The sequence below is a fragment of the Mus caroli genome, unplaced genomic scaffold (genome assembly GCF_978045245.1).
Source record: "Mus caroli unplaced genomic scaffold, Mus_caroli_1 scaffold_8, whole genome shotgun sequence".
Taxonomy (NCBI): Eukaryota; Metazoa; Chordata; class Mammalia; order Rodentia; family Muridae; genus Mus; species Mus caroli.
The window spans coordinates 108,568,671-108,640,173 of NW_028227263.1; the positions used below are offsets into that span (position 1 = coordinate 108,568,671).

Below are 71,503 nucleotides of genomic sequence, written 5' to 3' on the forward strand. Positions count from 1 at the left end.
CAGTAAATAGGGAAACTTGCACAGGAATGGAGTCGGTACATGTGGACACCCAAGGAACTTCCTTTGGGCAGAGTGGAAGACTTTCCAGCAAGACCAAAGGAGTGAACACTGACCAGGCTGTGTAGCATCTTGTTAGGTCAAGTCCTATTGTGAAGGAGAAAACCCCTGAATGCACACACTCCATATCCCTCTCAGCTGCAGCCCTGACCTCTAGACTTGCTTATTTGTCTGCCTTCCTGCTCCCAAACTGTCTTGCAGCATCTGACCTTGGTTCATCATGAAAGAAATAATTAGACAGGTGCTAGGAGATCTTCAGTTGTGGGGACTGAACTTAAGGCCTCATGCATGCTAGCCAAGTACTCTCCTCCTGGAGAGAGTACTTACCTCCAGGACCCTCACTGGAGGTTTCTAGGCAAGGACTCTGCTGCTGAGCCACACCCCCAATCCCTCAACTGAGGGATTCTAGGCAGGGGCTCTACCACTGAGCCACACCCCATTCCCTCACTGGGGTTTCTAGGCAGGTGCTCTACCATTGAGCCACACCTCCAATCCCCTCACTAGTGGATTTTAAGCAAGCATTCTACCACTGACCCATGAACCCTAGCCCTCACTCTAGGCAAATGGTCTGCTGCTAAGCCATGCCTCAGCTCCTCATTGCTAGATTCTAGGCAAGGTCCGTCACCAAGTAGTCCCTTGATGATGGATTGAAGGCAAGCTGTACTGCTGAGCCACGCCCCCAAACCCTTCACTGCTAAACTCTAAGTAAGGTTTTCAAACTGACACCCTCAGTCACTCACTCACTGGTGGATTCTAGGCAGGCATCCTGTCAGAATCCACCCCACACACACGCACACACACACACATTTCTCCACTTGAGTCCCCCAGCCTCTCCAGGGAGCTCTTGCCCAGGAAAAAATGAATATCCCAGTGACTCTGAGACCTCGCTTCACCCTGCATCTTTAAGGTTAGGAAGCCGAGGCCTAGGGAGCAGACACCCAACCCCTACCTGACACTTGGATCAGAAGGATCAAAAGAGAATCAGCTGAGACCAGCACTGTCTTCTGTCTTACCAAGCCTTTCCTGTCTCCTGCTCTCTCCCACTTTAGTCTCCGAGGCCAACCTGAGCCAAGTGCTCCAAGTTCACAACAGAAAGGCAGCACTGGCTGGAGGTGGGGGATGGCAGGGGCCGACCACAAACAGAGCCAGACAGTTCTGTGCAAAAAAAAAAAAAAAAAAACAAGGGGAAATTTCAATCATTGGCACGTCATGGAGAGTCTGGAGAGTGTCTGGTTCCAAAGACCAAGCTTCCCAGAGTGTCCTTCCTGCACAGTGTGGCTCCCAAGCTGGCAGGGAGGTGAAGCTGGCATCCAAGGCAGTGACACACACACACACACACACACACACACACACACACACACACAGAGCGCCACAGAATTACCTGGCTGTGGAAACCCATGGAAACTTCAAGCAGCTTGCAAATCACCAAAATCTTGAGCACAGTCAAATGTCTGACTCTGGAATCCGAACAGCAGCAAAGCCTTCTGGGGGCCCCCACTCCCACTCCCAAGAAGCAAAGCCTTTGACCTTTTCCAACTCTGAGCCAGTCACCCTCTTGCTGGCCTGGGGGAGTTCCTGGGTCTCTCCTGAGCCAGTCCAGTGAAAGAGTGAGATTCAGAGCAGGAGGGAGGCTAGTTCTCCAGAGTTCTCAGGGAAGGCAGCTGTGTAAGAGCCCTGCCCTCCATTGCCCTTGGACTGCTGACAAGGCCCTTGCCAGGGGCTGAAGGGTACGGGTTACACATGAGGGACCAGTGTGAGGCTTCCTCTTGCCCACTTCACACTCTTACATGGAAATGTCCCCTGCTCGCAGTCCCTGCCCATCTCTGCTGGGACTGAGAGTGTAGAACAGGGCAGAGGCTCCCGTGAGCATCGGTCCTCTTTGGAAGATCACCCCTGAGAGCCCTCTTTCCTCCCCTGAGCCTTGAGGTTTATCATGGATGACCTCACCCTGGCTCTAGAAGCAGCCACCTGACTTAGGTTTTAACCAGAGAAATCTTCAGTCTGCAAGAGTCAACCTCACTTTCCTACAGAGCAGGGTTCCCAATGTCAGGGAACATAATCCTGAGGTCACATCAGCAGGTGTCACTGTGACTCTCAGAAGATTCAAGAAAAGCAAGTGAGCTGGGTTGTCTTGGGGTCCAGATACACCCCCTACCCCCTCGCTTTTCTGTGTATGTTACATGTATGTAACACTTGCTTACCTGATGCCCATGGAGGCCAGAAGAGGGCATCACGTCCCCTGGAACTGGAGTTACAACCAATTATGAGCTGCCATGTGGGTGCTGGGAGTTAAACCTGAGTCCTCTAGAAGTCCTCAGCGTTCTTAACCACTGAGCCATCTCTCCAGTCCTGTGCAGACTTCTGTTGAAAAAGAAATCCATCAGACAATGAATAGCTCAAGGCAGATGGACGGATAACAGGGTGTCCAAAACCACAAGGGGAACAGTGATTTCTTTATTCAACTCACAAAGCCATCGTCTCTGTGCCTCCTGAGCCAATTACCATGAGTCACAGCCCAGAAAGAAACAATTCGGATACAACTTGATTTGGGGATACAAAGGCCTCCCATCCCCCTCAACATAGAAAAATAACAGTGCAGGAAGACCTGTCTGGGGCAGACCCACTGTGTCTCAGCAGCCTGAGCCCTCCTGCACTTGTGCACATTGATTCCACAATGGAGCAGCAGGGGAAATCTGTGTCTCCAAACATGTGCTGGGGAGGGTTAGCAGGGGGGCTGATACAGGACAGAGCAGGGTTGGTCCATCCTATTAGTCCCCATTCCTCCCTCCCCCCACCTCCATCTTTTCTCTCCCCTCCTTGCAAAGTTTATTTTTTGGTGGTACTGGGCCCATGTTAAACCAACTCTCTACCATTGAGCTGTGCCCCCAGCCTCCTTCCTTTTGTGTGTGTGTGTGTGTGTGTGTGTGTGTGTGTGAGAGAGAGAGAGAGAGAGAGAGAGAGAGAGAGCAAGAAAGACCAAGAGAGACCCAGAGGGACCCAGAGAGACCAAGAGATGGAGGCTGGGTCACTCTCAGTTGTCCAGGCTAGCCTGGGACTGACTACACAGGCCCTGTCATCTTCCTGCCTCATTGTCCTGGGTGGCTGGAATGATGTGTTTATACCACCACACCTGGCTTGGAGTTGTTCTTTGTCGCTGTTCTTTTTGCAGTGCTGGAGATGGAACCTAGAGTCATACACGGTGAGGCAAGTGAACACGGTACCACTCCGCTACGCCCCAACCCTCTTGTCACTTTATCTTGAGACAGGAAATCGCTAAATTTCGTGGGGAAGCAACAGACTTTTCCTCTCAGCCTCCTAAAGAGCTGCGATTCCAAGTCTGAACCATTAGGTTTAGTTTCTCCCCTCCCCCTAGTGAAGCACATACATCTTTGTAATGATTTATTTGTTGTTGTTTTTAATTGTAAAGTGAGGGGTATATGGTTTGGAGGCCGGAAGAGGGCATCAGATCCTCTGAACCTTGGTTCTTAACCACCACCAGTTCTGAGCTGCCTGGCGTGGATACTATGAACTGAACTCACGTCCTCTGCAATTATGCACTTTTTTTTTTTAAACAGGGTCTCACTAGGTAGCCCTGGCTGGCCTAGAACTCACAATGTAGACTGGGCAGGCCTTGAATTTACAAAGATCTTCTTGCCTCTGTCTTCCAGGTGCTGAGATAAAATGCACGGGCCACCACACCCCACTAATGTGCACTCTTAGCCACAGAGTTATCTCTCTAACCCCAAAGCTAACTTTTTGAGACAGGGTCTCACCCTAGAACCTTGGCTGCTCTGGAACTCACTCTGGAGACCAGGCTGACTCAGATTCACAGAGAGCCACCTACTTCTTCCTCCTGAGGGCTGGAATTAAAGACATATAAATTCCCACTTATACGGGAAAGTGAGTGTCCATCGCGCTACGGAGGCACAGGAGCGAGCAGCAGGCGTGAAGCCAGGAACAGGAAGCTGAGAGGTCACATTTTAACCAAAAGCAGGAAGCAGAAGGAAGCGACAAACTCTCAAAACCCACCCCATTCCCCAGTGACACACGGGCCACCAAGCAAGGCCACACCTCCTCAACCTCTCCAAACAGAGCCACCAACTGGGGACTTGTTCAGATGCCTGAGCCTAGTGAGGACATTTATCACCGGAACCACGACACAGTATTACGCTCCTTTGCCCAGTGACCAGTCTGGTTACATTTGGAATCTGGCCTCAGATCCTGTTTTTTGATAATCTGCCTTCCCTCCCTCACTGGGAGGAAACTGTTTCTCCCTCATGAGTGTCTATCTGAGCCCAAGGTCATGCTGGGGCCAGGCCTGCCTCCTAAGGGACAGTAAATGTTTATGAGGCACTTAAGCAATGGGAAAAGGGATCAGATCACGTCCTGGCTTTCCCATCTTTTGTTTATTCATTCAACAAACATCTGCTGAGATAAAACTGGAGCTTTAGCTGTTAACTAAACAGGCAAAGCTCCCTCCTGGGCCTCACTGGTGTAGGGAGAGGGACAGGACACACAAGTTAGAAGTCTGTTATTGAAGGAATCCAGGGAATTTAACCCCAAACAACTATGGACCCTGGTGATCATTCTAAAGTAATGGCCTTTGGAGAGAGGTAGATACTGTGTGAAGTGTCCTAGCATGCTATCTCAGCTAGAGAAAGGCCTTTAAGCCATTCCCCAAGCTACACACACACACACACACGCACACGCACACGCACACGCACACGCACACACACACACACACACATACACACACGGACAGTTCATCTGGCTTGGTTCTTCTCCCGAGGTTCATTCAGTTTCTAGAGGAAGCTGATCACTAACTATCGCCTGATGTCATTCCCACAGACCCAGATTTTCACATTCCCAACTCCTGACCTCTGGGCCACCTGGCTTTGGTAAACTAAGCTTCTGTGACTGTCACCACTGTGTCAGTCTCTTTTCATTTCATTCTAGGGAGCCCTGTGGGAAAGCAGGAGAGTTCTGCCTGTGCCCCTCCACTATCCACTACACGCTACATCTCCAGGATCTTCCACAGTGCCAAGAAGATTTCCTGCAAAGAGGGACTGTGATGTTTGTAAGGCACATGACTGTCCCTATGAGTTTAGCCCGGCTGGTATGCTTTTATAGCTTATTAAATTGAAGAGATTATCTCAACATTTGTTCTCTGGATACAGATGTTTTCATTGGGTGGAGAGAGACAATGTGCCTGTTAGTGTTTCTCAGCTCAACGCAAGCTTGGGTCATCTGGAAAGAGGGAACTTTGAAGAGTTGCCTCATCAGACTAGCCTTTGGGCATGTCTGTGGGAGTAATTTCTTTTTCTTTTCTTCTTCTTCTTCTTTTGTTGTTGTTGTTTGTTTGTTTGCTTGCTTTTTTTTTTTTTTTTTTTTTTTTTTTTTGGTTTTTTTGGTTTTTTCGAGACAGGGTTTCTCTGTGTAGCCCTGGCTGTCCTGGAACTCTGTAGACCAGGCTGGCCTCTAACTCAGAAATCCACCTGCTTCTGCCTCCTGAGTGCTGGGATTAAAGGCGTGCGCCACCACGCCCAGCTTGTTTGTTTGCTTTTTGAGATGGGTTTCTCTGTGTAGCCTTGGCTGTCCTGGAACTTGCTCTGTAGACCAGGCTGGCCTCGAAATCAGTAAGATCTGCCTTCCTCTGCCTCCTGAGTGCTAGAATTAAAGGCATGAGCCACTGCTGGCTGGAAGAAATATTTTCTTAATTAACGATGGATATGAGAGGGCCCAACCCACCATGGGTGGCATCATCCCAGGCAGGTGTGTCTGCGTTGTATGAAAAAGCAAGCTGAGTGGGTGTGGAGAGCAAATCAGTAGGCAGAACTCCTTCATGGCCTCTGCTTCAGCTCCCGAAGGTTCCTACCGTAGATCCTCTTCATGGTGGACTATAAGTTCTACCCTGCAATGAACCCTTTCTTTCTCAAGTTGCTTTGGGTCATGGTGTTTATCACTGCAACAGGAAGCTAACCGGGTCAGGCAGGTACAGTACCATGTTTACAGAGGCTAAGTACTATGGAAAAAGAACAGGGCAGGGAGGGAGATGCTGAAGCTGTGGTTTCAGGTGGAGTAGTCAGAAATAAACAGGCAGGTTCCCGGTAAAGGAGCTGGCATGGCTTTACCCTTCAGCGTGTGCTGTAGGAGAGAGCCTCTGCACCAGAGAAAGCATCAGGAGAGATGTGGCCACATGCATGGAGGAGTGAGCCACTATGTACAGCAAGATGGAGAGGTTGAAGGGAAGAGCCCCTCAAGTCCCCTAAACAAAAGGAATTCTTACTCTTAAAGCCTTTCAGGGAAGGTGGGAACTTCTGCATCACGTGACTTATCCTGGCCCAGTCTATGTGCCAAAGGACACGGAGGCAAGTATAACCATAAGGCTATCTTGCAGTTGCAAGGGGAAGGAGCTGAGCTTGGTTTCCACAATCCTTTTGTGGAATTCCCCACCTTTCCTCTGACTTAATCTCTGAGCAACCACTCCCTCCACTGAAATCTGCTCAGAAAATGCTTCCAGGGCCCTTATCTTAGTTACTTTCTGTTGCTCTGATAAAGCACCATGACCAAGTCAACTTACAAAAGAAAGAGTTTGTCAGGTCTTTATAGTTCCAGAGTGCTAAGAGGCTGTCATGGTGGGCAAGTGGCAGCCATGGCAACTGGAATAGCTATGAGAACTCAAATTCTGAACCACAGGCAAGAAGCAGAGAGAGGGGCCAGGTGTGGTGGCATATGAACTCCAATCCCAGCACTAGGGAGGCAGAGATACGTCGACCTCTGTGAGTTCAAGGCCAGCCTGGTCTACATAGCAAGTTGCAGGGCATCCCAGGCCATTAGACCCCATCTTGGGGGGAAAGAAGCTGAGCAAGTGACCAGAAGCCAGGAAATTACAGCGGCATCAACGTGCATCTGGGCCAAGGAAGATGAAGTCGAGATCTAGCCCAGGTTTAGTAACATGGAGGCCAGAGATGGGGGTCTTCAGTAAGATGGCTACTGGGGGACAACATACACCCCATTTTAGGACCAGGCCTGACTTCAAAAGGAAAGTCATCCTCTCCAGGAACTGATCATAAAACCCCCAAAGTCATCAGTCCCAGGAACTCGGCCATAAGTCACCAGCTCCAGGAACAGACCATAAATTCCAGGAACAAAGCCACAAAATCCCCCATCCAAAGAACAGCCTACAGATAACCACAAGGATGCAGAAATATCTTATCTCAGGATGGGCTATCTGTGCTGGGACACCAGTGACACCAAGGGTATTGTATGTGGTCACCTGAAGGTGGTAACTCAGCCTTGGTTCAGGAAGGAACAGATGTACTGTGTGCAACTCTGGCTTGTCTTGGATGTGGATAGAAAGCATGGTTTCAAGGCTGGGTAGCCGTATATGGTTTGGGTAGCTCATCCTGTGGTTAAACAATCATGACAGAGGAATGCAGATCACTGACCACCTGGACACAAGCCAATCAGAAACTGACCCATGTGACATCCCTAGCACCCACCCATGAAGTTTTAGAATGCCTAACCCTAGCTAACTAAAATTCCTCTAATTCCCTCTAAAAAGGCCTGTGCGCCTTTGTCTGGGGTCATTGCCATTTTTGTAAGTGGCCGACTCCTGCAGGCAGACTTCTTGCTTTCGCAAAATAAAAACACCCTTGCCAATAGCACATGGAGTGGTGGTCTCCGTGTGGCACTTCTAGACTTAACAGTAGAACTATGGATTGGAAGAGACAGGCCAGGGACAGTGAGCCCTGGAAATGTCCCTGAGGAGTCCTCTCACAAAGGAAAAGAGATGGGCGGTGAGTGGCTGGAGGGCAGAGGGGCCAGGGTGGGCTTGTGCTGTGTTTTAACAGTCTTATTTTTTTTATTTAAAACATGTTTGTTTTTATTGTATGTCTCTGGGTGTTTGGCCTGCATCATATGTCTGCTCGCCACATATGTACCTGGTGCTCATGGAGTTCAGAAGAGGGTACTGGATCCCCAGGATCCAGTTACAGACAGATCTCCAGTTACAGACACTCATGAGCCACCATGTGAGTGCTGAGAACCCAGTCCTCACGAAGAGCAGCCTGAGCCACCTCTCGATCCCCTAACAGTCTTATTGAGATGTTAATCACACCTCCTTCCTCCACGCTGTGACAAAATCCCCACTGAAAAACAAGTTAGTGGAGGAAGAGTTTGCCTCTTGTTTCAGAGGATCAGTCAGCCATGATCACAGTGGGGAGAACTGAGAAACAAGAGTGGCTGCCTGCAGGGACCCTTCCTCTGCTTGTCACATTGGAGTCACTCACTGGAGTCAGAGGAGAGGGTAACCTTAGACCAGTCTCTAGGGATCTACTTGTGTCAGCTCTGCCCACCTCACCTCCTAAAGGTTCCACAACCTCCCACATGGCCCCACCAACTGGGGATCAAAGCATCGCAAACGCTTTAAAGAAGCCACTCTGCGGCTTCTAGAACCGCCCTAAGACAGTGCAGTCATCAGTACTATAAAATTCCAGGACACAGCTCAGCACACACACTGTTGACCCTCTACCAGCCATCCCTTGTCTGAGCAGCCACTAACCTCTTTTGTACCTCAGTGGATTTACCTATTCCAGATTCACAGAAAGGGAATCATGGGCTGGAGAGATGGCTCAGTGGTTAAGAGCACTGACTCCTCTTCTGGAGGTCCTGAGTTCAAATCCCAGCAATCACATGGTGGCTCACAACCACCCATAATGAGATCTGACACCCTCTTCTGGTACGTCTGAAGACAGCTACAGTGTACTTGTTTATAATAAATAAATAAATCTTTTAAAAAAAATAAATAAATGGAACCATACAACATAAGACATTTTCTGACTAGTTTTCTCACTCTGTATATTTCCGTAAAGGTTAGTCCATATTGTTGCATCTCCATTTAGTTCCTCTTGATGACGAGGTAGTAGCCCTTTGCGTGTTATATATTATATTTGGGGGCTGGACCGAGGGCTCAGTGGTGAAGAGTTCTTCCCAAGGACCAGTGTTCAATTCCCACATCACATATCAGCTCACAGCTGCCTATAATTCTAATTGTAGGGGATCCTAGGCCTTAGGATCACTCACCTGCACATATCCCGCCCCACCAAACACACACATACACACAATGAAATTTAACAATAGAAGATCTTTTTTAAAACATCATATTTTATTACTACCCATCTTTTGAATAAGGTTTTTTGCTTTTTTTCTCTCTCGCTGTCTTTTTCCCTGCACAAGTGAAGAGGCTAATGAATATTTGTGAGCAGGCTTCTGTGTGGACATGTGTTTTCAATAATCTTGGGTACAGACCTAAAAGTGGAAATGTTGAATCACTAGGCGAGTCTGCGTTTAATGTTTTGGAGGAACTGTTAAATCGCTTCTCAAAATGGCTGAACCATTTTACATCCCTTCCAGCACTGAAGGAAGGTTCTAATTTCTTCCCAGCCTCACTGACACGTCTTTCTATTTTTATTTACCCATTTTTTTTTGTAGTGCAGAAACTGAATTTCCTCATAGCTTTGAAGATTTTTTTTTTTTGTAATTATATGTATGCATGTGTGTGGGTGTGTAGGTGCACATGAGTGCAGTGCCTACAGAGGCCAGAAGAGGGCGACAGATCCCATGAAACTGGAGTTACAGGAGGTTGTGAGCTGTCGGAGGGTCCTCGGTGAGAGCAACAACTAGTCTTAACTGCCGAGCACTTCTCTAGCCCCTTCTGGTTTGGAGGATTGATGGGGCTCAACTCATCTCATGTGCACACATTTATGGTAAGTAAAAGTATTTTGTTTTATTGTCTTGTATTTATGAGTATTTTACCTGCATGTTTGTTTGTACACCATGTGCGTGCAGTGCCCTCAGAGGCTAGAAGAGGTCACTGGGTCCCCTGGAACTGGACTTACAGGTGGTTGTGAGTAGCCATGTGGGGGCTAGGAAGGAACCCAGGTCACCTGGAAGAGCAGTCAGTATTCTTAACCACTGGGCTGTTTCTACAGCCCCCAACTACTGTACATTTTTCATCTAAGGATTTTATATTTTTACTTCTTGGTTTGTTTGACTTAATTTTTCCATGTCATTAGGTATGGGACTCAGCTTCATTGCTTTGCGCACACCCCGCAGTGAAATTTGCCAAACAGACTCTCATTCCCCCACTGAAACGTCCTAAGGTCTTTATTAGAACTGTTGGTTTTTTGTTTTTTTTTTTAATATGGAAGAAATGATACACATGTCCATATGGGGGATAGAGCCAGCAGAAAGGAAGAAAGAATGACAAAGAATGATTTGAAGAATGAAGGAGATGGCTGACGGGGAGTCCTCAGGTGGGAGAAGGGACTGAGTCTAATTCCCAGGGAAGGGGACTCTGTTCTTAGTGAGCTAGGTCAGGTGATGAGGGTGCAGATTAAGTAGTGGGCAATCACGTCTGATCCCTTCCCTCTCCTTGCTGAAGCAAGAAGCAGAGCGAGAAGACAGAAGGCAAAACAGGAGCCAGAGTTGAGAGAGGGTGGTTTAAGAATGGATGTTAGCCAGGCATGGTGGTGCACACCTTTAATCCCAGCACTCTAGGCTGAGGCAGGGGATTTCTGAGTTTGAAGCCAGCTTGGTCTACAGAGCAAGTTCCAAGACAGCCAGGGCTACACGGAGAAACCCTGTCTCAAACCAAACAAACAAACAACACCACAACAAAAACCAAGCAAAGCTAAGAATGTATTGCTAGAACCCAGCCTCTGCTCAGACCACAGTGTCTGCAGCAGCCCTCCTTCCCCATGTCCACAGGCTGACGAATGTCTGTGGGTCCCTGGCTGACAGACTCCCCAGGGCCAGGATCTCTCACCTGAGAAGTGAATTTCTATCAAAGCAACACATCGTGCTCTCCACCCCTTCCTTCCCTACCCACTGTCAGAACTGCAGAGCTTGCTCTGTGTAGTCTCTTACTTCGGAACCCTGTCCTCTGAGAGCCATTTCTCCCTCCTCTGCCACTGGGGCTCTGATCTCTTCAGAGACACACACCATATTGTCTGTCTCTGGTGCTAAGGTCTGAACTCTCTTCAGAGTCTCTGTTTCTTATGTTTTAAAATTTATGTTTAGTGTGTGTGTGTGTGTGTGTGTGTGTGTGTAAGTCAGAGGATAACTTGTGCGAGTCCATTCTCTCCTTCCACCATGTAGGTCCTAAGGATCAATCAAGCTCAGGCTGTCAGGTGGCAGTGCCTTTCCGGACTTTATTACCTCACCAGCCCTAGTTATGGTTTTGGAGATAGAAAACCAGGGACTCAGGTTGGCCTGAAATTCATAATCCTTTTGCCTTAGCCTCCTGAGTATGCTAGGATCACAGATTTGCATGAACACACTCGGCTCTTCTTTAATTAATTAACTAATTGATTAATTTAGCTAATGTGTGTATGTGTGGTGCTGTGTGTTCATGCACTCATATACCACAGTGTGAGGAGAGGTCAGAGGACAATAGGCAGAAATAAGTTCTTTCTTTCTACCCTGTGGCTTCCAGAGATCAAACACAGGTCATAGCCGCAAGCGCCTTTGCCCACTGAGACTCAACACTAACTACTCCATTTCTTTTCTCTCTTTCTTTTTTTTTTTTTTTTTTTTTTGGTTTTTCGAGACAGGATTTCTCTGTGTAGCCCTGGCTGTCCTGGAACTCACTCTGTAGACCAGGCTGGCCTCGAACCCAGAAATCTGCCTGCTTCTGCCTCCCGAGTGCTGGGATTAAAGGTGTGCGCCACCACGCCCGGCTACTACTCTTTTTCAAAGAGTGCAATTATGCTGGGAATGGTATTCCACGCTGTTAGTCCCAGCATATCGGAGGCAGAGGAAGCGGTGCTGTTGAGAGTTCAAGGCCAGCTTGGATTACATAATGAGCTCCAAGCCAACCAGGGTTACCTAATGAGACCCTGTCTCAGTAAATCTGTCACAGGGCTGGAGAAATCACACTGAGATTAAAGAGCACTGACTGCAACTCCAGAAGACCCAGGTTCAATTCTTAGCACCCAAATGGCAGCTCAAACCATCTGTAACTCCAGCTCCATTTGACCCCCTCTCATCTGGCCTTCCTGAGGGCACCTGCACTTACGTGCACAGACATAAATAAATAAAAACTAAATAAAACTTTAAATATGTACATTGATGTTATATTGTATTATTACATTTGTTACAGGACCTTATCGTATATCCCTGGCTGGCCTGGAACTTGCTAATGTAGACCAGGCTGGCTTCAAATTCAGAGATCATTGCCACCACTCCCAAAAAACTAAATCTAATTTTTTTAAAGTAAAAATTAAGGCAGCTGGAGAGATGGCTCAGCAGTTGTTTTTTTTTTTTTTTTTTTTTTTACAAAGGATCTAGGTTCAATTTCTAGCACCCACATGGCGACTTATAACCGTGCATAACTCTAGTTCCAGAGTGCACAAGAATCAGACACACAATGTGAGCAAAATACTAATACATATTAAAAAAAAAAGTCTTAAAACCTTAATAAAAATTTAAAAAATCTAAAATAATAAAGTGAATGGCTATCACATCAACAACAGAAAAACACCCTTGGTGGAAAACCCTTCATCTGCCAAGACTGGGATAGCCAGAACTAACCCCAAGGCTGTGATTCAGCCAGGGCAGAACTCAGCCTTCTAAGCCACCATTATCTTAATGGCCTCTGAAGCCTTTCCCGGCTAATGAAGCCACTTATCTCCTCCCAACAAACTGTAGACACCAGACAGACCCAGAATGAGATGAATCCTGGTATTTCTTAATTACCATATGTTGATTGCTCAGAATGATGAAACATCCAGTTTTGTATGTTTAAAAAAAAAAAAAAAAAAAAAAAGGCTGCAGCAGGAGATCCAGTCTATGTTCTACTCATGGCGTATTAAAACTTCAGGAAGTGCTCAAGCCCTTTGCACCCTAGCTCATAAAACAAACCCCCGCTGTGGCGACATCCTGGGCTTTGCATGGTGATCAGTAGAGGGCGCTGCGGCCCGAGCTGCAGAGCAGAACAGCGAGTGCGCAGTTCGCCGCTAGATGGCACCTCATAATCGCCGCTGAATGGTCGCCTTCAGCCCTAGCCTCCTGCATCCTTCCTTGGCCATGGGGTCTTACTCCTACATCCTTGGCTATGGGACCTCTGCCCTGCATCTTTAGTCATAGTTCCTTCGCCCTGCAGCCCTCCCGCCCGCTTCCTTCCAGGCCCCGGCTGTATCTCCAAACACAGAGTCAAAGTCAAATCTGGCTGAAAATACACCATCTGCCTGTGGGGGGGAAAAAAATCTCGCTGGCGCTGTCACGTCAGCACCCGACGCAGGTTAATAACCGGCCTCGGAGCAGATGGCTGCTTTTTATAATTACCGGGTCCCAGTCTTAGCTTACTCCCCTCTGCTTCCTCCCCAGCGGGAGCAGGTGTGTGTCACACCACCGTGTGTGCCCTGTCACCTGCTGCTACCAGCTACTAGTGGAGACACAGCCCTGTAGGGAGTCCCTTCTCAGGGAGGCCTGGACCTAGATTAAACAGCAGAGTTTAATGGAGAGGACAGGAGACCAGCAAGCCAAAACTTGGAGGGTAAATTAATGAGAGATTTTGATTGAACAACACATACTTTTAAATGCAGCCATTTCGCTCTGGAGGTATCTGTCCAAAGACTATCACAATCCAAATTACGGAGATACACAAGCTTGTTCACTGCAGCGCTTGGATGACAGGAACTTGCCTATAAGACCACCCTTGCACAATCCCAAATGCTGTAGTATAAAGGATATTGTGTAACCATTGCCAGGGTTTCCAAGAAGTTTAAAATACTTTTTCTTTTTCTTTTTTTTTTAAGATTTATTTTATGTATATGTGTACACAGTAGCTGTTTCCAGACACACCAGCAGAGGGCATCAGATCCCTTTACAGATGGTTGTGAGCTACCATGTGGTTGCTGGAATTGACCACTGGGCTATATCTCTCCAGCCCCAAGGACTGAAGACACATGGTGGTTCACACCTGGCTGTAAATCCAGTTCCAGGGAATCTGACGCCCTCTTCCGGCCCATGTGGACATTAGGCACACCTGCAGTACACTGACATACATGTAAGCCTAACACCCATACACACACAAATACATACATACATTTTAAAAAGAAATAGGAAGTTGGTGGTGCATACTACAGAGGCAGACGGAGTACAGTTCTCTGGACTTTTCTAAGTTTCCAGCAAGAAAAATCAGTTAAAAATAAAAGGAGATGAATAGTTTCTAAGAATTGTTCTAAAATACAGAGTTGAAGGTGGGCATGCCTGTGATCTTAGAACATAGGTGGCCGAAGCAGAAGGATCATAGTTCGAGACAAGTCTTTAACTACACAGTGAAGCCCTATCTCAAAAATAACTCCAGTCTAAACAAAATCAAACCCGTTAAGCCAAGGCCAAACCCCCAGAGCTAACCCCAGGATGAAACCATCTACAGTGGCTGGTTCCAAGCGAATCCAGACTGCTTCCTCTTACAGGTCACATCCTGGCTCCCTTTAAGGTTCGTGCCAGGCCTAACAAAGGGAATCTATTACAACTCTTAACGTTTCTAAAGGCTTGGGTGTAAGCAACTGCAGAATTTGACATACAAAACGGGGCACATGCCTCTACTCACAGCACTTGGGAGGTTGAGGCAGGAGGATTGTTGACCTCCATAGCCTACACTGTACAATGATACAGTGAGGCCCCAACTCAAAATGACAAAACAAAACAAAAAAGAAACATTCCCTAACTTGAAACACTGAGCTAAAAAAATCTTACTTGGGATCTCATTGCCCCGGATCTGCCAACCAACGTCTTCACCTCTGTACGAAAGGTGGGCAACTTCAGAGCTATAGCAACTGGAGGTAGGGTCCTGATTTTAGACTTTTAGCTTAAGGGGCTGTGAGCAAGGGGTTGTGAGGGTCCCTTACTGTTTAGCCGGGAGAATGGGAACGGGATGTCAGGTTGAACCAGAAGAGCCAGTTTCCAAAGACAGCATCCGCTCACAGCCCTGTCCCACCACCTTCCACTGACATCATGAGTTCCAGGTCACATAGGCTACCCAGCAGAGAGGCTCACTGAGGCAGACTGTGAGACAAAGGCTCCACCCCTTCCAGCCTTATCCCCATGGGGTGAAGTCCACAGGAGGCTTCCTTTACACAGAGAGATCTGTACTGCAAAGCTGGCCCTTAGACCAGCACCTCCCTGGGACTGCAGAAAGTCTGGGCTGCCGCCATGCAGAGAGCCCTGGTCCCAGCACTGCCTACACGGGACTGGGGCTGGAGGGCTGGTGGAGGCTAAGCATGGCTTGCAGTAACATGGCTCACGCTGCCCGGAAATGGCCGTCACGAACTGGGCCAGGGAGCTTTTACCTGTCCTGTCAAGCCTCAGATGGAGCAATCTTCCTTTTAATGTTAAAGGCTTCCGAAGTGGTTTCCACAAAATACACAGAGAGTGACTTTTTCAGGGAAAAGTAATTTATTAGTAATTTGATGATAGTCAGGTAGTAGTTTTGAAAGGATATAGCATCGGAGAATACCTTGGGGTAGGACTATCTGAGGTTGGGATACCCTACTTCAGAGACGGCAAGCATTTGACTAAAACTATTTCACGTGAAAACATATCTTAAACCTGTTTGTGAAAACTGGGGGACCACACGGTGCTCAAGTGAGGCTCTGGGTTCTAGGGACGCCAGGCCAAACTCCAACTTCCATGGCTAGCAGCTCAGTGGCTTCAAAAAGCTTAAAATTGGATTCTAGGTCTCTTCTGTCTCATGTTTCCTTCCTGGAGGAATTCCACAGGAAGTGATTTCAAAACAATGACTTCCAAAAATACCTACTGAAGTCTGACATAAAGGTATTATCTCTGTAATTCCCAACACTTGGCAGTGATGGAGGCTGGAGAATCAAGAGTTCAAGGTCATCTTTGGCTACATAGAGTTGGGGGCTAGCCTGGGCTACATGAGATCCTGTCTCAAAACAAAACAAAACACAAACAAAAAAACTAAACAAAGAAAAAAAACAATAAGAACTTAAAGACTTCTAACAACAACAACAAAACATATTTGTCTTGGCTTGGAAATACCTGCCTATAGTCTCCGAGTTCAAGGGGCTGAGGCAGGAAGAAAGACCATGAGTTTGAGGCCAACCAGAATCACATGAAGAAGCCCAGGTTTAAAAACCCAAACCTAGAGGAGGGAGATTGCTTAGCCATTGATGCCCTAACGGAGGGCCTGGGTTCAGTTCCTAGCACCCACATGGTGGCTCACAATTGTCAGTAACATCGTTTCCAGGAGGTCCAGTGCCTCCTATGGCCTCTGTGGGAACCAGACACATACATCATACTTATATAAATACAGACAAAACATGTAAAATAAATAAGTAACGATATAAATTAACAAACAGAAAGATATGAAATACATAGCTTTAAAAATATATATTTATTGAGTGTCTACCCCCCCACACACACCCCGCAAAGCCATGGTGCCAGGCAGGAGCAAGCTGGAGGCAGGAGAAGTGACCGAGACACATAGCTCCTGCCCTCCATGAGTGAGCACCTCCAAGGAGGGATAAGGAGGAAGTATCAAATGCTTAATCAAATGGATACGATGTTAGATGGTACTGCTTGAGCTCCAGCACCGGGACCAACCAACCAGACCAAAGCTGAGTCACTCACGGGCTGAGACCAGGCTCGGCGGGAATCAGCAGCTCCCCAGATTACTCAGAGAACTTGCCTAGGATCGACCCAGAGAGGAGGACTAGGAGCCGCACTCAGGGGTGGCACTTAGCCTATGCAAGGCCCTGGCTTCCATCCACAACACAAGGAAAACAAACAAGCTAATGTCAGATTTGAGCCTCTGTCACTTAGGGAAATGGAGGCGAGGCTAGCCCAATCCATAAACAGCCAGTGTCCCGGGAGGTTAATCTAGTTTTCTTGCTGTTTCCACTTTCCCTTGCTCGCCCTTGTCCACCCTCTCTCTCCATCTCACCAGAGCACTTGCTGCCTTTGATTCTGTGACTGCAAATAAAAGCCGACTAAGAAGATGTGTGTGTCCCCACCCATCTCCTGGCTTCCGAAATTTCCTGTTGGCCTTGAATTCCTGGGCCCGTGGATTTCAATTATCTGAGACCGTGGGTATGGGTCTGCGCCACAGCACCTAGCTATGTTAGAATCTCTGAACTCGAGTCATTGGTAATTTTGTCTTTTCACACAAATGAATTGTAATTTGCAGCCAGCAGACAGGAGAGCACGGGAGGGCTTAGGAAAAGTAGAGTGGACAACAGTCTTTGAGGTAAAGCTAGGTATGGTGGCATAAGCCTACAGTCCCAGCTATGTAGCTTGAGCCCAGGACTTCAAGGCTAGCCCAAGGAAACATAGTAAGAAGAAAAAGAAAACGGAGCTAAATGAATTTAGGCTCCGAAAGTGTAGAGAACAAAAAGAGTCCAGAATCGACATGGAAAGTAAAAGATAGTGAAGTGCCATGATTTTTCTTAAGGAGGCAGAAGAAGCTCCTACAAGCTAAACTAAAGTTACTCAAGAGCGTCTAGGGCATAGCCTGTAGCAGAGCATAGAGCCTGCCTGGCATCTGTGGCTTCACTCAAAGGAGGGACAGTTGTCGCCATGAGACCACTGGGAAATCCTGGGCCAAGGAAGGGAAACACTCAGCAGGTTAGCACAATCCTGACAAGAGCTGGCTCTGAACCCCAAGACCCCAGAGCCTAAGGGGATTCCATCCTGTGACAGGTACCTGTAGGTACACTTCACAGAAAGAGAAGCATCTGCTATGGTCGGCCAGCCAACAACATGAGAATCTTTTAGACCCACATGGTCATCGGAAGGACTCCAAGCTGTTCGTGAATGCCCACAGAGGCACACCTGTACCTTTCCATAGCACACACAGCCCAAGAGGCATGGCAGATGCCTCTCCAGCAGGACGGTCCAACAGAATGCACTAGCATGGCGGCTTACAATCAATGCTGGTAATAGACAAGTTTCCCAGAAGTCAGGCTTCCCCCATTCCCTGGTCACCTTCAATGAGCCATAGAATCATCTAAAATGAGAGCCCCACTCCCCAGGGGGCGGGGCCTAGTCATCATAGCGGATCTCAGCCTGCAGCTCCTTGGTGACATAGGTCGTTAGCATGGCCAAGAGCTTCTGCTGCATGGCCTGGTTGCTCATGACCAGAGCAGTCAGCTGCACAGCGTCCGTCCAGTCCAAGTTCCTGATGATGGCCGTGGCTTCGTTAACAAGTTTCTGCTGTTCAGCAGGGGGCAGCTCCATTAAGATCTGAGGAACGGGCTTGAACTGTCCACTCGTCATCCAGGCACCTAACAGGCCCCCAACGGTCCCCCCTGGAAAACAAGGAAGGGCTCAATTAGTCAGCCTCATTCCCCAACAATGGCCTTTGTTTCTTGCCGAGAGTCATGACAAGTGGGGACATTCACCAGCAGGTCACAGCACGCCCAGCTTCTGCCAGGCACTCCGCAGGGCAAAGGTTGATGTGGTCTCTAGTCCATTTGGTCCACATAATTGATACTCAAATTGGTTTCTCCCAGTGCCCCTCACTTACACCCTCCCTACCTCAGAACTGTGCCAACTATGATCCCCTTCATGGCTGAGGAACACCCCCCACTCCCCGCCCCCCCCACCCCCCACGTGGCTCCCAGAGCAATTTGTCTCCATAAAGGAGAAGCAGAGAGGTACGTGCATCTTCTGGGGAAACCCATTTGCCTGGAAAGGCTGGGAGCCTGAACCGTTTCCACAGTGTACCAGTCTTAGGGGGTTCTGTTGCTGTAATAAAACACCACGACAATAAACAACTTGGGGTGGAAAGGGTTAATTTCATCTTACACCTCAGATCACACTCCATAGCTGAGGGAAGTCTGGGTAGGAGCCTGGAGGCAGGAGCTGATGCAGAGGCCACAGAGGAGCACTGTTCACTGGCTTGCTCAGCCTGCTTTCTTTTAGCACCCAGACCCGCCAGCTTAGGAATGGCACCCCCAACGATGGGCCAAGCTCTTCCACATCAATCATCAATCAAGAAAATGTACCACAGGCTTGCCCACAGTCAGTCTAGCGGGAGGCATTTTCTCAGTTGAGAGGCATTTTCTCAGTTGAGATTCCCTCTTCCAAAATAACTCAAGCTTGTGTCAAATCGATATAAATTCAGAGGTGTTAGGAACCGTGCCCTTGAGATTAGGGAATTCCTAGAGAACTCACATGGGGAATGACTCTGGCAGCAAGGCAAGTTGTTCTCTTGGAGATTCTGTCATCCCAATCCTCCAAGCAAACCTAACAGAATTTACTAGTTCTCTTTCCAGGGGAGGGCTTGGTTTTACTTTCTCTTACTTTTTTTTTTTTTTTTTTTTTGGATTATAGAGCCAGGGGCAGTCCAGAACTCTTGATCCCCCTGCCTCAGCATCTCAGCTGAGTATCATAAGTGTGTGCGAGCCACCTTGCCCAGTCAGAAAACACTATTTTTAGATTTCTGCTTTCACTGTTTTTCCAGGTCCTTGGTATTGTGGGAGAAGGGTGGGAGAGCGGCTCAGGGGCCAGCCAAGCTCTCTTAATAGACATGCATCCTGTCTGTCTATCTGCCTGCCTGCCTGCCTGTCTGTCTGTCTGTCTGTCTGTCTTCCTTTCCTTATTTACATCCCAAGCACCCTCCTGGTTCCCCTCACAGAGTCCCTCCCTCCTAGAAACATTGTTTTTAATTTTTAATTTTTTGGGTTTTTTGTTGTTTGCTTTTCAAGACAGGGTTTCTCTGTGTGCCAGACAACCGCTGTCACTGGGCACATTAGATCTGTATCTTCAAAGCCTCCCATGAACTGTACATATCAGCAATCAGACAGTCACAGATGCAGCCTGGATAGACTCAGTTGTTCCCAAGGGACAGAATATGGGGTAAGAAACCAAAATCGTTAGAGTAGAAAAATTCATCACACATGACCTTGACTATGTTACCAAGGTCAGCCTCACTGGAGATGCCACAGGATGCCGTGTATCCCTGGACTGATCAGAAGATGCTTCACCTCAGGGGCGTTCCCTCCCAAGGCTCAGGAGAAGCTCCTCATACAACTGAGAAGTCTATAAAACACCTGCCAGCACCCCCTCTCCCCCAATATCAAGGTCAGGAAAACCAGGAAGGGCTAAGAAACTCTCACGGGCCAGAAGAGACTACCGAAAACAAGGTTATAAAAGCAAAGTGTTGGGCTGGAGAGATGGCTCAGCAGGTAAGAGCACTGACTGCATGCTCTTCAGGAGGTCCTGAGTTCAATTCCCAACAACCCCATGGTGGCTCACAACCATCTGTAATAGGATCTGATGCCCTCTTCTGGTGTGTCTGAAGACGGCTGCAATGTACTCATGTGGTTGCCCACACCTTTAATCCCAGCATTTGGAGGCATTTGGAAGCAGAGACAGGCAGATCTCTGAGTTCCAGGACAGCCAGTGCTAGACAGAGAAACCCTGTCTCAAAAAAAAAAAAAAACAAAAAAACAAAAACAAAAAAAACACACACAAAAACCAAACCAAAAAAACAAAGGTGTCAGCTGAGCATAGGGGCCCACACCCTTAATCCCAGTACTTGGGAGGCAGAGGCAAGGGGATCTCTAAGTCCAAAGCCAGCCTAGTCTACATAAAAAATAAATAAATAAATAAAAATTAAAAAGTGGCAACTGGAAGAAAAACAAGGCCACTGAGCACTGACTGGTCAGTCACACAGAGATCTCACTGGATTGCATGAGTGCTGGCGGCTCAGTCCCCACCAGAAAACACATTCCCACTAAAACTAAACCTGGCTGAGGGAAACACAGGAATTTTCTGCACAATATTTGCAACTACATATTGCTACTCCAAAATGAAATGTTTGTGTTTTTTTTTCCTTCAAGAAAAGGCCTTTTAAAAAAAATTGCCAGGCGTGGTGGCGCACGCCTTTAATCCCAGCACTCGGGAGGCAGAGGCAGGCAAATTTCTGAGTTCGAGGCCAGCCTGGTCTACAAAGTGAGTTCCAGGACAGCCAGGGCTATGCAGAGAAACCCTGTCTCAAAAAAAAAAAAAAAAATTCAAGTAACTGCAAACAGAAACGCAGATGAGGATTCGGAGGCTGGCACCAATACCGGCTACCCCTACCCTACAGAACAAGGGGAAAAGGTTTTCCTACACACTTTCCCCATTAAAGTGGGCACCCCTCCTCACTATGCTATAGCATCCAAGGGCATGCTCCCTGGTGTGAGGTCAGCCCCCCTTCCCCTAAAGTGTTGTTGGGGAGGACAGTGCAGACAAAACGGGGTGGGGGTGGGGGTGACCATTTGGTGCTGGTAGTAGCAACAATAGTGGTGTCTAAGATTGAATATCGACCAAAAATCAACACGATTGTCCAGTGGTTCTCTGTGAACAGAGGAAAAGATGGAACCAGAACCCTGAGGGTGTGCGGCAGGGAGAGCAAAAGGAGAGCAATGCTTAGCTCCTTAGCGCCTCCTGGAGGAAGGGAATGGCCTAGAGTGGAAGTCGGGAGGCAAGTTAGCATCCTGTCTGCCTTAGGTGGAAGCCAGAGAAAGAGAATAGAATCTCACTCAGGAGATAGGTGGTTGCGTCACTGCATCAGGCTCCAGGTGACAACAAGGTGGGCGGGGTCAGCATCTTTCCTATTTACTGTAGTCCAAGAGGCTTAGCCAGTCTAGTGCAGGAACTGGGTAAGGTGGGGCAGAATAACTGAGAAGCCCATCTGACAGTTTGGGGGGCGGAGGGTGAAGGACAAGCTGGGATCTAAGCATCCACTGCACTGACCACATCTTCTGCTGCCAGGTCAGCCTATGGCGCTTGTCAGAATTTCTGAGACGGGGCCCCTTAGGGCCAAACAATGCTCCCAGGACCCTCTAAGGGGAAGCCAGGAACAGCAGAGCAGAAGGGACCAGCAAAACAGGGCACGCAGAGAGCAGTGTGTCTAAGGGAGGTGCGCAGCAGGACAGGCTGTGGCTAAATGGGAAGTTAGCCTTGGCAGGAGAGGGCAGGTGTGTGTTGGAGTGGAGGACGCAGTGGGCAGGGGGTGACTGAGCGGGATTCTGCTCCCCTGGTGTTTCAGAGCCAGCAGCTGGGATGGCAGTGTGCTGTGGGAGATCGGGAGAGCCCTGGGAGCACAGCTTCCGGTCCCAAGGGAAAGCCGCTCCTCGATGGTCCAGGAACAGATAGCACTGCGCATGATCACTGCTTCTTTGCGGACTCCCTGGAGATGCCCTCCTCTTCTCTTCTTTTAATACTGGGACACCATGATTGTAATTCCAGCACTCTGGCGGCTGAGGCATGAGGATCTCAGATTTGTCTTCCTAACACGAGTGAACCTCTTGATCTGACCATACTGCAAGCATCTGTACCACCTCATTAAGGAACATCAATCTGGGATACATAGTTTCAGACTAGTCTGACATTCATAGAGATCATAGCTCAAAAAAGGTAGGTGGGACCGGAGAGTAGGCTCAGTGGTTAAGAGCAGGGCCCTGGCTGCTCTTGCTGAGGGCTACTGTTTGATTCCTAGCACCCACAGGGTGGCTCACAACCATCCTTAACTCCAGTTCCAAACAACCTAACGCCCTCTTCTGGCCTCTGTGAGTATTGCATGCATATAGTTCATGGACACGCAGGTAAAACACCCATGCGTATAAAATAAAAATACTCACTTTATAAATGTTTCATTAAGTAAACAGACCACCCAGCTTATGTCAGGGAGAACCCACTTGTAGGCTGGACTCAGGAGACAGAGACTGACACCCAAGCAGTGTGGCTCTGGAAGCAGACAGCTCCCTACAAACGCGCAGCTAGATTTGGTCTCTAAGAGAAAGAGGCATCCCAGGAAGGGATGTTCATACAAGTCTGACTGCACTATTCCTCCTGATACCAGTGAACCTCTTGACCTGACTGTACGGCAAGCATCTGTACTACCTCCATACGGAACATCAATATTTGATTTACAAGAGTACTTAATGCAGTGGGGATATCAGGACGTCGATGCACAAGTTGCTACTAGACCTTTGGAGAAAGGAGAAGCTATGTGTCTTTTAAAGAAAATGAAGCACCCACCATGACCAGGGGCCAGAGGCAGCAAGTCCAGACAGACTCTGCTCTTGCTCAACCTGAATAAAATATGGGCTGCCACAACAGAGACAGAACAGGACATAGCCATATGATACAACAGCCCCAGCCAAGCGTCCCCAGGACACTTAGGTAGGAGTGGAAGGTGAGGGCAACTCTAGGGAAACAAGATGTGGGCTGTCTTCTCCTGTCGTAGGAAGAAGTTGATGTCTGAGCTCCTGAATTCACAGAATTTGAAAACACAAAAGGAGAAGGTCTGGGCCATCTGTGAGTGTTCTTCCGTTTCTATGAAATGTAGCTTTCGTTTAATGCAACCTTCTCAGATGTCAACACTGCCACTGAAGGGAAGAACAGACTAAGCAGGAAGGGGTGTCGGCAACCTGGGAAACCGAAACCAACCTCAGCACAAAAGAGCCCCCCTCTGCCCAGCCTGCTAGGATATGGGGACTGGAAACCACAGCAGTCAGTGAAGAACTGCCCAGCTGCACGTGGCAGGTGCCCAGCCTATGTGGGGATGCTAACCACACTGTGCTGAACAGTCCATCAGAGGACAAAGCAAGCACACTGAGCCAAGAGAAGCGGGAAGCAGCAGTCCGTGGCCTCTGCTTCAGTGCTTGCCTCTAGGCTCCTGCCCTGAGTTCCTGCCCTGACTCTCCTTCATGCTGAAATAAACCCTTCTGACCCCAAGCTGCCTTTGGTCATGGTGTTCTCTCACAGCAGGAAAAGGCACATAAAGACACAGCCACACTCAAGGAAGGAAGTTGGCGGGCTTAGCTTCTTCTCCGGGTCCCTTCTCAGGACCCAGACACCCAGTACTTTTAGACTCAAGGATATATATATATATATATATATATATATATATATATATATAGTCCATCAGAGGATCTGATTCTTGGTGGCCAAGAATCAGAGGATCTATATATATCCATCAGAGGATATATATATATATATATATATATATATATAGAGAGAGAGAGAGAGAGAGAGAGAGAGAGAGAGAGAGAGAGAGAGAGAAAGGGCAGAGGAATTCCAGGAAAGGGTTTCTGGCATTGGAGGAAAGGTGCCTGCAGGCTCTGAGAGATACAAACACCAGGGCCAAGAGAATTCTGCATTACACAAAAGCTCAGAAGCTGTGGTTCTGACGGGGCATACCATACAAACAGGACCGGGCAGGCCATGTGACAGGCACCATTTGTACTTATCAGGTCATTCTCCCATGTGTTCCCAAAACCCCAACCATGCTGGAGGCCTGAAACACACTTTGTAGCTCAGGCTATCCTTGAACTTCCCATGTTCCTGTATCCCAAGTGCAAGGATGACAGGCCTGACCCTTGAGCTTTTATGATAGCCCCAAGGCTGGCTGTACCTGTAAAATCACTCTCACTCACCAACAGCTATTCCTGGTGGGCCACCAAGCAAGCCACCGACGAAGGCTATTGTCCCCGCAACCATGGCACCCCTTCCAGAGTGCTTGACGGCCGCCTTCATTTTCCTCTCCTGGGAAATGGAGCACAGAAGCTTCATGACGTCATCTACCATGATGGGCATCTCAGCAGACCCTAGGAGATGATTCAGAGAGATAGGTGGGCTTTGGTGTTTGCTCGTTTTGTGTACTTAAAAAAAAAAAGTAGACACGTGTCCTGCTGCATATGTGTCTGTGCCCTCAGAAGGCAGAGACCCCCTGGACTAGAGTTACAGACCATTGTGAGATACCATGTGGGTGCTGGGAATTGAACCTAGGTCCTCTGGAACGATAGCCAGTTTTCTTAACTTCAGAGTCATCTCTAGAGTGCATGTTTGCCTTTGTTTTTTGAGATAAAGTCTTGCTACATATTCCAGACCAGTCTGGACTCATAATCATTTTCTCTCAGGTTTTTGAGTGCTGGGGTAATAGGAGAGATACTACCACTATACCTTACAGATGAAAGGAAGATTTTTAATACACTTATGAGTATTTTAACCCAATGTAACACTTTACAGCATTTTAGAAGGAGCTCCCATCTTCTGGGAAGAATTGCTTGGCCATGTGCATGCCAGAGAGGCACACAGCCCTCTGTGCTTCTCTGAAGCCAAAAGCCTGGGCATGAGCTAACAAGCTACAGAAAGAAGCAGCCGAGTGGATGAAAGGTCTTTTCTGCCTTCTGATTAACTTCAGACTTCTGACAAATGAGGAAGCAGCCTCAGCCACAGGCTTCACTAGCTCCTACCAAGCTAACCTGACCTCTCACACAAACACACTTCCAAAGTGGCTCACGAAACCTTCAATGTATAAAGGCTGTCGGGAACAGGAAAAGCCAAATCCAGATGGCCTCTTGATGTGGCATGGTATCTGAGCCAAGCCAGAAATTGGGGAAAGGACAAGATTCTGAGGCCACACTGGCACTGGCCTGCTGAGTAACCAACCTGAAGCCAAGAGTCAGATATTTAGCTTTAATATGGAGTGAAAATGGGGCTGAAAGTACAATTCTATATGGGAGAGCATATGTCTGGCATGAACGATACTTTTAAAAGAAAAGAAAAGAAAAAAAGATGAAGAGAGACCATTTATCGGCTGGGCCCTTGTAAAGGATGAGCAAGAAGGATGCAGAGTGATCGACTCTGCACTGCGGACCCTGTTGGGACATTACAGGCAGAGACAAGAGCTAGGTATGGTACCACAAGGCAATACTCAGTACTTGGGAAGCTAGAGCAGGATTATGAGCCCGTGGCAAGCCTGGATTAGATAGCTAGGCTCTCTACCAAGATAAAAAGAATGATGATTACTTAGTTAATTAGTAATAAAGAAAACCAGGAACAGTATGAACTACCGCGATGAAACAATCACAGAACAAAATAACTGAAAGATCTCCAGAGGCTGGCTGCTTGGCATGGTGGCTCATAGGCGCAATTTTGGCACTTGGGAAGTAGAAGAAAGGTCAGATGAGTCTGAGGCCAGCCTGGGCTACACAGTGAGATCCGGCTTGCCTGCCCTACAGAGCAAGAGACCCTGTCTCAAAACAAGAGCCAGCCGGGGGCTTGCAGGATACAGGAAACCATGGGCTTGCAAGATACAGGAAATCACAGGCAGCCCTGAAGAACAGTGAGCCTACGAGCAGTTTGCTAGGATCAGGACGCATTGCCTTGCTGGCTGGGAAGTGAGGGACAGAGGCATTGCCATAGGTGAGGTGGACTGTGCCCCGCAGAGGGAGTGGTAGGTAAGGAGAGACCACACACTGAGAGGCCACCTCATAAGGCTGGTAAGAAAAAGCAGCAGACGTGATACTTCCAAGAGGTGTTTCCTGCTCCCAGGAGGCTGAGGCCTTAGTCAGCTGAGGGAACTTCCTGGGGGAGTCCCAGGCTACCATCAACAGGCTGACATTCTCCTGGGCTTTGCTTGGTTTTTCTTGATACCCAAGAACTCTGCAGAATCCAAATCTCCTCGTGTAAAATTGTCCCTGAGACCCTGGGAGTTCTGGGCCCTCATAAGGAACCCATGGAGCCACCATACTGTCACAAGGCTATTTTTAAGAACTTCAGGGGCACTGGAGAGATGGCTGAGTGGTTAAGAGCATTGACTGCTCTTCCAGAGGTCCTGAGTTCAATTCCCAGCAACCACATGGTGGCTCACAACCATCCACCTGTAATGGGATCTGATGCCCTCTTCTAGTGTGTCTGAAGACAGCAACAGTGTCATATACATAAATAAATCTTTAAAAAAAAAACTTCTGGACATTGTATGTTGTGCTCTAGTCCTGGAAATGTCCAATTTTGTCACCCCCACCCCCTTCTGAGACTTCGTTACTTACTATGTAACCCAGGCTAACCTGGAACTCATGGACCTTCTGTATGGGGTTCCTAACTCCCGGTACTGTAGGTTTGCACCATCATCTCTGACTTCCTTATCCATGTTGACAAACTTTAGATGAATACCTTCCTTTCAAAAGACTAATACCCCACCCCCAATCTGTAAAGTAGCTAAGCACTTCCTAGTTTAGCTTTGGTGCACAGCCAGCTTTTGGGTTTTGTTGTTGTTGTTGTTGTTGTTGTTGTTCAGGTACAGCCCAGGTCTCAGAGGGCTGCAGGACACCACCCATACTCGGAAGCACAAGGCCTGTGCCATTCTGGTTCTGAGGTTCGGCCAGCTTCAGCACCAGCACACAGGCACCAGTCCAAATCACAGAATAAGCATCTGCACTCTCACAAAGGTGGTTTCCTAACAAGACAAGGCATGTGAAGGAGTTAGGACAGAGATGCACACAGCAGCCCCCTCACCCATAAGGAACACACAGGGAGACTCCAGCAGATGCTTGAAAGCACGATCAGTCAGTCCAGCCAGCCTTTTTGCTCTGGTTTCTTGGCACTGTAACACCTAAGCTTTGGGATCATTGTTAATAAAACGGGTTTACTTGAGCTCATCATGCTACTCAGAATGAAATTTCTAACCATATAGAACAGCCCATGACTTAAAACTTGCATAGTATTTCAAACTCATGAACTGTTCATTTCTGAATTTTTTTTTTTTCACTTACTATTTGGCTGTGAGTAGCCGAAACTACAGAATGTTAAAAGTGTGGACAGGGTGGGGGGAGGGAGCTGGGAATGGAGTACTGGACTCACCCATTTTACCCCTGATTACCTACTCAAAGGATTATCTACCTCCAGATTTGCTCTGAATAACATTAAGTCAAAACCCATGGAGCATAAAAGGTACCAACATGCACATGCCATTCTCAATCTCTACCACGCCCAGACAAGCCTTTGCCAGAAGACAAGCCAGGCTCCTTAGCAGGTGCCAGGGGGCAGGAGAGCTGGGCAAGAAAGGTTCTGCCCCAGCTGGGCTTCTGCAGTCTCCAAGGCAAGGCAAGGCAAGGCTGGCCTAGGTTTCCTGAAGATTAATTCCAGAAGTTATGGCAGCAACAGGCTTTTGTTGTGAAAGAAAGGTTTGGAACCTGGAGTCTGTGAAAGCTTTCACTTTCTGAATTCTTCAGGCTCAAGAGACTGAAAGGTAACACGCCCCATTCTCCTCTTTCCTGGGGGCCACCTCTGTCTGTCTGTGAGGAAGAGATGGGGGGCGCAGAAGACAAGACCTTCCCACAGGAGCAGAACGATTTCAATAGTGCTGTCCTCAAAACAGGTCCTGTTCACCGGAAGTCCATCTGCCAGCCATAGGGAAGACAAAAGCTAACTGGGAGCCCTGATGTCCTATAGTCACCCAGACTGGAGGGAAGATGACAGCAGGGCTCCCATACACAGAGGAGGTGAAAACTCAAACCTTTGGACAGCAGCCTGACCTGAGTCCAATCAAGTTGTGAGGGACAGAGGAGGAGGCCTCAGAGTAACAGGGGGCTCCATGTTCTTTATAGCAATCTTAGATGAAGCTGGGATTCAAATCCCCAGAGTAGAAGGAGGAAATGTGTCGGGGGCAGGGGGTGGGTGAGGGGAGGCAGCAGGGAGAAACAAACAGAAACTGAGTAGAAAACAGGTCTTTGGCCAAATAGCAATATTTGCTCCCCTGTCTGGAATTCCCCAGCTGCACTCTGTCCTCTGTGAAGTTCATCACCCGTTCTTCCAGCCTACTAAGTTGTTTACTTACTTGATTGTTGTTATTTAAAAATAAGAAGATATCGAGGGTGTGCTGGCTCCCTCCCATAACCCCAGCATGGGGGAGGCTACGGTAGGACTCCAAGATCAAAACCAGTGAAGGTTACATAGTGAGACCCAGTCTCAAAATAACAGCAATAATAAAATCTTAGATCTTCCTAATTTCTCTTGAAAGATCAGAAGTGGTCAGTGGTAGGTTCACTACATAGCTCGCAGACTTAACTGACACCCATCACTCAGCAGCACCGTGCCCTCTGCACCTGGCCATGCATGCACCTTATCTACTTAGTCATAGAAGAACGTTTTACAACAACAGCTCCAATTAATCTGGCCCTTTGATCCCCTGACATTCATTCCTGGCCATCCCTAAGCTAGAGCCCAGATTTCCTCCCTCTCTGAGCCAAGCGCAGCAGTCCGCTAGGCAGAAGGCATTAGCTGTGGGAGACACCGCACCCGCGCACGCGCACTCCCAAGCATCCAGGCTGCGACTGGAAGCGCACGGAGCTGCTGACTACTCCAACCTCGGCGCTGCAGCTTAGGCCTTCAGTGTCTCAGGTCCTTTGCATTGAGATGAACAGCTCCAGCACTGGGCCTGACACCGTGGGGTCCCCGACCGGCTTCGCAGACCCCGGCTTCCCCGCGCGCACCTTTACCGAGCTGGAGTCTGGGATCGCCAAGGCACTGAGGCCCGCTCTGCTCTGCCAGCTCCAGAGAGGCATTCACAGGCCACCGCCACCCTGGCTCCGCCCTCCCACCTTCCGGCTCTGCCGGCCTTCCGGGTCGCGGAGCTCTGGGTCCCCACGGGTCTGGGTCCTCAAGTTGGGACAGGCCTGGGGAAAGATCTTGATGGCGGGGCGAGGCGTCCCTTCTGTGCCCCAGCGTCTGATTGACTGACACCAAGACCCAGGCTAGGAAACTCTGTGCCTGCGGAAATGGGGAGCTTCTGGGAGGGGACTCTGTGTCGCGAGGACCCGCTGCCCCCACCTCCTCTCCGCCTGGCCACCCCACTCAGTGCCCAACCTCACGTTTAGGATCTGGGACGGTTCCTGGAAAGTTCTCCTCGATCGCCCTTTGCGCTGGGTCTGTGACTTGCCGGACCCTTTACCCCACCAGGGTCCTGGACCTGGGAGATGATACAGGGGCTGGGCTGTCAGGAGCGACTGCTGGTTAATTAACGCTGGGGCCTGCGTGGGCGTGCAGGGGCTAGTATAGCTTTCAGGCCTCCTAGGACCAGAACAGAGCCCACTCCACTTGCAGGGCAAAGGGAGCCACTCGGAAAGAGCAAAGAGTAGCAGAAAAATCCAAAGAGGCCAAGGGAGCAGTCCCCGCCCCCTGGTCCCAAGGACTCTAGGGCTGGCCTGAAAATATGCCAAATCTGGTATCTCTCCCAATACTGAACTTTAACCCTGAGCAAAGTCTTGCTGAGTTGTCAGTGACAAACTAGATTCAGAGGGACTGGCCTAGCCAATGCCACCCAAATAGAGAGTGTGGCGAGCGAACTCCAGTCTAGGTCCAAGTGGCCCCTAGCTCGATCTGCCAGGTGTGGGTGGAGAGCTGATCTCCTATGCAGAGCCATATTATTTCTTCTTTTCTGTCTTCTTAGAAGGCCTTGATACCCTTTTAACATCAAGATTCTCCTGGCTGGAGTGGAAAATTCTGTGCGTTTTCGAGTAGTAGCTTTTGCCCGAGTTTGGGTGACTTTCAAGAGCCAAAGTTAACTGAGGCTAAGAATAGATTAGCTCCTTGCTCTCTGTGGGGCTATGAGGTGAGGCGCTTCAATGTTTCCCGCGGGCAGCGCCCTCTGGTGACAAAGTCGAGAACCAGACTCGCTTGTATGTAGAGATGATGGGAGCAAGAAAGTTCCGTGGAGAATAGAGACTAGGCTATAAGACATCCACACCGACGATGAATGAAGTCCTAAAATGATCACCCTGACACCTAGAAGTGTCCTAGACAGCTAGCCACTAGCGGCTGAGGCCGTCTGTGAAAGAGGTGCACGGTAGGTGTCTGTACGTCCACAATCCTGTTACTCAGAAGGAGATCCTTCTGAGGTAGAAAGCTCAATAATTTGAGGCTAGCTACCAGGTGCAGTGGTGTACACCTTTAATCGAAGCACTTGGGAAACAGAAACAAAAAATCTCATGAGTTTGGAGCCAGCCTGGTTACAAAGAGAATTCTAGCTGACCAAGGCTACATAGTGAAACCCTGTCTCAAACAAACAATCAAATCCATCAGGGTTTGAGGCCAGCCTAGGCTGCAGATGGAGACACTCTCTCAACTTTCTTCCTTCCTATCCCCAAGTTTACACATTGAAAGTCTTTAGTAGTGGACCTTTGGGAGGTGACTAGTGGCCTCATATAAGAAGCCCAAGGGAGGGCTGGTGAGATGGCTCAGTGGGTAAGAGCACCCGACTGCTCTTCTGAAGGTCCAGAGTTCAAATCCCAGCAACCACATGGTGGCTCACAACCATCCGTAACGAGATCTGGCGCCCTCTTCTGGAGTGTCTGAAGACAGCTACAGTGTACTTACATATAATAAATAAATCTTTTAAAAAATTTAAATTTAAAAAAAAAAAAAAAAAAAAAAAAAAGAAGCCCAAGGGAGCTTATTGTCCCCTTCCTCCATCTATGAAGTGCTTGGCTGCACTAGACCTGAAACCAGCAGGTATCTTAATCTTGGACTTCCTTGTCTCCAAAGAAATTGGTTCAGTTGCTCAAATTCCCTATCCTTGCTATGTTGCTACAGCAGCTTGAAGGGACTCCCCTGACACTCCCCTGAGCCTGTAGGAAAGATTCCTTTCTGTCTCTTAGCTTCTGGTAAAGTTACCAGTCTTCGATGACCCTTGGCTGACAGTGTTAATCTTCCCTATTGCTGCATGGATGTGTGGTGGGGGCAGGGGAGGGAAGGACAGTCTTCTAGCTGCGAGGAATCCCTAACTAAGACAGTTAGATACACAGTGACAGAGTTGGGACTCCCTGTCTTTTCGGGACAATAACAATTCAACCTGGTGGTCAAATGAGATTAGCCCACATAGGCTCATATGTTTGACTATCTGGTCCCCAATTGGTAGAACTGTTTTGAGAAGTGACCTTGTTGATGAAGGTGTGTCACTAGGGGTGGACTTTGAGGTTTTAAAAGACTGATGACATACCCAGTGTGCTCTCTGCTTCCTGTCTGTGGACCAAAATATAAGCTCTCTGAGGCTGGAGAAAGGGCTCAGTGGTTAGGACTGCTTCCTCCTTTTCCAGAGGACCTGAGTTCAGTTCCAGCATCCACGTTCAGTTCACTACCACCTTTAACTCCAGCTTCAAAGGGCTCTGATATCTCTGGCCTCCACTGACAACTGCATCTGTGTGCACAAACACACTTAAAAATTAATAAAAATAAGTGTCTTAGGGTTTCACTGCTGTGAGCAGACACCATGACCAAGGCAAGTCTTATAAAGGACATGTAATTGGGGCTGGTTTACAGGTCCAGAGGTTCAGTCCATTATCATCAAGGCAGGAACATGGCAGAATCCAGGCAGGTATGGTGCAGGAGCTGAGAGTTCTATATCTTCATCTGAAGGCTGCTAGCAGAATACTGGCTTCCGGGTAGCTAGGACTAGGGTGTAAAAGCCCGCGCCCACAGTGACACACCTACTCTGACAAGGCCACACTTCCAAATAGTGCCACTCCCTAGGCCAAGCATATTCAAACTATGACAATAATTTTTAAAAAGACACAAGGGGCTGGAGAGATGATCAGCGGGTAAGAGCACTGACTGCTCTTCCAAAGGTCCTACATCCAAATCCCAGCAACCATATGGTGGCTCACAGCCATCCGTAATGCCCTCTTCTGGTGTGTCTAAAGACAGCTACAGTGTACCTACATATAATAAATAAATAAATCTTAAAAAAAAAAAAAGACACGAGGGGGCTGGTGAGATGGCTCAGTGGGTAAGAGCACCGGACTGCTCTTCCGAAGGTTCGGAGTTCAAATCCCAGCAACCACATGGTGGCTCACAACCATCCGTAACAAGATCTGACTCCCTCTTCTGGATTGTCTGAAGACAGCTACAGTGTACTTACATATAATAAATAAATGAATCTTTAAAAAAAAAAAAAAAAAAGACATGAGCCTCTAGCTGCTGCTCTAGTCACCTGCCACCCTGCCTCTCACTCTGCCACCATAACCTCTAACCTTGGGATTGGAAGCCCAATTAAACCTTCTCTTTTATAAGCTTCCTTGGTCATGCATGATGTTTTAATCAAAGCATCATAAAAGCAGCTAGGACAAACCCATAACATCAGGCACTTGCTGAATGCCAGCTGTGAACACTACCTCTGAGCACCTGCCCGAGAGATGCATGCCCACTCCATGGCACAACACACACAGAACCCTCAGGCCGGGCCTAAGTCAAGCTTGGTGTGTCCATGAGGACCACCAACACTTCAGTCTTAAGAGATCTCTACTCTGAAAGTGCCGTCTGTCAGAGCCAAGATGTTTGGAGACTGACGAAAACCTCGTGTTGGGCTCTGTCACTCTGATGAAGGTTAGTTCATGCTTCGGATTTCTGTAGACAGTTATCACATCTCATTCCAGTCTGCATGTTTGCTGGGGCATTCCATGCACGGTCATCACTGCCAGGATTATTGTCATTCCGGCCCTGTAGAGCCACAACTCCCTCAGGCTTCCTCACCGCTGAATCTCCCAGGCCCCCCGCCTTTCAAGTGCCAACTTACTCAAGTGCATACAGCTTCCAGACAAAGCCCTAGGCAGGCTCCCAACCCTCCCTTACTGTCCTCATACAAAATGAACACAGGAGCCCAGGCTCTCAACAACCTGAGCATATTGTGAAGATTAAAGAGGAGGGGAGACAAAAGGTGTGCTGTCCACTAAGAACAGGACAGTGGCTGAACCAGGGCGCTGGCAGTGACCAGGGTTTGCAAGGCATCCTGAGGATTCTAAGGGAGAACTTACAAATGAACTGGACAGAGCTCTGTTGCACCCTAAATCTGCCTACTGCCGGGTATTTGAGAGGCTGAGGCAAGAGGATCATTACAAATTTGAGGCCACCATGAGCTACATAGCAAGATAATGTCTCACAGAGATGAAACACACAGGCATGAAGAGATGGCTCAGCAGCTAAGAGCACTGGTTGCTTTTCCAGAGCTTATACTTTCAGCACTCACATGGCAGCTCACTATAACTCTAGAAATCTTTTGTTTGGTTGTTTGTTATTGTTGTTGTTTTCGAGGTAGGGTTTCTCTGTGTAGCCATGGCTGTCCTGGAACTCACTCTGTAGACCAGGCTGGCCTCGAACTCAGGAATGTGCCTGCTTCTGCCTCCCCAGTGCTGGGATTAAAGGCGTGCACCACCACTGCCCAGCTCACTTTAACTCTAGTTCCAGGGAAATTTGACGCCCTCTTCTGATCTCTGTGGATACCAGGAACACAAATAGTACACAGACATACATTCCGGTAAAACTCCCATTTACATAAAATAAAATTTAAATTTAAAATAAGAACCATATTCGAGGAAAGTAGAAAGGACACCTGCTATTTGGGACAAGGAACCAGAACATCATGGGCACCAGAGAGGATAATGTGGTGAATATGGTCCAAGTATATGATATATTTGAACAAAATGACATGAAACCCAGCTCTCCATACAATACACACATGCTAGTAAATTTGTTTTTGTTTGGTGGGTTTGTGGGTTTGTAGCCTTGGCTGGCCTAGAACTCACTACATAGACCACAGTGGCTTTGAATTTGTGGCAATTCTGCTGCTTCTTCCTCCCAAGTAGTGGGATTAAAATCAGGCAATACCACATCCAAGTAGTAATTTTTTTTAAAGGAATGTAAAAAGAATTAGACCCACTTCAAACCCCACTCATGAATTTTAGCTTTCCAAATACGGTGTAGAGATGACTTTTGGATGAGCCCTGAGAAATGTGTCACAGATGGCCCTGAGGGGACTTTGGACGATTACAATGCCATAAAAGATTGAAAAAAAACCCACCTTGCCTTCCTCTCAGGGTGCGGGAGAGTCTCACACTGGAAGACTTATTTAGTCTGAGAACAATGGGTTTCAATGGTTCTGTTGAACATGCAATTCCCACACAAGTATTTCTATAATTATCCTGTTTCAGTTATGATACAGTCTCTGGAACAATGGGACTTTTATTGTATTGCTATATCTGTTATAATAGATGTTTTATTACAGAAAATTATGGTAGAGTCACTCCTACGATTCTGAAGTTTTTATTTCAAATTGCTCATAGAATGGAAATCCTTTTTTTTCCTAAGTAGTTTTTACTTTAATGCTGCATTGGGTGCATTTTTTTTAAATCCTAGTCAGTTTGAGAGTTTCCTCAACAGCGGAATGTTTTTTTGTTTTTTTGTTTTGGGGTTTTTTTTTTTTTTTTTTTTTTTTTCGAGACAGGGTTTCTCTGTATAGCCCTGGCTGTCCTGGAACTCACTCTGTAGACCAGGCTGGCCTTGAACTCAGAAATCCGCCTGCCTCTGCCTCCGGAGTGCTGGGATTAAAGGCGTGCGCCACCACGCCCGGCTTCGGAATGTTTTCTTTTGCTTCAAACACATACTGTGAGGTCACTTGTATTTACTTGCTAGTCATCCCGGTCAGTATGCTTTAAACCTTTTTTCATCTAGAGGATGCTGGAGAGATAGCTTAGCAATCAAGGACACTTACTAATTTTATACAGTACCTGGGCTCCATTCCCAGCACGCACACAGCAGCAGCTCACAGTCACCTGTAGCCCCAATTCCCAGGGATCTGATTCCTTTGCTCATGTCCTCGGGCACCAGGCATGAAGGTGACACACATACACACATGCAAATGAAACACTCATACATATAAAATAAATAATCTAAGTTTTAAAGTTTATCTTGATTGTGGGGGGGGGGAGTGATTTGAATATGCTTGGCTCATAGGAAGTGGCACTATTAGGAGGTATGGCCTTGTTGGAGGAAGAGTGTCACTGTGTACACAGGCTTTGAGGTCTCCTAGTGTTCACACTGCCCAATGCAGAAGAGAATCACACACACACACACACACACACACACACACACACACACACACACACACACACACACCCGGCTGCATTTGAATCGAGTTGTGGAACTCACAGCTCCTCCAGCACCATGTCTGCCTAGATGCTGCCATGCTTCCTGCCATAATGATAGTGGACAGAATCTCTGAAACTGTAAGCCAGTCCCAATTAAATGCTTGCCTTTGTAAGAGTTGCTTTGATCACCCAATCTCTTTGCAGCAATAAAACACTAAGATGGGGGGTGGATATATGTGTGTGTGCTTTTATATTAAGCTTTATCCTTATTTTTTTAAATCATATGTAGGTATGTGTGTCTGCATGTGAGTGTGTACACATGACTGCAGGACCCTGAGGCAAGAAGAAGGTGTCATGCCTCCTAGAACTACAGTTACAAATCATTGTTCAATCTATGTCACTTGGCCTCATGTCCTTGGACAACACACCATGATGGAGAGAGTATGATGGAGAAGCAGATCTTTAGCACAGAGGGAATGGTGATGGGGTCAGAGCCCCCAGGATAGAACACTCTCAGGACCACTTCCTTCTTCTGTGCTGTGCTGTTCCCACTTCTTAATTATGCCATTGAGGGACTGGTCCACTGATAGGTCAGTGCAGAGTCCTGCATGGCCATGCAGAAGGGACTGCGGGATGCAGTTTCCACCCTGGAGTAGAGATAGGCGGGGTGTGAACCTAGGGTGACGGTTGCTAGACAGAAGGCCTGTTTGTACTTATGTTCCTCCTTTGGAGCAACGTCCTCTCTGCCATTATCATGACCCCAGGATAATCAGAGATAGCACAAGTCCAGGAGTCGAGGGTGTGTCTAATGTCCTTAGCAAAATGGTAAATGCAGTGACCTTCAGGACAGCCTTTAAGACTGTGGCAAAGAACTCTGAAAACATGAGTTCAAGAATGTATAATTTCTAAACTATGCAAAATATGAGGATGCAATATGAACTATATGAGGGGCTTCACAGATCTAAAGGAAGAGAGGTGCTGCACTATGAGCCAGCTCGTCAGAAAGATATTAAGGAAGGAGGTAAAGAGATTTAGGAAGTGCGGATCGCAGAGCAAGATCCCACCCAGCTAAATTTATTGTTTGTGCTTATAAAGGCTGGTGGATCTCTGAATTCAATTTGCCATGTTTTCTAAAAAAAAAATGTACTTGCTGTCTTTTCCTAAGAATCAAGGGCCTGTAGTCATAAAATGCTGATTCACAGAATAATCAAAAGGGAACTTGGAGTAAATGACTGAATTGATTATATATATATATATATATATATATATATATATATATATGAGTATATTTTCATCTGAATAAAAAATAAAATATAAAAGACTAGTCTGCAAGAGAAAGCCACCCAGGGAGAATGGTTTAGAGAGCAAAGAGAGCTCTTTTGGAATTTTTTTTAGCAGGATTTCTGACTTTGCTCAGAAAACCCAAGAATATTTTCTAGCAGCTTTTCTGACTTAGGTTGGAAAACCCATGAGCTATCTAGAGAGCTTTTAGAATTTTTTCTAGCAAGAGCTCAGCTGTCTGGAGAGCTATCTCAAGCAGAGCACAAGGCTGTCAGAAAGCCATAGATGAACTTGGAATTGTTCTTCTGGCCACGCCCAGGCACCCCTTCCCTAGAGCCCCTCTCCAAGCCGAGGCTGGACCTTGGGAGGTCAGAGTCCTCAGAATACAGTTATTTCTGCGAGGATCATCACTGACACGCCCAGAAGTGTGCCTCATTAATATGACTCCCCCAAGTCATCAGCCTGCCTGTCCCTCCCTCTCTCCTCTCCCCTCCTTCTCCTTTTCTTCTTCCATTCTTTCTTCAGGGTCTCACTATGAAGCCCTGGCCTGGAACTCACTATATAGACTAAACCATCCTCAAACTCACAGCCATGTTCCTGCCTTTGCCTTCATAGTACTGGGATTAAAGGTATGTGCCATGGCATACCCCCTTTGCCTTCATAGTACTGGGATTAAAGGTATGTGCCATGGCATACCCCCTTTGCCTTCATAGTACTGGGATTAAAGGTATGTGCCATGGCATACCCCCTTTGCCTTCATAGTACTGGGATTAAAGGTGTGTGCCATGGCATACCCCCTTTGCCTTCATAGTACTGGGATTAAAGGTGTGTGACATGGCATACCCCCTTTGCCTTCATAGTACTGGGATTAAAGGTATGTGCCATGGCATACCCCCTTTGCCTTCATAGTACTGGGATTAAAGGTGTGTGACATGGCATACCCCCTTTGCCTTCATAGTACTGGGATTAAAGGTATGTGCCATGGCATACCCCCTTTGCCTTCATAGTACTGGGATTAAAGGTGTGTGACATGGCATACCCCCTTTGCCTTCATAGTACTGGGATTAAAGGTATGTGCCATGGCATACCCCCTTTGCCTTCATAGTACTGGAATTAAAGGTATGTGCCATGGCATACCCCCTTTGCCTTCATAGTACTGGGATTAAAGGTGTGTGCCATGGCATACCCCTTCCCTACACCGGTCTTGAGAGACAGAATCTGACTACATAGCCTAAACTGTCTTTGAGCTCATTATCCCCCTGCCTCAGCCTCTCCAGGGCTAAGAATACCAATATGAGCTGCCAGGCTCTGCTTCATAGAATAGTCTGAATAAAAAAATAGAAGTCTGGCTGTGTTAAGATAGAGGTGCTGTATGCTGCCACACGTGAGACTCTTGTGTCATCAATCATAGAGAAATCAGAGGCTTAGCTTATCCTGTGCACAAGCCCACACACCATGCCCACCTCACTAGATGCTTCTTAGTCCAGTCAAACTGACAGCTAAAGAAACCATCACAGGGGGCTGGTGAGATGGCTCAGTGGGTAAGAGCACCCGACTGCTCTTCCAAAGGTCCAGAGTTCAAATCCCAGCAACCACATTGTGGCTAACAACCATCCGTAACGAGATCTGGCGCCCTCTTCTGGAGTGTCTGAAGACAGCGACAGTGTACTTACATATAATAAATAAATAAATCTAAAAAAAAAAAAGAAAAAAAGAAACCATCATAGGTGGCTCACGCCTTTAATCCCAGCACTCAGGGAGGCAGAGGCAGACGGATTTCTGAGTTCGAGGCCAGCCTGGTCTACAAAGTGAGTTCCAGGACAGCCAAGGCTACACAGAGAAACCCTGTCTCAAAAAACCAAAAAAAAAGAAAAAAAGAAAGAAAAGAAAGAAAAAGAAAAAAAAAAAGAAACCATCACAGACAGCAGTGGCTTTGGACCATCCTTGCGAAAGGGGAACCCTCAAATCCTGGGCTGCACACCCAGCTTTTAAGCCAGTCATCCTTCCTACAAGAGAATAAGGTCTATGGAGAGTCCCCCACCAGTACTACACTCTGGGAAGCTGTCTCTGACCTTATGTCATTCACACACTGTCAAGCCAAGAGATGCTGCTGCTGTTGGAGGGGCAGATCCTAGGTCCAGGGAAGCATGGAGGCCCCCAGTTGCACACTAAAAAGTTAATGTGCAGTGTGTGTGTGGGGGTGGGTGGTGAGGGAATATAGGTATGGGGTATGTGTGCACATGAATGTGTGTACCCCTGAGCCCAGAGACCTCCAACACCACAGGGACTGACGTCATAGGTGATTATGAACTACCCTATGTGGGTACTAGGAATCAGGCTCAGGCCACTTGATTTCTGTGTTCTTAACTTTTAAAAACAATCTCTTCAACCCCGGGCGGGTGAATTCTTAGGCTGTTCTGGGAATAGAAGACAGTGTCAGGCTGTTGAAAACAGAGTCAAAGCAGAGGGGAAGGTCTCCTGGACCTCTGAGCTGCTCACCACCCCAACTCGAGTAGAGGCTAAAACACACTGGGTGTGCACGCGCTCACATACACACACACACACACACACACACACACACACACACACCGTGTGGAAAAACAACAGAGCATTATCCAGGATTGAAGACGCGCTGTTTGAGCCTTCCAAAAGGCTTTGGAATTTGTAAGTGGCTCTTCTGGAGCTGGGTCTCTGGGGATACATAAGTGAACCGACACCTGGTAAGGTCTTGATTTAACTGTCAGGGACACTATCTCCGGACACTACTTCATCCCTCCCTAGCCTACAAACTGTAACATATCAGCTGCCTCACAGTGGGCAGGTTTCCTGTGCCCTTCCTTCCCCAATTCCATGCTGAAAATCCTCTCAAGTCAAAGGCCTAGAGTTCCAGCCCATGTTCCCATCCCTCTGGAATAGGGTGACTTTAGTGTTGGAAGATCATCTTTGGGACTGGAATTCAGGGACACACTGAGATTCTTTTGCGGGGGAGGGGTACCTCCTTGTTGGGTGCCAGGCCTAAACCCACTGATTTCTCTGAGACCTAAATCCTCTCCTCAGGCTCACATTGTTCTTGGGACCAGAGGCACACACTTTGCATTTGCCCTGCTGGTGCCTGGGCTCGCAGAGACCGATCTCAGCAAGCCAAGTGATGTCTGTTAAGCAGCTCCTCGGAATAGCTGCAGAAACCTACCATTTGCAAAGCCACTTGCCGCTAGGCGGTAGACAATGGGGCCCGCAGGAAGGAGGGGGACTGTGCCCAGGGACGCCCGACACACGTGCGCCTGGCTCTCTGTGTCTCGGCCTCTAAAACAAAAGCCGGGCGGCATCTGTGCGGGGGTGCTGCACGCACGGCACCGGCTCCACACAGCGGAGCCAGGGAAACAAAGGGCCCAGCCTCGCTGTCGGGGGCGGGGGGACAATTATACACCCAGGAAATCGTGTCTGTGGATTTGAAACGAATGAGGACCGCGCTCCCAAACAATGCCTGTTGTTTGCACCAAGCTGCTTTCTGCTAAGTTCCATCCTGTCATTTGCATGCCGTTTCAATGACATTAATGAATCACGGCCGGGTTTTTGTTTTGTTTACACGAAATAAAAATTTTCCTGTCCTTTATTATTGAGATAATCACCCCGCCAGGATGCACGGGCGAGCCAGACACCAGCTTCCTTTCTCCTGGGCTGGAGAGGCGAGTCCATTCCCCACCTACCGACTTCAGCCCTCTCACATTCTTAGGGCCCCAGAACGTGTTTGCTGCGGGGACAGTCAGGGGGTCAGGGAGGAGGGTACGTGGACCAGGAGAGCAGCGGGACAGGGGTCTCTCTTGAAGTTATATCTGCAAAACAATTACAACGCATTCACTTTGTAAGTTTCTTAAAAAGTCAGTTTTTTTTTTTTCAGAGGAAAATATCCGAACTCTAAAATGTCCTGTAGCCTTTCAAAATTTTTAGCGGGATCAACTGAGGAACAGCACTCAAACTACCGGGAGATCCAGGCCTTCCCGTGGCCCAGGAACAGAGCAGCCCCAGAGCAGCCCACCTCTTCCTGACAGTCTCCCTCTCTCCCTCCTCAGCTCTGATATTCTCTCTCTGCCCAATGTCTGACTGGAAGGATCAGGTACCCTGGATCTATCAGGGGTGAGTTCCCAAGGGATAGCTTATCAAGGTGCTTATTGGGACAGACCTTCAAACAACTTATCCTTGTGGTAGGCTAGAGGGCTGAAGCTCACCGGAGGCCCAGAGATGCTGGATAGGAAGTGTCAAGCCTGCTTCTGCTGCTGCTTCTGCTACTGCTTCTGCTACTGCTGCCTTCTCCTTCTCTCTCCTCCTCCTTCCTCCTTCTCTTCTTCCTTCTCCTTCTCCTCTTCTTTCTCTTCTTTCTCCTCCTCCTCTTCTAGCAGTATATATTCATTTATTTGTTATATGTGCACATGCGTGTGAAAGAGTGTGTACGTTTATGCCCACCATGTGCATGCCGGCCTGGTACCCTCGATGGCTAAAAGAGGCCATTGAATTCCCTGGAGCTGGAGTGACAAGGGATAGTGAGTCACCTGATGTGGGTCCTGGGATGTTCTGCAAGGACAGCAATGCGCTTACTCTGTGTCCATCTTTGCAGCTCCCAGTCACTTGGTCCTATCAGGGGTGGCGCTCAGTGATGGATCGACACTCACACATTACTCATAAGCGTTAGGTCAGTCCCCAGAACGGGGGAGTTGGGGGGGGGGGAGACAAGAAAGAAAAAGTCACTTGGTGAACCAGACTCTCTGCCTCACTGGGCCTCCAACTAAGCTCTGCTTAATGGTCCAAACTCCAACTCCGCTCCAGTCCAGTCACCCAGGACTCCCATTTCTCATAGCCAGTATCAGCAAGATGATCTACTATGGGCCTTCAACAGGGCTTAAAGGCCCTGTGTCTTATATTCTACAAGGATAAGTCATCCAGGACAAAGGTTTGCTCTACCCAAGTGCATCATGCCCTTCCTCTCTGGAAGTCAAGTCTCTCCAGTCAAAATGGGAATTTTTATACAGATAAGTACTCTACCCACAGAACACTCCCAGCCTCCCACTGAGGGATTCTTGGTAGGTGTGGTACCACTAAACCACGCCCCTGGCCCCCCTTACTGGGGTACTCTAGGTGGGGCTTTACCACTGAACCACTCCCCCAGACTCTCACTGTAGGGTTTTAAGCAAGCACTCTGCCGTTAAGCTCTATCCCCAGTCTTCTTTGTACTTTTCATTTTGAGGCAAGGTCTAACCTATCCAGGCTAACCTTGAATCCATCATTTTATCTAGGCATTCCTTGAACCTGGGATCCTCCTGTCCCCTGAGAAGCTGGGCAAGCAGGCTGACAAGCTGTCTAGGTTTTGATGATCTCTTTCACCCCAGCTACACCTAGACACTTACTCATCTCCTCACGGCTCGTGGTCGAAACAGAAACATGGTCTTCAAAATGTAAATCACTTTTGTTTTCAGACAGTAGACTGGGGTTCTCTAGAGAGCACAACTGATAGGATGAATCTAAATATACAGGAGGAAAATTCTTAGGACAGCTTAGAGGCTGTCTTTCAGCTAGTAGAACAACGGCGATCTTCCGTAGGAAAGTCCAAGCATCTAATGGTTGCTCAGTCCGTGAGGCTGGATGTCTCAGCAGGTTCACAGTGTGCATCAGAATCCCAAAGAAGTAAGCTCCAATGCCGGAGAAGCAAGAGTGAGGGCAAGCAGGCAAAAAGCAAGTGCTTCCTTCTTCCACGTCCTTTGTATAGGCCGCCCGCCATGAGACAGTGTGGCCCAGATTTAAGGTAGGTCTTCCCACCTCAAGTTATCTGTATTTAAGGCGAGTCTTCTCTGGTGGTTTGAATATGCTTGGCCCAGGGAGTGGCAGTGTAGCCTTGTTGGAGTAGATGTGATCTTGTTGGAGGAAGGGTGTCACTGTAGGGGTGGGCTTTGAGACCCTCCTCCTAGTCATGTGGGAGCAATCTTCTCCTGTCTGCCTCTGGATCAAGATGTAGAACTTTTAGCTCCTCTTGCCTGGACACTCCCATGCTCCTGCCTTGATGATAATGGACTGAACCTCTGAATCTGTAAGCCAGCCCCAATTAAATGTTGTCCTTAAAAGAGTTGCCTTGGTCATGGTGTCTCTTCGTTGCAGCAATGGAAACCCTAAGACAGCTTCCTGCCTCAAATGTTCCAGTTAATGAAAAAAATCTCTCACAGGTATGGGGTTTTGGTTAATTCCAGATGGAGTCAAGTTGACAACCAAGAATAGCCATCACAGACAGGGTCTCAGTAAGTCACACAGGCTGGCCTCAAATGAAGGTTCTTCTACTTCAGCCTCAAGTCCTAGAACCACAGCTGTCAGCAGCCATGCCCAGCTGGAAAAGAGATCTCTCTTTTATGTTTATTTGTCTTGTTTTCTGTATATGAGTGTTTTATCTATGTCTTTGTTTGGTTTCTATTGCTGTGATAAGTATCATAACCAAACGCAAGTTGGGGAGAGAAGGGTTTATTTCATCTTAGAGTGTATGGTCCATAGTACAGGAAGTCAGGATAGGAAACTCAAGGCAGGAACTGAAGCTGAGACCATGGATGACTGCTCTTACTGGTTTGTTCCCCCTGGCTTGCTTAGCCTGCTTTCTTATGCAACACAGGGCCACCTGCCCAGGGGTGACACTGCCCACAGTGGTCTGGGTCCTCCTACATCCATTGTTAATCAAGGATATGTCTAGTGGGAGGAAGAAGCAAATGGGTCTCTGTGAGTTCAAGGTCCAACATGGTCTACAGGCCAGCCAGGGTTACATAGTGAAACTCTATCTCAAAATAAGAAAATAAGAAAATGCCCCCATATATTTGCCTACAGGCCGATCTGATGCAGACAATTCCTCAACTGAGAGTTCCTCTTCCCGGGTATATTGAGGTTTGTGTTGAGTTGATAAAAAAAGAAAAAAAAATCACCATAGCTGCATGCACATGTGTGCACTGTGTGCATATCCAGAGCCCAGGGAGGTCAGAAGAGGGCGCTTGATGCCAGGGAACTGGAGTTTCAGATGGTTGTGAGCTACCATATGAGTTCTGGGCACTGAACCTGGGTACTCTGCAAAAGTAACGTGAAGGGGGAGGTATTGATTCCCTAATTGGTTATATATATATACATATATAAATATATATATATATATATATGAATATGATTTATTTATTTATTTAATGTATATGAGTACACTGTAGCTGTCTTCACACACACCAGAAGAGGGCATCGGATCCCATCACAGATGGATGTGAGCCACTATGTGGTTACTGGGAATTGAACTCTGGACCTCTGGAAAAGCAGTAGGTGCTCTTAACCGCTGAGCCATCTCTCCAGCCCCCGTAATTGGCTCTTGATTGTGTCAATAAATGAGGCAGAAGCCAATTGCTGGGTGAGAAGGAAAAGGTGGGACTTCCAGGTCCCAGGAGGAAGAGAGGAGGAGTCAGAGCAGGTGGTGGGTGGAGGAAGCGGCAGACATATAGGTCTTGGGGCCCCGAAAGTTTGTAGCCTCCGCTGCTAAGGCTAAGGAGGATGGGGCAGGGTGTTTCGCCCAGCCATTCAGTTATCTGGCTAGTTTTAGTATATTAAGTCGGGGCTGGTGAGATGGCTCAGCAGTTAAGAGTGCCGACCTGCTCTTCCAAAGGTCCTGAGTTCAAACCCCAGCAACCACATGGTGGCTCACAGCCATCCATAACAAAATCTGATGCCATCTTCTGGAGTGTCTGAAGACAGCCACAGTGTACTTACATATAATAAATAAATAAATATTTTTAAAGAGAATATTAAGTCTATCTGGTGTTTTCCATTCATGGTGACTAAGATGGGGCAAGAGTGTCTGAAGACAGCCACTGTGTACTTACATATAATAAATAAATAAATAAATAAATAAATAAATAAATAAATAAATAAATATTTTTTAAAAGAATATTAAGTCTATCTGGTGTTTTCCATTCATGGTGACTAAGATGGGCAGGTGAAAGGGCATAGCTGGGGCAGTCGTTGGCAGCTTGGCAGAGCTCTTGAGAAAGAGCAAGCACGTTTTAAAAATTACATACTACAGTAACAAGTTTTTTTGGTGGGCATGGGTGACCTCTATTTAGCTTTCTTTTTCTGACTATCCCGAAATTCACTATGTAAATCAGTCTGGCCATAAACTCATAGAGATCCTCCTGCCTCTGCCTCCAGAATGCTGGGATTAAAGGCATATGCCACACTTCCTGGCTAGCAACAAGTACTGTTAACTGCTAAGAAATCTCTCCAGCCTCAAGAATATAAATCTAAAATTTGTTTTCTTTAAGATATTTGGAAGGGCCAGGCAGTGGTAGCACACGCCTTTACTCCCAGCATTCAGGAGGCAGAGGCAGGTGGATCTCTGTGGGTTTGAGGACATCCTGGTCTACAGAGTGAGTTCCAGGACAGTCAGGGCTACACAGAGAAACCCTGTCTCAAAAACAAACAAACAAACAAACAAACAAACAAACAAAACTATATATATGGTTGGGGGGGTTGTTGTCTTTATTTTTATTTTTATTTTCATTTTATTTTATTTTATTTTATTTTATTTTATTTTATTTTATTTTTATGGAGCTAGAGAGGCAGCTCAGCAATTGAGAGCACATATTGTTCTTACAAAGGACTGGGATCTGGTCCCCTAAGCGCTCATGTAATGGCTCACAAATACCTGTAACTCCAGTTCCAGGACATCTGATGTACTCTTCTAGCCTCGTTGCAGTCCTGTACACTCATAATGTACATCAGCAAACACATGTAAAAATAACAAATAGATAAAAATTAATCTCTAGGGTGGTATAACACCCCATCAATATGCACAACATTTATCCACACAGAGGCCTGACTGCACTTCTGAGATTTTTGTATCCTCAGGAGTCTGAGCATACTGGAGGACTTCCTGCCATCTTCTGAACAGGTGGGCAGGGCGAGAAGTTGTTGGGCCATCCTAGAGTGGTTTGCAATGTCTCAGACAGGAGTATAACATCTTCTCTCCTCTTCTCTAGAGTCTGTAACTAAATTCACACCTTTTTTTTCCTTCCTGTCACTTAAAATAATATTCTTGCCCTTAATACTTCCTTTGAAAAACTACCCAAAATGATGCTGCCTTCACACGCATACAAATTACCCAAAGTGTAGGCCAGGGCTCACACTGGAGTATGCCAAAGCCTTTAAGCCATGTAAACGCAGAGTTTCTGAGCTCCAACGATGGCAAAGGTGTCTTTATTTTGGGAAATGATTAAGGCAGCGTTTGCCATCCTACACAGATGCACTGAAGTAGATTGTAGGGCAAACTATAAAGAGAGCAGATGCTCTCTGGATCTGCTTCCAAGCCAGGTGGAATGACGGGATCCAGATGGGACGTGTGTATCCCTCACACACTAGGAGACAATTTCCCCCATTAGACCTTGTCTAGCCGCCTCCTGCTGTGAAAACGTGGGCGATTTCATTTGGGACCACATGCAAAGCTCTGTGCCTTCTCTATTTTAGACGTCAGGGTGACGCAGGTTTAGTTTCCAGAGACTCAAAAGAGCGGAAGTTTTCTTGGAGAACAAGCAATGAAAGGGGAGCCATCGTTTTTTGTTTTTTTGTTTTTTATTGAGATTGAAGTCCAGGCTTCATAACCAGGGGTTATGAGTCAAACGCAACACTAGGGGGCGCAATAGATCAGGAAATGCATGAATCACTGCTACAGCAAAGGACACAAGATTCTGTCTGTCTTCTTTTTTTTTTTTCCACATTTGGGGGAAAAAAACAGCAAATGACTCGTGCTTTCCCAAATTTTGTGTGCTGGAACTATTCTAGATATCTCAAATTTGAAATTTTCACATGATCGTGATCATACGGGATGCCTAGACTGTCCTAGGGCAGTAGAGTTGAGTGGCTGTGTGTCGTATTCATTGTGTTGTTGTCTCAGTCAGCCTGGCTACCCCAGTCATCTATGTCTCCAGTGCAGGTGGAGTTGGGGGACAATCTCTGGAGATAAACAGGATTATCAGGCTGCTCTCTGCTGTGGGTAGCCAGGGCCCCAGCTGCAGGCTTCTAAGCAGTCCATAGAAAGCCTCGTGGGATTTCCTGCATGCTCCCCACTCCCAGGACACACTTGCCGCCTGTCTGTCTGTGTGCTCAGCCATGCCACGCCATGCCACAGCATTGAGGAAAGCACAGGGCCAAAGCAAGCAAAAGTGCGGCAGGGCTCAGTGAGCTGACTTTGCACAAAACGTCCACAGCCAGCTGCGGCCTGGTGACAGACAAATGGTGTTTATCTTTCCAAGCCCTGAGATCCCCAGAGCTGTTCTGCTGCAAGCCTTCAAGATAGAAGCCACACAAAACCCTACTTCAGATGGCCTTCGATTCATCCTCGGCATTCAACAGCCCTATCTACACTGGCGGTGGGTGTGGCTTGGCTGTCCAGGCTTCGCTGTGGTCTGTAAGGTGCTGTTGTTGAGAGGAGGTGAAGCACTTGGGAGACGTAAAGTCTTCTTTAAGCCACATTTACTAGTTATCTGGTGAGATCTCCCGTTCCAGATATGATCCCTGGGGCCTGGAGAGATGGCTTGACCTCTTGTAGAGGACATGGCTTTGGTTCCTGGCACCCACACGGTGGCTCACAGCACTCCGTAACTCCAGTTCCAGGAGATCATGATGCCTTCTTCTGACCTCTGTTGGGTACCAGGCACATGATATAGACATACATTTAGCCCAAACACTCATACCATAAAATAAAATTGACCATTTGGGAAAAAAAAACTTAAAGATACGATTACAGCCAGATGGTGATGGTGGTGAACATCTTTAATTCTTGCACTTGAGAGATAGAAGCAGGCAGACCTCTAAATTTGAGGCCAGTCTGGCCTATAGAGCGAGTTCCAGGACAGCCAGGGGTACACAAAGAAACATTGTGTCAAAAAATTATATATATATATATATATATATATATATATATATGTGTGTGTGTGTGTGTGTGTGTGTGTGTGTGTGTGTGTGTGTATTACACACACACACACACCAACACAACAATTATTATACTTTGTGTGTGTGTGATAATTTGGGCTTGGAGAGATGGTTCAATGGTTAAGAACACTCACTACTCTTGTCAGGGATCCAAGTTCGGTTCCCAGCACCACCTCAGATGGTTTACCACTGGCTGTAGCTCCAGCTCGAGGGGCTATGACTCACTCTTCTGGCCTTCCCCAGCAGCCTCACATGCATGGCATAAACACACAGATATACCCACGTATACATGAAAATAAAATAAAAAAGTCTAAATGGATACAATTATTTAAGCCAGGTATATTGTCAAATATCTGTCCTAACAGTATTTGGGAGGCTGAGGCAGGAAGATCATGAATTTGAGGCCCACTTGGGCTGCAGAACAATGCCTGTCTCAACTAACACAGTAATCTCTGAGCCCTTGCACTTCCTGCCATGCTAAGCTATCCTGCACCCTCTCCAGTAACGGAATTAGTGGAGCGTCCTGGCCTTGAATGTTAATGATTTTGTTTTAATTGTGTGTATGCATGTGTGCCTGTGTATGTGAACAGCAAGCGCTCTTCACTGTTGAGCCGTCTCACCAGCCCCGTGGTCTTGAACTTTCAGCCTCTCCAAACCCTGAGCTGAGTAAACCTTTCATCTCTGTCATGTTACTTGCCTCAGACACTTCATTGCAGTCTCGCGAAGCTGGCTGATACACACCAATCACCCCAGACATTTCTCACTGAAGGCCAGCCACCTCCCTGACTTGTGTAGGCTGTGTACAGGGATTAGAGCGCTCTTTCACCCTACTTGAGTGCTTTTGCTTCGTCACCATTGGCCCGTGATGCTGAGTCTGCTCATTTATTATTATTGCAAGTCGTTGGCTCATGGAGGGCAGTATCAGTGAACCCCACATCCTAAGCCCCAGACTTCCTCAGCTGTCATTGACAGAGCCATGACTCCGCCTCCTCATGGTCATTGTTCATTTCCTCTGCCAATACCATTGCTGCCTTCTTTATGATTTTGGTAAAATGTGTCTAGCTCAAAATTTTCCACTTGAATCACTTTAAGTCCTAAATTAAGGTGCATTGTTTATATGAACGACACTACATAACTTTGGGACTTAGAGAGCTAGCTCAGCATTTAAAAGCTTACACTGCTCTTGAAGATAACCTGAGATCTATCCCTGCACCCACAATGGGCAGCTCACAACCTCTTGTAACTCAAGTTCCAGTGGATCCAACACCTTCCTTTTTGGCCTCCTTGGGTTCCTGCACATGCATGGTACACACATGCACACACACACACACATACACACACACATACACACACACATACACACACACATACACACACACATACACACACACATACATACACACATACACACACACATTAAATACAATAACTTGTTCATTAGTTCAAAGAGAAATATTATATCCATTGAGCAACTACTCCCCACTCCCCACCCTCTCACCCCCAACCCTACTCCATTTATCTGCCATTTAGCTCTGTCTCTGTGGATTGGCCTGTTCTGTGGGCTTCAATATCAGTAGAATTATGGGTTCATCCTCTTGAAGTCAGCTTCTGCACCCACATGATGCCTTCTGAGTTCCTTGAATCAGAAGTGCCATTCTTCCGTCGGGATGATGCTCCATTTGACATGTGGACCTCACTGTATCCGCCCATCAGCTGATGGACACAGGTTGCTCCTGCCTTTCAGACGTTGCAAACCAAGCTGAGAAGAACACGTGCAAATATCCATCTTAGGCCCTGCTTTAAATTCTTTCTGCTTCAGTCTTACAGTGGCATTTCTGGGCTGTGTGGAAATTCTATTTTTAAATTAAAAACAGTGGCTTCATCATTTTAAAGTCTCACCAACAGCACTTGAAGACTCCGGCCTCTCATCCCAACAAGGCATTTTCTGTCTCATTTTGTCCTTTAGCTCACAGTAGGCAATCTAACCAATGTGCAATGATGTCTCATTTTACTGTTGATTTGTGCCCTCCTAATTAGTGAGGCTGAGAATATTTTCACGGGGTTATTATGTATTTTTGCTGGAGGTGTAACTATTCGAGCCCTTCATTCACTGTCATTCCAATTGTTGAGATAGTGCTTGTTTGCTTTGGAGTTTGGGTGGTGGTACTGGGCATTGAGCTGAAGATCAAGTGCACCCAGGCAGCCAATGCACCCAGGCAGGCAATGTACCTAGGTAGACACTGCACACAGGCAGGCACTGAACCCAGGCAGGCACTGCACCTAGGTAGGCACTGCACCTAGGCAGGCATTGCACCCAGGCAGGCAATGCACCCAGGCAGGCAATGCACCCAGGCAGGCACTGCACCTAGGTAGACACTGCACCCAGGCAGGCATTGCACCCAGGCAGGCAATGCACCCAGGCAGGCAATGCACCCAGGAAGGCACTGCAAATAGGCAGGCACTGCACCTAGGCAGGTACTGCACACAGGCAGGCACTGTACCCAGGAAGCAATGTACCTAGGTAGACACTGCACCTAGGCAGGCACTGCTTACAGGAAGGCACTACACCCAGGCAGGCACTGCAACTAGGTAGACACTGCACCTAGGCAGGTACTGCACACAGGCAGGCACTGTACCTAGACAGACACTGCACCCAGGCAGACACTGTGCCTAGGCAGGCACTGAACCCAGGCAGGCACTGCACATAAGCAGGCACTGCACATAGACAGGTACTAGACACAAATAGACACTGCACACAGTCAGGCACTGTACATAGGCAGGCACTGCACCTAGGTAGACACTGCACACAGGCAGGCACTGAACCCAGGCAGGCACTGCACCTAGGTAGGCACTGCACCTAGGCAGGCACTGCTTACAGGAAGGCACTGCACCTAGGTAGACACTGTACCTAGGCAGGTTCTGCACACAGGCAGGCACTGCACACAGGCAGGCACTGCACACAGGTAGGCACTGCACACAGACAGGCACTGTACCTACGTAGACACTGTACCCAGGCAGACACTGTGCCTAGGCAGGCACTGAACCCAGGCAGGCACTGCACATAAGCAGGCACTGCACATAGACAGGTACTAGACACAAATAGACACTGCACACAGTCAGGCACTGTACATAGGCAGGCACTGCACCTAGGTAGACACTGCACACAGGCAGGCACTGAACCCAGGCAGGCACTGCACCTAGGTAGGCACTGCACCTAGGCAGGTACTGCACACAGGCAGGCACTGTACACAGGCAGGCACTGCACATAAGCAGGCACTGCACATAGACAGGTACTAGACACAAATAGACACTGCACACAGGCAGGCACTGTACACAGGCAGGCACTGCACTGCTAAGCTGCATCCCAGCCTTGTTTCTACTTTTTACTTTGAGCCCAGTTCATATAGTTTGCTCAGGCAGAACCTGAACTCATTCTATAGCTCAAGGAGCCTTGAATGTGCACTCCCCCTGCCTCAGTTTCCCTAGTTGCTAGAGTTACAGATTTGCGATTTGCACTACAAGACCTGATTTATCTTTATCGCTGTGTTGAGATGTGGTCATTCTTTATGTATGATTTCACATGTGAAACTCTTATCCAATAAATGATTTATAAATACTTCCCTTATTCCATAGTGTTGTCTTTTCATGGTTTTGTTTGTTCTGTTTTGTTCTTTTGAGACAAGATCTCCCTATGTAGCCCATGTTGGGCTGGAACCTGCGACCCTCCTGTCTCAGCCTCCCAAATGTGGGGATTCAGGCTGTGCTGCCTCTATTTCTTCTCCTTTTCTTTCCCCTTCTTTTTCCTCCTCCTCCTCCTCCTCTCCTCTCCCATGCCCCCCCTTTTGCCTCTTTTTATTCTTCCTCCCCATCTTCCTTTCCCTCCTCACTGTCTCTGCTCAGTGGAATGTGTGGCATTCTCTAACAAAAGGACCCACCTCAGTCTCTACCCTCAAGGGCAAGGGTGTGGGCCTGCAGCTGTGGAGACAGGAAACACAGGTTTTGCCTGAGCGACTCCGAAGATGGTGGGGAGGGGGCAGCTAGCTCCCACTGTGTGTTTCTGAAGTTGAAACACAAGGCCTCTGGCATATCCACTGTGGGTGAGGGTCATACACTACAGTTTAGAAGACAGCACCCCGACTGTAGGTACCTGTCCCTTCCACCACAGCACAGCAGCGTAAGACTTAAACAGGCTCTTCTAGTGTTCTGGATAAGTCTGTGGTTGTGAGTTCTCCTCACCACAAAACAGATCCCGTGGCTTGTGGCAACACTGATCACATCCCTTGCCAATCAATCAGATAGCTGTCAGCCCTGGCCTGGAGGGTGCCGGGAAGGCAATGGTAGCGATGAACTCATACCTAGTATAGCTGTCAGTTCTTGGGAGGACCGGCCATGTGAGAAGGGAGGAGTCTGAGGCAGTGGACTTTCTGTCAGGGGCTGCCTGGTCTCTGTAGAAACAGCATCACTGAGGAAAATCACCAGACCCACCCTGCTAAGGGTCTGTGTTATGTCTCACGGTCATCCCACTCACAGAAATGCTGGTTGCCCATACACAGATCACTCATCCACCCTGAGCTTAGAGCTGATTGACCTCATGTGAATCCCGGATGTCACACAAGGTCTGCTTCTGTCACACAACACCACTGTCCCCTTCTGCGCTCCTTGCTAATCCTACCTCAGTTTGAATTTTTGATATTTTGTTTCTTTTTTTTAAGATTTATATATATGAGTACACTGTAGCTGTACAGATGGTTGTGAGCCTGTGGTTGTTGGGAATTGAATTTAAGACCTCTGCTCACTCCAGTCAGCCCTGTTCGCTCAGTCCCTGCTGGCTCTGGCTCAAATATTTATTTATTATTATAAATAAGTACACTGTTGCTGTCTTTGGACACACTGGTAGAGAGCACCAGATCTCATTACAGATGCTTGTGAGCCACATGTGGTTGCTGGGATTTGAACTCAGGATCTTCGGAAGAGCAGTCAGTGCTCTTCCCCACTGAGCCATCTCAGGCGTTCTTAGTTCTTGAAATACATTTGTTTAGAGCAGGGCAGTGGTGGCACATGAGCAAGTTCCAGGGCGGCCAGGCTACTCGGAGAAACCTTACCTTTTTGTTTTTCCTTCTAAGTCTTTATAATTTTACATGTATGAGTGTTTGCTCGCATGTGTATATGGGCACTGAGTGTGTGTAGTACCCACATAGACCAGAAGAGGGCATCAGATCCCCTGGGACTGGATATGATTGTGAGCTGACAAGTAGATTCTGGAAACCAAACCTAGGTCCTCTGCAAGAGCAATCAGTATTCTTAACCACTGAGCCACCTCTCCAGTGCCTCCCCCTAACCACTGAGCCATCTCTCCAGTGCCTCCCCCTAACCACTGAGCCATCTCTCCAACACCCCTTTAACCACTGAGCCATCTCTCCAGTGCCTCCCCCTAACCACTGAGCCATCTCTCCAGTGCCCTCTAACCACTGAGCCATCTCTCCAGTGCCCCCTAACCACTGAGGCATCTCTCCAGTGCCCTCTAACCACTGAGGCATCTCTCCAGTGCCCTCTAACCACTGAGCCATCTCTCCAGTGCCCCCTAACCACTGAGCTATCTCTCCAGTACTCCCTAACCACTGAGCCATCTCTCCAGTGATCCTTTTTTTTCTTCCTTAAGCGTATCATTCTCCCTTTGTTTCTTTAGCCTATTCTTTGTCCTATTTTTTTCAGCTTTCCCATAAAGTTTAGGTAATTTCAAAATAAAATGCAAGCATTAAAAATTTTAGTTAGCAATTGAATCAGGCACAAATTAATCAATTTCATAAAAAAAAAAAACAATAGAAGTTAAACAAGAAACCAGGCACAACAATGCCCACCAAACAGTCCTATCAGGAGGCTGAGACAGGAGGATTGAGAGATCCAGGATATCTGAACTACACAAACAGTTCTTGTCTCAAACAAACAAAAGCACTAACATTAAAGAAGAAATCCAAGTCCTTGAAGAGAAATGATGGCTTTAGTTACAAAAATAAGCTACAAAAGGGCTGTGAAGAGGGCTCAATGGGTAAAGGGGCTTGCTGCCAACCAGGACAACCTGAGTTTGAGCCCCAGACCTATGTGGTAGAAAGAGAGTACCAGCTCCTACGAGTTGTCCTCTGACCTCTGCATGTGCACCATGGCACACACACTCTTGCCTCTCACACTAAATAAATGAGTAAATACATGATTTTTTAAAATTAAAAAAAAAAAAGGGCTGGAGAGATGGCTCCGAGGTTAAGAGCACTGTCTGCTCTTCTAGAGGTCCTGAGTTCAACTCCCAGCAACCACATGGTGGCTCACAACCATCTATAATGTGGTCAGATGCCCTCTTCTGATGTGCAGGCATACACACATACAGAACATTGTATACATAATAAATAAATCTTTAAAAATAGATAGATAGATAGATAGATAGATAGATAGATAGATAGATAGATAGATAGATAGATAGATAAATTTGGAGCTGGAGAGATGGCTCAGGGGTTAAGAGCACTGGCTGCTCTTCCAGAGATCCTGAGTTCAATTCCCAGTAACCACATGGTGGCTCATAACCATCTATAATGGGATCCGACGCCCTCTTCTGGAGTGTCTGAAGAGAGCAGCAGTGTACTTATACGCATAAAAATAAATAAATAAATCTTAAAAAATAAATACACAAAAGCTCCAGTCAGAATCCACTTAAAGTGGATGACATGATTTGGTCATTTATTTCTTCCCCTACCCCCCCCCCATTATACCTGGGAATCAGTTTATTCTAAACTTTTGACTGAATTAAGGTAAAACATAGGTGGCGATTGCTACCTTTGTGCAGACAGGATGTGTCATTCTGTGTGTCCTATCATGTTTACTGATGACCTCCGCGGTCTGACTGTCTTCTGAGCGCAAACTCAGCTTTGCAAGCTCTGGGCTAAGATGGCGCTCTTGTAAATTCCCGGAGCTAGCTACTCTCTTGCCCTTGTTACCAAAACTCATCCAGACCCATGTTTCTTCTGATCCTCTCTCTCAGCCAACACTGTAGTCTGGCCTCATACAGACAGACCTTCCACGGCCTCACACTATACGAGAGCAGCTCTGGCTATCACGTCTGTCACCTCCACTCAGACCTTCATCACAGTGGTACCAAGATGGCTGTGAAGGTCTGACCTGTCCAGTGGAGTAACCCTTTGATGGAGACAACATATTATTCGGAAGTGGTGAAAGGAGGGACTTGTTGGAAGAGGTAGGTGACAGAGGAAGTGCCCCTGAGGCTAGATCTTGTCCTGGTCCTTCCTGAGAATTGGCTCTGTTTCCTGGTTCGGCCTGTGAGCTACTCTACCCCACCTTGTCCTGTCTGCCATGACGGACTGACACCTCTGAAACCACGCCTTTCCTCGCTTGGTCTGACATTCCATCACAGCCTTACAAATGCAATAAATTGAGACAGATTTAGGTATTAGGAAGAAATAGGAGTTTGAGTGATTGTTCTTTTGCGTGCTGTATAACCATGGGACATTCGCCTCAAGGGACCTGCGCTTTCTCTGAGTAGTCACGAGCCCCGGGAATATGAAATAACTGAGCCCTGGCTCAGGGAGACTTTCTTCCCCAGGAACCAGAAGGAAGCTTTCAGCCACCTGGCTTATCAGGTCTTTCTGGAATCAGGTCTCCCAGAGGTCTTTCTGGGGCCTGTGCTGTGATTGGAGGGTGGTAAGGAAGAGCTAGAGACATTTGTAAAAAGCCAGCCGATTCTTTGATCTAAGAGCTCCAGTTTTGTAGTGTGAGCTTCCTCTCTAGCTCCTGGGAAATCTTTGATTTTTTAATTTTAAGAGTTCAGGACACTGAGTGTTAAGTGAAGGTCAGGGGCTTTTAAAAAGAGATGTCAGTGTTTGAAATCAGAGAAAAGAGTCATAGCCGCCACTTCCCTGTGAGTTTGCACGCTCTGGGCAATGAACTCTGCCTGCCTCTGTGGCAGCCTCTTATCTGTACTGGGAAAAAAAAAAGATTTCTTACTTCACCAAGTATGGCTGTCCTAGCTAGCTCAGCCCTGTGGTGTTGAGGATCCTCGGGAAGTGTCTTTAGAGGGTAATGTGTCACCACACTCTGGTCCCTTCTGTCCCTAAAGTCCCCTCTTTGGGAGCAATCTGGGCTCACTGTGAACACGTCACAGGTCCATATCTTGTTTTCTTTTATCTACTTATCCTACCCCTGGGGCCCTGCCCTCTGCCTTCCCTGTTCCATCCCTGGTGCCTCAGGACCTGCCGTTCTCCAGGTGATCCCTCTGAGGACTGAGGGAGGTCAGGTAAGGATGAGCATGGCTATTCCTCCCCCAGACTGCACCATGCCATCCCATCCAGCCTCCCAACATGTAGCTACAATGTCTTCCACCTTCAAACCCAAGAGCATACCTCTGTCACCATGTCCAGTGTGCACGGCTCCCTGGAACACTCGCCAAGCCCTCTGAAGTACCTCTGTACAAGCTCTGAGGCCATCAGTGGTTAGGCAGAGTGAAGCAGGGAATGCTGTTTCCAGGGGCACTGTGGTCCCCAAGACTCATTTTGATAGATTTGGGGGTGGAGGAGAGAGAGGTCATCACACCAGCCAATGACTCCCTAGGGAAGGATCCCACAACAGTCTACGCTTAAAGCACACAGTCAAGTTGCCCACAGCAGTGAGGAAGGCAAGGCTTGTAAGACAAACTCCCCAATAGATCCAGAAAATTCTATGGAGCAAGGAGCACAGCACCCTGGTCTATCCTAGGTGTGCCCTCTGCTGTGTCCTCAACCCGGGTTTGGTTGAGCCTTGTCGGCCATCCTCTCTTGCATTGCTTATGTTATACAGCCACACAGGAGCTAGGAAGACCCTTCACCCAGAAGCCAAGGGTTGCTGAGCCCACTAAGGCACCTGTCACAGATGTACTCTCTGGGTTTTGAACCCAGGACTCTGCACAAGCTAGGTAGGTGCTCTATGGACCCACATCTACAAGCAGGCCTTGAACTCTTCTGTAACTCGGACTAGCCTTGAGCTTTTGATCCTCCAAGTAGCTGGGATGGCAGGCCTGTGTTGCAATGTCCTGAAACTAGCTTGCTTTAAGGAGACAGAGGTTGGGGCTGGAAAGACAGCTCAGCAGTCAAGACCTCTTGTTGCTTTCCTAGAGGATCTGGGTTCAGTTCCCAGCAACCATGTCATTTGGCAACTACCTGGAACTCCAACTCCAGGGGATCCAATGTTCTTTCCTCGCCTCCGCGGGCATCTGTAAACACATGATGCATGGTGCATGCACATGCATGAGTGCATGCATGCATGCATGCATAGGCATGCAACACACACACACACACACCTTGGCAGTTACTTTTCAATGTCCTTGAGAATGTTGAAGCTATCCTCTGCTCTCCTCCCCTCTCCCCAGTCCCGTGTTGGACTGTTTGGTTGGTTTTTTTGTTTGCCTGTTAGTTTTCATTTTTGCAGTGGCTGGAATGGAACCCAGGGCCTAGTTTATGCTCAGCAAACATTCTACCACTGAGCCATACACCTGGTTCTAACCCCTTGTGTTAAGAGAGAAAAAAAAAAAACCTGAAATTTAGACAAAGCGATTCTAAATAAATGACTTGGATCCTTTCTCCTAGATAAAGACCTGACTGAGAGACCGACTCACCCTTGCCTGATGAGCCAAGAGACTTCCAGATCAACATCTGCTTTGCCGCAGTCCCCAGTAGATCCAGAAAATTCTATGGAGCAAGAATTCTATGGCAAGGGTCACGTGGCTAGCTTAATTGCTGGTCTAAAGTTCAAGCTAGATCCAGTTTGACCTCTGACCTGCCACCTTTCCCCACCCACTCCACCTTTGCAGGAAACTGTCCAAACCATGTCCTCAGGCTCAGAAGGTGTCCAGCTGGGCCCAGGCAGGCACATTGGCCTTGGGCAGTGCACGGCAGCTGGTCTGCTCTGGGGCTCAGAGCATCCCGGGCCAGCCTTGCTCACCATCCCTTGAGGCGTGGGTGTGCTGAAACAAAAGACTGCAGCTGCCACCAAGCTGTCTTTCTTTGCAGGCAGCTAGGTTCTTTTAGGGGTGGAGAAGGTTTCCTTTCTTTGCATTACTTCACAGTGAGGAACCATGTTCAAGTGGACATGAAGGAGCTTCTAGACAAACACCTTTGAGTCAGAAGACCATTTCTGAGCAGCCTGGGCTACGATGAAACCCGTCAGTGCTGGGAAGGCTGAGGCAGAAGGACTGGGAGTTGGAGGCCGGCCTGAGACATTCTCAAAAAAAACATGCACACTAAACAGCTGCCACCTCCCTCAAAACCCCATTGCTTGTATAGACTGAATCTTGTGTGTGTGTGTGTGTGTGTGTGTGTGTGTGTACACAGGAATACATGCTGAGAAGAAGACTATGTCCAATCAGGGATAAGACGATTTAAGAGAAGAAAAGGACCTACTGTGTGACCAAGGGCAGGCTGAACTTTCCCCCTAAAATGAGAGGAGGCAAGCACACACTCAGAACAGAGAAAGTTGGCTCAGGCAGCTCAGGCCTGTAATGTAACTATTATTCATCTGATGTAATTATCATCTCTGAGGTTTACTGCCTCAGTCTGCTAACCCAGGCCTAGTCCTGGAAGCTTCTAGCCGCCGGACAGTCTGATCTAGGCCTAGAATGTTTTCCGCCTCTGAGACTTCAGGCTGAGTAAGCTTGCTCTTTCTAGCTCTTTGTGAGCTCTGGCTGGCTGGTCAGCTCAGCTGCTCCGGCTCGAGCTCCTTTCCAGGCTGACTGCTTCAACCTGGCTTCTCTCTCGGCCTCCCCGGAGTTGCTCTGCTTGGCCTCATACTAACTCCATCAGTCAGTTCTAATCTTCTGGCTCCTTCTCATTTTCTGGCTCTTTCTGTTTTCACCAGTGCCCATCTTGTTCTCTCTGTAACCTGTGTCTGTAAAACTCTCGGAATAAAACTGCTTCCTCTTTTTCTGCACTGTCTCCTAAGTAGCTTCCCTTTCTTTTTTCTTTCTTCTCTCTTCTCGTGAGAGTTGGGCATTTCCTATTCTGTCAAGTCAAGACATCACTTTCAAACATGGCCGCTTCCTTCTACAGACTAACTTTACCTTCCTTGTTTGGAATTAAAGATGTGTGCTAAGGGCTAAGCCATGCCACAGTGTGACCAAATATCCTGCAATACAATCCTGACTACGACAGCTAAAGAAGCTGGAGATTAAGGCTCCTGCAGAAGTGTTTTTGTTTGCTGAAGACAGGGTCTTGATATGTAGCTGATGTAGCTGCCCTCAGATTTACTCTCTTCCTGCCACAGGCTCCCAAATCTATGATTATATGCGTGCACCTCCACACCTAGGTTACAATTATTTTAAAAATATATTTATGGGAGCAGGCTGCAGCTATGCACCACTGTAATCCAAGAATTCAGGACGCTAAGGTAGAAAAATCATGAATTCCAGGCTAGCCTGGGCTACGTTGTCAGACAGGTTCCTCAAATAATAATTGAGATTGGTTCAGTAGTATAGCACATGGTTACAATGAACAAGGCCCAGAACCAACAGATTTTTTTGTTTTTTTGTTTTTTGTTTTTTTCAAGAAAGGGTTTCTCTGTATAACCCTGGCTGTCCTGGAACTAACTCGCTCTGTAAAGCAGGCTGGCCTTGAACTCAGAAATCCGCCTGCCTCTGCCTACCAAGTGCTGAGATTAAAGGTGTGTGCCACCACTGCCCGGCTATGTAGACTTTTAAAAAAAGTATTTTTAAAAATTTGTATGTATTTGAGTGTTTTGCTTACAACAATGTAAGTATACCACATGTATGCCTGATGCCAACAGAGTCCAGAGGAGGGCATCAGATCCCCTGAAGTGGGAGTTACAGACAGTTGAAACCCACCATGTGGGCTCTAGGAACTGAACCTAGATCTTCTGCAAGAGCACACAGCTCTTAAACTGCTCACTGAGCCATGGCTTCAGCCCCCAATTATCTAGATCTATTAGGGCCAGACTTCTTCAGATCATTTAGGGAAAGGGTCTCTTGGACATGGGGACCAAAGAGGACAGTCATTTTTGTAGCTGCCAGAGGAGTCTGTCTCCTGTCTAGGGCAGGCACTGAGCAAGACTTCCGAGTGACCTCTCCTTCATTCTCCTGCTCTGCACAGGTAGATGTAGGTGCCAGGTTGTTATCCCCAGCACTGGGGCTGTGCGTGGGGTCAGCAGTAAGAAGGAAAGCCAGTGACACACACCCTGCATGGGGTAGAAGTAGGAAGAAGAGATAGCGGGGAGAGGGGTCGGGAGAGGACTTGAGCAAACAGACAATGGAGAGCTTATGCAGTGGGCACCTGGGAGCCTGCCACAGGGAGCCACCCCTGCCTGGGACTCCTAAGCACCTGGTTCATGGTGACCAGAAGAAGAGGCTGGACTGGATCATCTGAGCTTTCCAGAGAACTCAACCCACCTCAAAAATAGACATTTCACAATCACCTCACAAACAGCAGAGTCGTCTTTGTTTAGAGTTTTTGTTTGTTTTTGTTTTTGTTTTGTTTTGTTTTTTGAGACAATTTATATAGGGCAGGCTGGCCTGGGGCTTGTTATCCTTCTGTCTCAGCTTCCTGCGTTCTGAGATTACAGCATGTTCCCCTACATGACTCAAAAAGTGGAATGTATTTACTTATTGGTTCTTTTTGTTTGGGTTTGGGTGTCTGTTTGCTTGTTTTTGGACACCATGGTCCTAAGTATCCTGGAACTCCCCGTGTAGCCCGAGAAGCTGCAAAACTCATAGCAATCCTCCTGCTTCAGCCTCCAAAGTGTGCACTGTGCACCTACCTCAAGCCCAGCCCCCTTCAAATGGAGTTGGAAGACGTCAGACAATAAACCAGTTAGGCACCTGGCTAAGGTGCATGTTCTGGACCATCGTACAGGGCAGGACTGAAGGTGTCGGTCCATTCTCTCTGTGGGACGTAAGGGAAGGGAAGGGTCTGGCAGAGCCAGGCTCCTAGTGGGAGGTAATTAGCCTCTGCCTTGGTGGTCACTGGCAACTGTGGAGAGACAGAAGCCTTAAGAATTGGTAGGAGGCCGGGCGTGGTGGCACACACCTTTAATCCCAGCACTCGGGAGGCAGAGGCAGGTGGATTTCTGAGTTCAAGGCCAGCTTGGTCTACAAAGTGAGTTCCAGGACAGCCAGAGCTACACAGAGAAACCCTGTCTCAAAAAAAAAAAAAAATTGATAGGAAGGTAGACAGAATGAATGGACAGGCAATAGGATGTGTGACAGCTATTCTTGGACTACATCTGGAATTACCTAAAACCAGAGACTATGTAATGCCCTGTGAGGGATTTTTTTTTTTTTTGATTGAATTAGTTGAAGGGGAAGACCCACCCTACCAAACCTGGATCTTTCATTTGTTTTTTTTTGTTTGTTTGTTTGTTTGTTTGTTTGTTTGTTTGTTTTTTGGTTTTTCGAGACAGGGTTTCTCTGTATAGCCCTGGCTGTCCTGGAACTCACTTTGTAGACCAGGCTGGCCTCGAACTCAGAAATCCGCCTGCCTCTGCCTCCCGAGTGCTGGGATTAAAGGCGTGCTCCACCATGCCCAAGCGAAGCCGTCGGGAGTTGGACCGGCATTTGTTTGTTTGGTTGTTTGAGATAGGGTTTCTATGTGGCCCTGGTTACCCTGGAGCTCACTCTGTGGCAGACTGGCTTAGAACTAAGAGATCTGTCTGCCTCTGCCTCTGCCTCTGCCTCTGCCTCTGCCTCTGCCTCTGCCTCTGCCTCTGCCTCTGCCTCTGCCTCTGCCTCTGCCTCTGCCTCTGCCTCTGCCTCTGCCTCTGCCTCTGCCTCTGCCTCTGCCTCTGCCTCTGCCTCTGCCTCTGCCTCTGCCTCTGCCTCTGCCTCTGCCTCTGCCTCTGCCTCTGCCTCTGCCTCTGCCTCTGCCTCTGCCTCTGCCTCTGCCTCTGCCTCTGCCTCTGCCTCTGCCTCTGCCTCTGCCTCTGCCTCTGCCTCTGCCTCTGCCTCTGCCTCTGCCTCTGCCTCTGCCTCTGCCTCTGCCTCTGCCTCTGCCTCTGCCTCTGCCTCTGCCTCTGCCTCTGCCTCTGCCTCTGCCTCTGCCTCTGCCTCTGCCTCTGCCTCTGCCTCTGCCTCTGCCTCTGCCTCTGCCTCTGCCTCTGCCTCTGCCTCTGCCTCTGCCTCTGCCTCTGCCTCTGCCTCTGCCTCTGCCTCTGCCTCTGCCTCTGCCTCTGCCTCTGCCTCTGCCTCTGCCTCTGCCTCTGCCTCTGCCTCTGCCTCTGCCTCTGCCTCTGCCTCTGCCTCTGCCTCTGCCTCTGCCTCTGCCTCTGCCTCTGCCTCTGCCTCTGCCTCTGCCTCTGCCTCTGCCTCTGCCTCTGCCTCTGCCTCTGCCTCTGCCTCTGCCTCTGCCTCTGCCTCTGCCTCTGCCTCTGCCTCTGCCTCTGCCTCTGCCTCTGCCTCTGCCTCTGCCTCTGCCTCTGCCTCTGCCTCTGCCTCTGCCTCCTGAGTGCTGGGATTAAAGGTGTGCACCACCATTCCCCAGTTCCAAATCTGGCTCTTTTGAGGTGGGAAGATCCTCTTTTAGTTTGGGCCATGCCTTCTGGTGGCGGATTCTGTGAAGGATATGGAAGAAGGAAGCTGGGTCTCTGTTTGCCTGCTTGCTTGCTCTCACTCTCACTGGCAAGTCTGCTCCTTCATTGGCATTAGGGACTGACTACCTATTTGAGATTCCAGCGTATACTCAAGACCATTTGGACATCCAGCTGCATGGACTGAACAACTATGGAGTTCTTAGACGTTTCATTGGTAGACAGACAGTGTTGGACTACCTGGACCACAACCTGTAAGCCACTCCAATAAATCCCCCCACACTTGCTCTCTAGATAGATGATAGATAGATTATTCTATTCGTTCTGTTCTCTAGAGAATGCTGACTAATACATACATACAGATGATGGATGGACAGAAGGACAGCAGGGAAGTCAGAAACTAGCTTCTCAAAACAGAGCCTCCACCACCATCCAGAATGATGCAGTCCCCAGGACAGAGTTTTGAACAAAGTCTGGAAGAGCCCTAGGAGCCCCAGTTACCTCCTGCAAACCTCTGGCTTCTCCCCTCCACTGAGGGCCTGGGGGCGTGGTTCAGTAGTAGAGCATCTGCCCAGCTTACAAGAAGCCCTGGTCTAAAAGCATGAGAGGAGGGAAAGGAGGAGGACTGAAAAAGAATTGGGGGAAAGCGCCTCCCAAGCCAACCCAAGGACTGACAGCAATCTTCTGAATACAGATCTTGTTTCTAAAGGGCTTGCCAATATTACAGACATGTGAACTGAGGGCATGTATCTGCAGGAGACTGCAGCACAGCATGGGTGGACCCTCCTGGGAGGCTCCAAAATTGGTGCAGGCCACATGTCACTTGCTAAGCCAACCTCAGAGGTCTTGATGGAGTCCAAGAGTGACCAAGACCAGTTCTTCCCTCTAAAAACGGTGAAGTCCTCACTGCTTAGGCCTCCTGTCTCAGGCAGTCCTCTTCCTATCCTCAACAGACTAAGATCCCAAATCCCAGATCATGGCTTCGCTCCAGCCTCACCCCAACGGCAGGTGGGGAGGGTGTGGGAACAGGGGAGGGGGGGCACCCACCCTGGAGCCAGGAAGGAGGGAGAGGACTTGTGCTAGACTACAGACCTGGTGCTTGGCGGCTGCGTGGGCCCAGGACCCTGTGTCCCTCTCAAGATGGGTGCAGGTAGCCAGGCCTACAGGGTACCGGGAGCTTCCCTGGCCCATCTGTGCCGGTCTGTGCCTGTCTGTGCCCGGCAGGAGGAGCCCATCAGCACAGTTTGATCCTGGGGTGCCTCAGGTCCCGTCCTGTATTTTTACATTCTAATGATCTCACATGTGGTCTTCTGATGGGCTCATTTACTGGGAAGCTAAAGATACCGTTAAATGCCTAAAAATAAACGCGAACTGCTAAAAATTCAGCATTTCTCTCCCTCGCCTCCACCAGCTGGGCCTGTCTGCTTTCACTCCAACACCATCAGGAGTTACAAACAAGATGACATAAAGCGAACAGCTCTACAAGGCCCGGCCGACGACCGACCGGCAGGTTTTCTTCCAACTGGACTCACCCAAACACTGTGAAGTAGACATTGAATCAGATCCCTCTGTCCTGCCTCCCTCCACGTTTTCTTTCCTTCCTTCTCTCTCCTCTCTCTTCCCACCTCCTTCTTCTTTTTCCTGTAGTCCAGGGTTCTACGAACGGCCCTTAATTTTTGTATTATAGTAAAAAGGGAGAAGAAGAACAACGGAAGAAAGTTTCACCCAAACTGTACCCAAATGCTGCCTCCCACATTTTCTCCAGGGAGCCCATTCCACCGGTCCCTTCCTTCAGCTGTTTCAAGACACTCCCCCAGATCGATCTCTGGGAGCACCAGGTGGCTCCCCTGAAGGCCACTTAAGAGTCAACGTGCTAAGCCAGTAAATTACATTCACCCTCATTTCCAGGGAAATATTTTACATAAATACCTGCCATGGAAATACATCGGATAAATTAATACAGACTCCCTCCGCCCCTCAAACCAAACACTGAACAGTAATGGTTATCAGACCAGTTAAAAGAATAAACCTATTAAATAAATAAATTTGCTCTACACCAGTTTAATGTCACCGATGTACTTCGGGGGAACCTTTTAAAGAAGTGGAGTTACCGTGCACAGATCTCCGCTGGGCCTGAGTAATTATGCATAAGAAAGACATTACTTTTAAAGGAGATGAATGGGCGATAGGTTTTTTTTCTTTTTTCTTTTTTCTTTTTTGATTTACTGTTCAAAGCAGAAAAATGGTAATGGTGTGAAATAGGCTCTCACAAACTCATTTTGGGAGACAGGAAATGCTTGATTTACCTGGTGTGCCCCTGCCCTCCATGTTCTGATCAAAGGAGATAAATGATGAAGGAAATGGGTATTGGGGAAATCTACAGTCTGTCAGCGCTGCGGGTGAGCTGTATGGAAGGAAAGCGCAGCGACCACGGTGTGACAGTGTGACAGGATGCTTAGTGGTCCAGCCAAAAGAGGCCAGCGAGGAGCCTGAGGCAGAAGCCTGGCTTGGCCATAGCTCTTGGTGGTGGCTTCGAGGCCACTCTTCCTGCCACCCTCACAAAAGCTTTCTCCAATGCTCTTCCTCAAACTTAAATTCTTTGCCCTTAACCCGCATAAAATGATCTTCTGAGGCTGTGGGCACTGTTTACTGATTCCCTACCTTGGCCAAGCTTTGACCCGAGCTCACCTGTGGCATGGACCTTCGCAACAGTGGTTCAGTTTGCAGTGGGATGTCTCAGAAACCTGCATAATGGGTACACAGCTGCAATCCCAACACTTTTAAAGCCATTCAGATCTTGGGAATGAATAAGAAAGTAAGGGTTGAGGCTTAATGGTGATGTTTTTGGGTGTCGAGTTGACACAAGCTGGCGTTATCACAAAGAAAGGAGCTTCAGTTGGGGAAATGCCTCCATGAGATCCAACTGTAAGGCATTTTCTCAATTAGTGATCAAGTGGAGAGGGCCCCTTGTGGGTGGCGGCATCCCTGGGCTGGTAGTCTTGGGTTCTATAAGAGAGCAAGCTGAGCAAGCCAGGGGAAGCAAGCCAGTAAGGAACATCTCTCCATGGCCTTTGCATCAGCTCCTGCTTCCTGCTTGAGTTCCAGTCCTGACTTCCTTTGGTGATGAGCAGCAATGTGGAAGTATAAGCTGAATAAACCCTTTCCTCCCCAACTTGCTTCTTGGTCATGATGTTTTGTGCAGGAATAGAAACCCTGACTAAGACAAATTGGTTGAAACAAGAGAATTTAAGTTCACAGCCAACCTGGGCAGTATAGAAAGACCCTATCAGGTAGTAGTGGGTAGTACCACTCACTGGGGAGTATTGACTAGTGGGCAGGTCATATGCTCAGCTATGCTGGGGGTGTGCCAAGACCTGGGGGAGCTGAATCCAGGCTCTACTACGAGGTGATTACCTCTGCTCTTCCTCAAATGTAAAGAGGAAACGGTGTGTGGTACCAATGCTCTCAACACGCATGAGCGGAGACCTAGTTGTGAGCAATCAAGATGGAGCAAAGGAGAACGTTCCAACATCCCAGACCAGCCATGAGCCCACAGGCAGCAATGTGCACAGACTCCGTGGTAGCTTTCTGTGACGGCGACAAAAATGCAGGAGAGAATGAGCTAGGAGAAAAAAAAAGGTTCATTGTGTTCCATGGTCTTGGAGAATCCAGAAGCTGATGGGGCCACCAGTGGGGAGCCTGGCAATGTCAGGGAGCCAGGAAGGGACCACACTGCTTTCTGTAGTACCATCCTGGGGCCACAGCTAAGGCACAACAGCTAATCTACAGTAGCCTGGGAAGACGAAAGAGATGGAGAGGGGAAGGGGAGTTCTCCCTTACCGAGAGGAAGAGGGCAGGAACAGGAGCATGGTCATCTGGGAGTCAGGGATCCGCTTCCCAAAATGTGCTGTGATAGGAGTCAAGTTTGGGGTCCATTCAGCCTTGGGGTGTCAGATCTTGCTGGGCTTCTGCAGCTCTCTCCATGTAAAAGGTTTTCTTTACCGAGGCCGGGACCTGTCTACCCCTCTGTGGTTTCAGCTCCAGGCTCACACCATTCTCAGGATGGGGAACACCAGGCCAGCTTGTGTGAGCATCCTGTTTCCTCATGCATAGGCAAGAGAGCATGCTGGGAGCACTGGGGAACTCGGGAACTGGCAGATTTATCCAGTCTCAATGTGCTAATATCTTCTGACCGGCTTCAGAATAAATATGGCCCAACAAATTGTCATTTTTATGGATATTTACAGTCGAGGCACTTTGTAAACCTGAGGACTAATATTTCCCAGAGGAAATCTGGCTCTCGATCCTTGATAAATTATTGGAAACTTGTGGCAGCCCCAATCCAGGAACTCCCTCTCCATCTTGGCTCCAGAGTCATGCCTCAGGCTGGCAGTAGATGGGATGAACAGGCTGTGGGTGTCTGCAGAGAAGGCTTATGGTGGCACACACAAAGTCTGCAACCCTTCCTGCATCCCCTGCCCCTAAAACAGAACAGCAGCCCCAGCAGAGACTTGTCATCACTGCCCTCCTATTCCCCGAGTCTTACAGATCAGAAACCAAGACTGGGTTCCAGCATGAGGGACCCTCCTGGGGGTCAATGACCCAGCCTGGCTCAGAATGCTCTCAGGAGCTAGAACATCCAAATGACACTGGCATGTAAGTAAACTAGAAATCATATTGGTGGCACACACTTGTCATTCCAGCACTCCAGAGGCAGAGGCAGGAAGATAGCAGGTTCAGTACCACACTGGGTGACAGAGTGAAACACGTCCTCAAAAACTGAAGCATAACGCCAAAATAATATTAGTTCTTTAAGATTAAAAACTGACCGAGGAGGGGTGCTGGAATGGAAGTTTCTCTTCTTACAGCGCCACACTTTCTGATGTGGCTTCCCTTTGGTTTTTCCCAGTCACTGACCAGCTCGCCTTTCAGTGCTGTGAAAGTTGCAAGAGCCCCAGACTTCAAAACCTCATCCATTCAAAGCAAGCAACACAGCCAAGACGGTAGAAACTAATGTTATATTCACGTGTTCTCTGATGACAGTTACTGGTTGCTGAGTGTGCCATGGGAAACCTGCAAGCGACCACTTCAGCAACTGAGAGTTGCAGTATGGTGGGCCCAGAAAGTGAGGGTCCAGCCGGGCGTGGTGGCGCACGCCTTTAATCCCAGCACTCGGGAGGCAGAGGCAGGCGGATTTCTGAGTTCGAGGCCAGCCTGGTCTACAAAATGAGTTCCAGGACAGCCAGGGCTATACAGAGAAACCTTGTCTCGAAAAACCAAAAAAAAAAAAAAAGAAAGTGAGGGTCCTCGGCCATAGATTCAGGAGAATCTTGAGCAGGGAGATCCTGTCCATGCTGGACTTGACTTTACCGCAATGTATACCTGGCTTCATTTCTTTTAGTCTCCCAAAATCAGATACTGTTACACATCTAGGTGACACAGAGTATTTCTTAAACCCAGTTGCCACATAAAGGGTCCTGGGTGCTAACGCTACTGGAATGTCCAAGAAGCTGGGTGTGGTGTCATATGCTAGCCCAGCACTCAAGAAGCTAAGACAGTAGGACTAAGAGTTTAACCCTTGCCTGGAAAACTCACAGGAGAACCTGTTTCCAAAAGGGGGTGGGAGTAAAAGGAAAAGTAAAACAAGAATAAGTGAGCTGGAGAGATGGCCCATTGGTTAAGAGCACTTGCGGCTCTTGCCGAAGACCTGGGTCCAGACGAAGTTCTGTGGTCTGTAACTGCAGCTCGGGTGAATCTGGCGCCCTCTTCTGGCCTCCAAGGACACTGCACTCACATGCGCATTTCCACCCACAGACACAAAGTAAAATAAAACAAATACAGAGTGTCGCTGAGGGGGTTTAGTCCCCACTTGTCCCAACATAAGGCTTTGCCTGCAGCTGGGTTGTGGGTCTGATAGGAATGGTATGTGGCCCTTCTCCACCCTGCCCACCTCATCCTGGCCATGGGTCGGGAGTGAAGGTTGGAAGCTGGAAGATGGACTTAGAGATTGGGGGAGGTCCAGGCATTAGTTTTCTGGCTCAGGGTGCTATTTACAGTACCTGCTGCTCCCCATACCCCATATGGATCCCTCCTATGTGGAATAAGTATCTGTTTCCTTGCTGGTGTTCAGGAGGATGCCAATTTAAAACAAACATCTGAGCTCACTAAACATACTTCCCAACAGCTTGAAAAATGAATTAAACAACAGAAAGCATAGTTCTCTGCAAGGTGTTTATGGTGGGGTTCCCCAAAGCAAACATGCCCCCCCCCGTGCCAGACCCTGCCTGCAGGTGGCCACTGTATAGTCCTAGCTCTCAGGCCTGACACTTGGAATCCTGAAGGTGGAGAAGCAAGCCTAAATCACCACCAAGGAACCCAAGGGGGGACCTCATTGGAGCTCTCCCTTACTGGGGTCAGGGGCAGGAAGATGGCTGGAGAGCAGACAGGACAGGGTCTTGTGATAGGTGGATTACCAGGAGGTCACACTCACAGACCATAAAACCAGTGCCGATGAGAAGTGGGGTGAAGTCAAGATGTTGCCCAGGACTCCGTGTACAGAGAGGCTCAAAGGGTAAATTCCCACGGAGGGGCTGGGCAGGTAACAACTATATGTCATAGCAATGCTCAGGAGCCTGAGGCAGGAGGATCAGAAGTTGAAGGCCAGCCTGAACAACTTAGTGAGACTCTGTCTTGAAATTGTTTTAAAAAGATGGAAAGAGGAATGGGGGGGGGGAGGTGTGGCTCAGAGCACAGGGTTTGCCTGGTGGGAGGGTCAGCCTTGACAGCAGAGTTGATGAAATCTAGAGTCACTTGGGAGATAGGCTTCTGAGCCTATCTTCAGGGAATTAACTTGATTAGATTCTTAGATATGAGAATATTTTCCCACTTTGGGTGGCAAGATTTCTTAGGTGGAGTCCTGGCTATATAATCAGGAGAAAGAGAGCTGTCAATTCAATGTGACCAGGGGCTTCCAGTTCCTGCCACCACAACTCCCGGGTATTAAAGACTGTACCTTGAACGGCAAGCCCAAATAAACCTTCAGTTGCTTTTGTAAGAGTATTTTTAATCACAGCAACAGAAGAGCACTAAGAAGCTGCCATATGAGGTCTTGGGTGCAATCTCCAGCACAGATTAAGACCAGAGCTCCGGGCCAGCCTGTGCTGCACAGGAAGACCCTGTCTCAGGCAGTTCGGCGTTGTCCCTGGATTCCGCGCCTGTGCTAGTTCGGGAGCTCCACCGGGCAGACCCTCCCACACCATTCCTCCTTCTTGTCAGTCAGACTGAGGCTTCTGTGGCAGCTCCCAGTGGATTCCTTATTCCAACTGTTGTGTCCCACAAGGCAAGATAACTTCAAGTATCTCTCAGCCCTTGGCCACCACGCCACTTCCACAACCATCGGAATCTTGATATCTCCAGGTATACTGACAGAGTGTGAGTTTCCCTTGTATTTGGTAGAGTCCACAGAACAGAGAGAGTTTCGCTCTCTTCTCTTGAGCATGGCTGATACAGCCAAATTGAGCACCGGCTCTTCTGTCAGCCCCCGTTGCTCCGTAGACCCACAATGGCGGCCATGCCTGAAAATCCAGCATTGAAGTTTTCATGCCCCCTGTTACCAACTTGGCCTCACCCCTGGCATGTACTTGAGTTTGGGTCCTAGGGGCTTTCTTTTGTATTAGATCATAAGTGCACACCAGGGAGGGAACACTAAGTCACAAGTCACAAGCATTCATGATGGAAAGTGGGAGACCCCATGCTCACTCCAAGGTCCAGAATCCTGTGTCCTCGTGCTCTAGCAGCCCCCACTTGTGACCCTTTGTGTGTCCTGCATGTAGGAGGCCATGACACTTCTACATTGTGCCAAGTCCCTGAGGAGCTGGCTTTGTTCCTGAGACAGCACTGATGTGTGACTCTGAGGTCTGGTTTGGCTTAGAAGCCCCTGCCCTGTTCTCCAGGCCCAGGATAGGTGGGTGGTCTGACCCTGCCAAGACCGGATGACTGTTCCACTCACCATCCCATAACCTCACAGGACAGTCCTGAGGGTAAAGGGTCACCTAGCACAAACCTAGAGGTCACAGTGCAAACGCCAAAGCCTGTGATGCCTACCTCAGGAGCTGTCTTTAAAAGACCAGGATTTAAGAAATATTTTGTTTCAACTGTGGCAACCATTTTTTTGGCCAGTAGGGAAATGAACCTTGTTTTTGTTATCTGTTGCTACAACTGAACACCTGATGCTGGTTCATTTGTAAAGAAGGGAAGTTTATTTCACTGCTGGGGGTGGGAGTGGGGGGTGATCAGGGTGCAGGCTGAGAACCTTCTGGCTGTGCTGCTGCCCACGCTGCTGGGCACCCAGGGCTGGTGTGCCAGGGAGGGGTTCTGATTGTTCTCAAGTTGCCACTGGTGTAGCTGTGGGGCTTCCCTTCTTTCTCTCCTTTTTTCTCTCCCTTCCTCTTTTCTTCCTTTCTCCTCCTTCCTTTCCTCCCCATCTTCTCCCCGTTACTTGCTCTCGTTCTGAGTTTTTGTTTTTTAAAGATTTATTTATTTATTATATGTAAGTACACTGTAGCTGTCTTCAGACACTCCAGAAGAGGGCGCCAGATCTCGTTACGGATGGTTGTGAGCCACCATGTGGTTGCTGGGATTTGAACTCTGGACCTTCGGAAGAGCAGTCGGGTGCTCTTACCCACTGAGCCATCTCACCAGCTCATCGTTCTGAGTTTTACTAGGCACTTCAGAAGGCCTCAGACTCACTCTGTAGCCTGGTGGCCCTCACTGTCATCCTCACCTCCTGCCTCAGCCTCCCGTGGGCTGGGACTGCAGACATGCAGCACCCATCTGGGTAACAGAGAGCTTTGTTTTGTAGGTAATGATCTGTTTCATCCAGGTCCTGTTGAAATGATCCC

At 48.1% G+C, this 71,503-nt stretch overlaps 1 protein-coding gene and 1 non-coding gene across 5 annotated transcripts; one reads left to right on the forward strand and one right to left on the reverse strand.

Annotated features, from left to right (window-relative positions):
* Positions 1-16,464: 16,464 nt before the first annotated feature.
* CUNH19orf12 (chromosome unknown C19orf12 homolog) lies at positions 16,465-30,018 on the reverse strand. 4 transcript variants are annotated; one of them, XM_021167166.3, is made up of 3 exons: positions 29,736-30,018; positions 24,519-24,689; positions 16,465-18,395 (listed from the first exon to the last, which is right to left on the reverse strand). In XM_021167166.3, the coding sequence occupies exons 2-3, from the start codon at positions 24,676-24,678 to the stop codon at positions 18,130-18,132; spliced, it is 426 nt and encodes a 141-aa protein (XP_021022825.1). In that variant the 5' UTR covers positions 24,679-24,689; positions 29,736-30,018; the 3' UTR covers positions 16,465-18,129. The 4 variants fall into 4 exon arrangements, with proteins under 4 accessions (XP_021022825.1, XP_021022826.1, XP_021022829.1 ...); XM_021167167.3 differs by having other exon boundaries at positions 29,731-30,018; XM_021167170.3 differs by lacking the exon at positions 29,736-30,018 and adding an exon at positions 29,358-29,674.
* Positions 30,019-37,145: 7,127 nt separating this feature from the next.
* LOC115031587 (U7 small nuclear RNA) lies at positions 37,146-37,206 on the forward strand. Its single transcript, XR_003837264.1, has one exon. It is a non-coding gene; the product is annotated as a U7 small nuclear RNA (small nuclear RNA).
* The last annotated feature ends 34,297 nt before the right edge of the window (positions 37,207-71,503 follow it).

Bases quoted from the DNA above. Each gene is read 5' to 3' on its own strand.
- CUNH19orf12 (XM_021167166.3), bottom strand. From the start codon at position 24,678: ATGCCCATCATGGTAGATGACGTCATGAAGCTTCTGTGCTCCATTTCC. The intron at 18,396-24,518 runs GTGAGTGAGAGT...CTTGTTTTCCAG, and splicing joins CCCACCAGGAATAGCTGTTG to GGGGGACCGTTGGGGGCCTG.